General features: G+C 40.5%; 5 protein-coding genes across 9 annotated transcripts in view; 2 read left to right on the forward strand and 3 right to left on the reverse strand.

The window, feature by feature from the left end:
* Positions 1–4,701: 4,701 nt before the first annotated feature.
* Positions 4,702–19,278, forward strand: ntn5 (netrin 5). The gene is made up of 7 exons (XM_034226258.1): positions 4,702–4,809; positions 11,031–12,493; positions 13,029–13,217; positions 15,073–15,222; positions 17,643–17,693; positions 18,231–18,311; positions 18,551–19,278. The coding sequence occupies exons 2-7, from the start codon at positions 11,041–11,043 to the stop codon at positions 19,132–19,134; spliced, it is 2,508 nt and encodes an 835-aa protein (XP_034082149.1). The 5' UTR covers positions 4,702–4,809; positions 11,031–11,040; the 3' UTR covers positions 19,135–19,278.
* A 2,941-nt stretch (positions 19,279–22,219) lies between these two features.
* si:dkey-33c9.6 (breakpoint cluster region protein) lies at positions 22,220–39,826 on the reverse strand. Of its 5 annotated transcripts, none has more exons than XM_034226364.1 (22): positions 39,634–39,826; positions 37,855–37,967; positions 37,051–37,155; positions 35,292–35,525; positions 32,440–32,547; positions 32,305–32,359; positions 32,175–32,227; positions 31,889–32,026; positions 31,681–31,802; positions 30,836–30,992; positions 30,638–30,754; positions 30,476–30,551; positions 29,300–29,485; positions 29,097–29,174; positions 28,877–28,974; positions 28,474–28,575; positions 27,717–27,880; positions 27,368–27,507; positions 26,483–26,617; positions 25,916–26,021; positions 25,696–25,837; positions 22,220–24,718 (listed from the first exon to the last, which is right to left on the reverse strand). In XM_034226364.1, the coding sequence occupies exons 1-22, from the start codon at positions 39,683–39,685 to the stop codon at positions 24,617–24,619; spliced, it is 2,583 nt and encodes an 860-aa protein (XP_034082255.1). In that variant the 5' UTR covers positions 39,686–39,826; the 3' UTR covers positions 22,220–24,616. The 5 variants fall into 5 exon arrangements, with proteins under 5 accessions (XP_034082255.1, XP_034082254.1, XP_034082253.1 ...); XM_034226363.1 differs by having other exon boundaries at positions 29,097–29,171; positions 30,638–30,757; positions 39,634–39,825; XM_034226362.1 differs by having other exon boundaries at positions 30,638–30,757; positions 39,634–39,825.
* Positions 39,827–48,731: 8,905 nt separating this feature from the next.
* ponzr1 (plac8 onzin related protein 1) lies at positions 48,732–56,732 on the reverse strand. The gene is made up of 4 exons (XM_034226257.1): positions 56,626–56,732; positions 52,006–52,116; positions 51,744–51,889; positions 48,732–49,196 (listed from the first exon to the last, which is right to left on the reverse strand). Exons 2-4 carry the CDS (start codon positions 52,112–52,114, stop codon positions 49,059–49,061), a joined length of 393 nt encoding a protein of 130 aa, XP_034082148.1. The 5' UTR covers positions 52,115–52,116; positions 56,626–56,732; the 3' UTR covers positions 48,732–49,058.
* Positions 56,733–61,140: 4,408 nt separating this feature from the next.
* Positions 61,141–64,158, forward strand: zgc:194312 (uncharacterized protein LOC794943 homolog). Its single transcript, XM_034226325.1, is given in 5 exon segments — positions 61,141–61,301; positions 61,303–61,344; positions 61,346–61,486; positions 61,488–62,185; positions 63,549–64,158. Coding segments are annotated over 5 exon segments (1,077 nt in total). The 5' UTR covers positions 61,141–61,244; the 3' UTR covers positions 63,688–64,158.
* A 2,326-nt stretch (positions 64,159–66,484) lies between these two features.
* acadvl (acyl-CoA dehydrogenase very long chain) overlaps positions 66,485–71,733 on the reverse strand; it is a 17,472-nt gene continuing 12,223 nt past the window's right edge. Inside the window, exons 15-21 of the mRNA XM_034226300.1 lie at positions 70,188–70,289; positions 69,518–69,615; positions 68,852–68,924; positions 68,664–68,736; positions 68,344–68,416; positions 68,137–68,212; positions 66,485–67,814 (exon numbers count right to left, since the gene is read on the reverse strand). Of these exons, the coding sequence (XP_034082191.1) occupies positions 67,677–67,814; positions 68,137–68,212; positions 68,344–68,416; positions 68,664–68,736; positions 68,852–68,924; positions 69,518–69,615; positions 70,188–70,289 (633 nt within the window). The 3' untranslated portion in view covers positions 66,485–67,676. The remainder of the gene's footprint in view (positions 67,815–68,136; positions 68,213–68,343; positions 68,417–68,663; positions 68,737–68,851; positions 68,925–69,517; positions 69,616–70,187; positions 70,290–71,733) is intronic.

Genomic DNA, 71,733 nt, shown 5'->3' on the forward strand with positions numbered 1-71,733 from the left:
AATATACAACATGTTACTTGGAAGCAGAGCCCACTTTAAACAAGGATCCAGTGAGAAAGGCTTGTTCGTTCACGAGCAGGAGGTCCGTTTTGCTCACTGTTGCATCCATCTTTATTGTGTCGACCATTAAAAAATGAATGCAGAACATATTAACATTTAAAGGATATACTCACATGTATTTCCTAGCGTCAGGTGGAAGTCAGTGGATGGCGATGAGGTCTGAAAGATTAAAGAGACTGGATGCAAAATCCAACCACAAGAGGGCCCTGAGGAGCAGAACAAAGCACAGGCAGACTGGTAATGCTTTGAATACTTGTACTACTCAAACTGTATTGAATAAAATATATAAAAGCTTGTGATTCATAAAACAATAAAATGATTAAAATAACCTTTATTGTCCATTTTGGGTCCCATTATGTTTCTCCTCTGAACCAAACATAAATATGTGTATTGAACTGATTTAATACAAATATTTAAGTGCCCGTGACCTTTTATGTGTTAATGTGCAAACCAGAGAGGGGGTCCTGGCACAATTGAAACCTCTTTTACAATACATAATAATACACTATGTTTATAAAGCATTATCAAAGAAAGTGCTTCTCGTGGTTTCAGCCATGTTTAAAACGATTCAAGACTACAATGAGGCAATCAAATAATAGAAAATAAAAAATAGTTTTATATAGTGTTGTTGGAGCTTTTATCCTCTTGTTATTTGCAGACCCGATGATGCCTGTCAATGTGCTATCGTCATTTAGTTTTAATATAGTGTTGTAATGAAACACAGCTGAATACTGGAGTATTTTCCCAATTAGATCTTCCATATTGAATAAAGTGTTTCCAGGTGTAATGATAACAGTCTCGGAATAACATTTTCTTCGCTTTTATTTTGCATTTGCTTGTTAATTTAAACTGCTTTGCTTCTCTTTGATGCTTTTACCAGTATGTGCATGCCATTACATATCCAATATTTAAGACCATACTACTTGTGTTGTCGTTGGTAGCTCTCACTTTACCATTATCTATTGGAAAAATATTTGTTCATTCTATTTAAGAAACTGCAGTTGCTCCATTTGTTTCTGAGACAACTGAAAAACAACAAAAGGAACTGGGAACATTTTTGCAATCAGAGGACTTAAGCGGCTTAGATGTGTATGCTATTACTGAATGTGTAAAGGTGGAACAAACAGGTGGTTGTTCTTGGCTAAAGTAGAAGAAGCTCAGATCTTTAGGCTACCAGGATGCTCCACCACGATAAATGCGTGACCTGATAAATGCTTCTTGGAATTTCTGGACTTGTAGCTTCTTCACTCTGATCTTTTCTCCTGAACTCTGATCCTCAAACGCAGCAGGTTCATTTGCAGTTTATTGCAGAACAACAGTCTCCATCCAGCACTTGCCAACTCTCGTGTCAAAGGCGAAATGGGGGAAGCTTGGAAAAACAAAAACATTGCATTTGGTTCATGGCAACAGGGATAATTTTCCAATCGGCTTTTTTTGCCAACCATGTTTTAGAGCCAAAGCCTGAGATGTATCTTGTTGCGTTAAAACAAAATCATCATAGTTACCACCGCGAAAATGCTACGTGCAGATATTTGAAGAATATTGGCATTTCTGTGTGTTTTTATTGCTAAATGTCAGAGTTGATAACCTGGATAAAAGTCTAAAAGAGAAGCCTGTTGCAAACGTCTGTCCATTATTTCCTCCCTCTCCATGCGCCTGCATACATCGGAGAATGTCAGAGGGGAGGCAACATGATCTGCGTAGATGACGGGGGGCGACCCCTGAAATGGACAGGATATTTGAGATACATCTCCATGTTAATAGAAGATCTTCTTACAGCCTCTGAACCTTGATATCCAGAAGTAAAACACACTGTGAATTGTACTAATTTATTTACACTATTAACCTATGACGTGGATGGCATGCTTTTGGTTAGGTTGGTTGGACTACCCTAACCCTAACCCTGTTTTTTTAGCAGGCCTGATTTTCATTAACCCAGGTGAAAGGGTGTAGCCTGGGCCGAGGCATAACTCATTCATCTTTGGAGTAGATCCGAAACGCGGGGTGAATACACGACTTATTTCACTTATGGAAACAGACTTGGTCTTTCATCCACTATCATGCAATCACATATTGTATTACCCTTTTACCCATAATGTAGCTTTATTTGTAGAAGGTTTTTTCAAATGTTTAAACAGTGTCATCAGCATACATTCAATTATTACTGTAACATATATATAGGGAGTAAATTGTAGGGGGCCAAACACTGTTCTTTGTGGAACACCAGTTGTCTTTAACTAATATTTTCTTTGTTCCGAGTTGAACATTTGGGCCGATTCTTTATGTTCTTCAAAATAAATGTACTGTCAAACAGATTTTTCCAGAGACAGGTTTCAATAACATTCTTTCTTAAGCCTTTTTAAAATCCACATTTGTCATTGTTTTTCAGAGGGTAGATCACTTTGCACTTGTCTGCCCTATTTTACTTTACATGTTTCCCTTAAAGAAGGAAATTGACTTAGTAATAGTTATATTTCAGATCATAAGATAGCACATAATCACATTTGAGCTACCAAAACAAGCATTTAAGGTTTTTTGCCTCTGTAAATGTTAAATAAAACTACAGTGTGTGCAATAAACAGCTTTTCGACGTTTTGCCTGTGAACATTCGTATCTGATTATTAAACCACAAAGCACAATGCCATTATTGTTGCACTTTAACAGATAATCCATCAACTCGACACCTATGTATTGGGAAATCTGCTCTTATTCTGTCACGGTGGCTTAATGTTGACTTTTATAATTATACCTCCATGGTATTTGGTTTATTATGAAATGACTGTTAGCACACTCTTAGCTGCAGGGTGCAACGTTTGGCAGCACAAGGCACCTGTCAAGGACCACCTGAAGTGTTGTATTAAGATGTCAAACATTTTCATCCTTTTTAGTGATGATTTCTGTTATCAATTTGCGTATTTTTGAATGTTCCCATCAATGGTACCAATGTATTCCACCTCCATCCTCTCTGAAATCTCTTGTGCCCTTGTGTTTACGTGACCAAAGTGCAATATCTGATGCAAAAACGTGCTATTTCACCCCTCAATTTACTTTATTGCACTTGTCCTGCGTCCAAGGATAGCATTTCTTAACTGCACTGTAACTATTCAACACACACACACACTCACACACACACACAAAGCACACCTGGGGAAACATTCCTCGGGGGAAGTCATCAATCAGTTTTATGGCTTTCTCTGGGAAAGTTTCCTCCTCTCCAATCAAGCGTCTTCCCTCCCTCCACCCTCCGTCTCGATTCTCTTTCTTATATTTCCATCTGTATCAGTTTTGGTTCACATCTGAGAACGATCCTCTCCAGCCAATTAACTTCAACCGTTTTTCTTAGTCCACCGAGGGATAATCGGAGCAAACTGCAGAGTGAGGTCTTTGCCTGGACGATATACAAGATAAGACTATTACAACTGGATTTCCACTGTGTACTCAATTTGCCCGCCAGTGGGAATAAATGTAAATTTAGAGGATCTCCAGAAGGTAAATAAAAGAAGTTCACAACAAGACTTTAAATGTTGAACAAAGTCTTACAATTCTAGTTTTATTTCAAAGAGCAATAACTGCTTTTAAAGTAGAAAAATCCACTTGTCTGTAAATCAGAGGAACCTGTTTGAGGAACTGTTTCCCCTCAAGTGTGTTGAAACAACAAATACAGATAAATTGTTTATTTTCAAATGAACTAAGGTTGCCATCAATGGATTTGAATGTGGAAGGAGGATTTATTGGTTAAAGACCCTGAAAATCAATTCACTTTTCATCATGTGTAACAGGATCCTACAAGAACATAACATTTTCAGCCAAAGATTTATTTTCTTAATTGAGAGCTCTTGATTTATTAAAATATATTTCTGTCTGACCTCTGCTAATTTTAGATGCATCAGTGCCTTTAGGGTCATTGGAATTGTATTACATTTCAGATAAAGCTGCGTTTCACCAAACATTAAATTATTTATATTAGTTAAATATTGTATATACTTGTTATTTCCAGGGGCTTCAAATAAAAGCAGCTATTAAACAGACTGCAATACTAGTACTGTGAACATGTATGGAAGTATTTAAAGAAAAAGTAGTCTTCATGCAAAATAACTTACTTCAGATTGATACATGATTATTGTTTTATTATGTTGACCATTATTGTTATTTGTATGTTTTAATCATTAGAGCAAAAGTAGAAAATGTCGGCTGAGGATAATTTAGCCTGTTGCGATATTCAACATGGAGTGGTGGTCAAAGTGACATTATCAATACAAAATAACCTGGCAAAGAAATTAAAATGCTTTATACTTAACAATGGCCTGTAATCGTTTTTCTTATTTTCTCTTTTATTTTAATATTATTTTTTGTAAGCCATAAAATCACAATAGAGTAACTTTTTAGCCTAGACTCAGTTTGAAAAAAAACCCTCCTTGTTTGAGTTTGATACATTTTGCCATGTTTGGCAGAGGTGCTCTGCAGGATGTGACTCCTCTGGAGGTGGGAGCACTTGGCTCACTTCAGTTATACTTTCAGCTATAAGAAGAGACGCACCTCCCAGCTGATCCCGTTCATTTATCTTCCTCCTCCCTCCCCCTCCTCCTCCTCCCCCACTGCCCGGTGTGTTGCCCCCTCTCTCTCTCGGTAGTTTCTGTCTTCAGCTCTTCTCCGCAGACGAGCTGGAGCTGGATGTCCGGACACTTGCTGCTGCACTTCTCTAAATGATCCGGAGAAGTGAGGAGAAGGAGAATCACTGCGACGCACATGGTGAGCTCATTTATTTAGTCCTTCCTCTTTCGACAAAAGTGTAATTGCTTTTGCAGTTTTGGGTACTTGAGGGGTTTGTAAAGTTTGATCTGACGTTAAAGTCCCGCGGAATGAGTCGTGCGTAAAATATGACCTTCCGTTTTTTGACACCGAGGTAAAATACAAGGCATGAATAACAGAAATGTATTTGCAAAACCTTAATATATTTACATTTCTCAGCATACAAATGTATCATTTGTATTTTTAGTCTGACGTATCAATACTTTTCTAAAGGGACCAAGCAGCCTGATGTTTGTTTTTTTAAATTAACTAAGACATTCGGCCGATATGCATCCGTCTTTTTGTATTCCACGTTATTGTATATTATAAAAAAACGTAAATATTTGGTTGTTTACATGGATATTAATGAGGATATTGATACGTTTCCTGTACTTATATGTTATAGGCCTACATTGTAATAATACATTTAAAGATGATCCTTTACTTTAAAAATAAGGACTGAATTTCATTTTAACTCCTTTATTTTAATAACTTTCCTGTACACGTTGTTAATTCACGTGGCCTTAGCACAACAAATCCATTTTAAAAAGCAATTATCAACCAAATAGTTTGACGTTTTTTTACTGTTGCGAAATGAATAAAGAAAGTCACGTGTAAAACATAAAAGAATAATAGTATTGTTATGTTAAACAAGTTAGACTTTAACTTTGCAAATAAAGCCCTAACACCAAACAATTGCAAGCCTATCAAGATGTAAAAAAAGGACATCTGCTAGAAGCTTTCAGATCAAACTGCGATAGCGTAACTCTGTAAATATTAGTGTTCCTCTCTGCGAGATAAAGCTAAATTATGGGACGGGTGGCGCAGTGGTCTGTGCATCTGATCATCAGATCAAGGGGAGTGCTGGGGAACTCCAGTTCGAAACCCGCTCCTGCCGCCACTGCGTCAGGCCGTTGTGTCCTTGGGCAAGACACTTCACCCGGATTTGCTCCTGTGGGTATTGTCCACAGTACATGTATGATACTACTGTGTACTTGTAAAAGCGCCTCGATGACCTCGAGGCGTGAAGATGGACGGTGTGGCGCAGTGCGCTGTGCAATGATCATCAGATCAAGGGGTGAAACCCGCCGCTGCTGCGTCTGTAAAGCCGTTGTGTCCTTGGGCAAGACACTTCACCTGAACTTGCTCCTGTGGGTATTGTCCACAGTGACCATTGCATGTATACAAAATATGTGTAATGTGTATTTGTAAAGCGCTTTGAGCATCTGGAAAAGCGCTATAATAAATGTAAGGAATTATTATTATTATTAAATTGACTGCAGCCAATTTGTGGCTAACAAGTGCAATTAGCTGCAGAATGAAAGTAATTACACTGCGGGCTGCACTGTTAGCTCTTGCCAAAGTCATCAGCCTAAATATGATAAACATTCATGTCTAATGAACCGCAAGTGAATGATTATTCTCAGGTCTAATAAATGAAACGCCCGCAAAGTGCGTGTGACTGCGGGCTGTTTTTCTTCTGAGGTCCGGCTGATTAACTTTCCTAAAATCCCTCTGCATCACTGGTATCAAGGGCAATATATTTGCTTTAATAGACCCCGTTCTCCTTTTTTAATCTCTTTTTTTTTCTAATGCAGTTTTATAGTTGGGCCTGGGTGGTTATAATTTAACATTTAATTCAAAGCAGGCATTTCCTTTTTCTAATGTTTCAATGATAAATTAGCCAACAAAAATCATGGGTGCTTTTTATTTGTTTTTGTGCTCATAAAGGGGGCAGCCCTGGAGTATTTTGGTGTTTCCTTTTTTCTCTTTATTAACCCCCTGTATGACATTTAGTAGATTTAATTGCCACACAATTACAGCCAGGGGCCTTACTTTTATTTCTATCATGCCCGGGGTTGTCTTTGGCGTGACTGCAACATGAAATCACAGTGATTTCATTTCCATCTGTTTTTCAATATCAACATGTGAAGCTAGATCTGCCTGAGAGCATCTTGCCAACTTGTATGAGGCCGTAAAGGGGAGGGGGAGGATTGACAGGAAACTTTTAAATATCAAGTGGGTAACATGTGTTTTTTTATTCAAAAATGAAGTGAGCAGTGGCTTATGGGTCGATGAAGAGGTAGAGACACACAGAGTATGTGTGTGTGGAGTTGGCTCCTGGGGGCCTCGCACATCCACTGGGTGTTTCGTTGGAGGTGCAAACGTGAAGGACAGAGGCCTTTAGCTAAAGATACAAGCAGTGATAATCCATTTTGTGCTGTCTGTCGCTTTCACCTCCTGGGCTGCCCCACTAAAATTAGATTATTACACCTAAAACAGAACTCGTGGAATCCGCTCCGTGTGGAATAACACACAGATGGGCTTCAACTGTGCAGGCAGGAATGCGGTTTGAGAATACAGACCGCATACGTAGCCTTTCTCTTCTCACCCCGAAAGCCCAGTGTTGTATTTCTGACCGGCTGAGGACAATTGCAAATTAACAAAGGTGTCAGTTTGGTAACATGCCCCGACAGGTGCCTCGGTTCAGCTTCAAACATGTAGGCTATAGAGAGGGCTTATATAATTGATCATATTTATTTAAAGGATGTGTGTCTTAGAGCAGAGATCCAATGAAGAACCCTGGGTAATCTTCCTGGTGACTCCATCAGTCAGATGAAACTGTCTCTGTGTTTATTTGTGGAAACCACAATTAGGCGTTTGAAACTCACCACAGAGCAGGAAAGCGATTTGAATTGAACATATTTGCCTCCGTCCTGCTGGCCAGTGCTGCTTGCCCATGACGAGGAATGTTAAATTGTGTGAGACAGGCCAAATGCAGCTCATCTGCGCAACAGAGCAGCTCCAGACCCAGACAGGCCCACAGCTTCAAAGTGTGAACAGGCCAAAGAGTTAACAGGTAGCACGAGAGAATACCACACACACAACAGGTTTCCTCGCTCTATTTTCATAATTTAGCTAAATCCCAAAAGATGAAAAGGATTGAGAAAGTGAAAATGTAGTCCAAACACAGAAAATAAGTCTATATTTTCTCTTTTCTGATGTTCCAATTAGAAAAAGACGTATCCCATAACAACAGCAATTATCAATTAACCCCAAGTTGAAGACCATAGGGTAACACAGACACACACAGCCAAATAAAAATCTTTCTCCAATTTCCGTTCATTCTTATCTCCAACCAGGACGTTAGAGAACGTTTTCTGTTGGTTTGTTTGTCGGCAGAAAGATAAGGGAAAAACTACTGGCCAGATTTTTTTTATGAAACTTTGTGGAAGGTTGTAGCATCGGTCAAGAAAGAACCCATCAAATGTTGAAGCGGGGTGGATACACGCTCCATTTTTCTCCGAAGGAAACGGCCTTGGTGGAATTATATGCTCTCCGATTGCCCTTCTAGTTCTCATGGGAATCAAATTTCCATCCAACAACCCCACCATAAAAATATAGTACAAGTAGTATAGTATCGACTCCAACAAGTATTTTATATCTGCAATTAATCTAGATCACTTTGCTACGGTATGGTTTCACTTTGATATCCACAAACAAATCTGTGTCAAAAAAGCTCCATAAAATCACATTTGATCCAAGCTGTAATTCAATAAATCATGTCAACTTCCAATAGGTTGAATATTTATGGCCACTTTATATGCATACATTTATTTTGATTTCAGCCTTTACCAATCCATAAAAGATGAGTTTCTCCTCCTGACATTTATCTCAGCTTCATAAAGAATAGAAATAGAGTGGTATTAGGAAATGGGGACTGGAGAGCACGAACATGAGCGCCGCTCTCTCAGCTCTCCTCTGTTCGACTATGCTGTAAACATGCCCTCAGGTTGTCAGCAAGTATTTTTCCAGCCCCTTGCCAGCCAAGCATAGCTGCTTCTAAAGATCACCCGCCGGAGATGTTGATCTCATCTTACCACTATTTTGGCTGTTTAAGCTTTTTAAAAACATAGAGATTGCTGCCAAGTCATTTCAAAACATAATGTTATTTTCAAATGGAAGCATATTTGTTTTGTAAATTAGACCTCAATTTGAGTTCTTGAGAAAAGAAAAAGGGGTTGATGGCCTCTTTCAAACACGTGCTATTTGTAGTCAATATGCGAAAGAATAGGTGGGAAATATCAAACAGCTCTTCACAAGTAATAAAGCAGGTCTTCAACATGTTCTTCCGACACCCTGGCCGTGTGAATTTATTGAAAGCGGCAGAGAAAAAACCGTTGAAACCATATCCGGTGGGTTACAGTGCGGTTCCAGACAGATGATCTAGTTACGGCAGAAGAGAAAGTCCTAGCCTGGAGGGGCGAATTAATAACCTCAGGGGCCTCTCTGGGATGAACATCCATTTATCAAAGTGGTTGTAATGGGCCTATGTTTAATTAGTCATGTAATGTGGCAAAGACAAGAGCAAGTGCATGTCATGGGAATGTTAAACAACCACCCCCTTTCTACACGTCCAAACCCTGAACCCCGCCTACGCCCTGTCATCATTCCTCATCCAGAGCGAATCCTTCCACCACGTCCCAGAATCCTCTCATAACCTATACCCTGCTCATAATCTTTGACACTGTCTTGTCTTAGTATACAGCCAAAGCATTGACACTAAGTGAAACCAGAGAGCTAATTAATCATCAGATCAACTGATCCCTAAGTCCTGCTTTTTATCAGTGCGTTCAGGTTCCCATGGGGCATGTCTTGACACGTCAGGAATGACCGGCCGAGGCATTTCGGACCCCAGGAATGTGGCTCGTTGGCACCAAGGTCACAGTCAGACAGCTCATCACGGCGCTCGTAGCTTGTAGCGTTTCCTGTAGCAACACCACAAAAAAGGGTCGCTCGATATGCCTGATCTTGGCTTTTGTCCTCACTGGGTTTGGCAGATCGACTTTCTAGCAAGTCTTTGCTTCGGGAGGTCAGGAGCGGAGGAGTTTGTCCAAAGCAGCTGAGGGAGTGCCACGGCCTCCTCGCAGGCCCCTCAGAGCTGTGTGGTCCCTGAGGGAAGCCTCATATTTCGGTCGTTGGCTAATTGAGCGGGATGACGAGGCCGGAGAGGCTCTCAGCCCCGTCCTCTTCTACGGGTTTGGTTTATGCAGCCCTGCTGACTTTGCTGTCAGTGTCAAACGCTTGTTAGGACATCATCAATCTCACGGCAGTTAAGAATATTCCCAGAGCAGAATGAAGGGGCCAGGTGATAAATTGACAGGAAGACGTAAGAGCAGAAGTAAAATAGTTTGGAACCCTAACCCTAACCCTAGTTATCGATGAGAAAATGACAGTCCTCTCAAGAGAGAAAATAAACAAGGGTTATCAAATGAGTAAAAAGCAGCAGGTGTTGAACTGTCTTTGCAAGAAACAAATAGAAGAAGCCCTTGTTGGGAATGTGCCTCAGGGCTTCATGTGAGCAGTAAAAACAATGAATCACTTGTTCCAGGGAAAGCTAATGCATTGTTCGTTTTGTCATGCCAAAATTAACGCTCTAGGGTATCAAATCTTGACAGAGCAATAAATTACACTCATCACCAGTTGTAAGAGACGGGAAGGGATTTGTTCTAGGATTGGACGTATACAAGTCTGTGTTTGTCTTAACCACGGAAGTATCCATGTAGGGGCTTAAGCCGAACACACATTTCAAATCTATAAATCATTTCTTACCATCCTCAAGACTAATCTCCAGCTCCTCTTCTTCCCTCTTTTCTACCCTTCACACAGCTCGTGCTCAGGCCCCTTGCTCGCCTGCAGCCCTGACCGACGGTAAAATGATTTGAAAAGGAGAGCCATAAACGTGATGGATGTGGTCCAGCTCAGGGTTTAGCCCCAGCTGTCGGGCATGTTTTTTGTCATTTCAGACAGACCCGCTGGGTGTGCGTCCTTCTTCAACCACTCTTCTCCGGGGTTGAGGGGAGTTTAAAGACAAATATGTTCTTAAAAGTTGTCATGGTCACGGGTTCAAACCAGTGGCCCACACTACTGTGAAGATGAGAGATTACATTTTTATGGGATGAGGTCTTTACTGGCATCTACCGAAAGCCTATAAGGTGCCGTTGAAGTGGTGCAGTGAGCTGGTATCGTGTGTTTTCAATAAAGGCACAGGTGGTCTATCTTAAATTTCCCTCTTTGGATTTAAAGCAATTTATATAAATCAATCAGTGTGCATTTTTTTGTTTTATGATCTAGCTCCCATGGGTTCCTTCTAAAATATATATTTTTTAAATCTTCCACAGGCTCGATGACATGATGTTCCTGTCCTTTTCCCCTCCCCCTTCCACTTCCACTCCTTTCTTCCCTGTTTTCCTTCTGCTCCTTCTTTTCCTTCCTTCGTCCCTCGTCTCCTCTTCCCTTTCCCACACCCCGTTGAGCTGGACCTCGCCTCATGACCCCTGCTACTACCTTGACGGTCGACCGCGACACTGCCTGTCTGAGTTCATCAACGCCGCCTATGGAATCCCCGCCGATGCTAGCCACTCGCTACAAGCACATGACCATGACAGCAACATCTCCAGCTTAACGGACCTCCACAACCCCCACAACCTCACCTGCTGGATGGCTCGCGGAGGACCTGACACCGGAGAATGGGCCATCACGCTACCTCTGGGCCGCCGCTTTGATATTACCTACATAAGTTTGCAGTTTTGCCAACACGGGGAGCCATCGGACCCAATCTCTATCTCGATCCTGAAGTCCATGGACCACGGGCGCTCCTGGAGGCCGATGCAGCACTACTCCAACGACTGCCTTGGGAACTTTGGGTTGCCCTCCCAGACAGTGGCCCAGACGAGGCAGCAAGAGACGGAGCCCCTCTGCTCAGACCCTCGTCCTTTACAAAAGCAGCGGGGTGGCATGGTGTTAGCCTTCTCCACCCTGGACGGACGGCCATCTTCTTCTGACTTTGACTACAGCCACACCCTCCAGGACTGGGTGACGGCCACAGACATCCGAGTAGTCTTCCACCAGGTGTCCAAAGCACCCAAGATAGTCAACTCTGATAAGAAAGGGGAAGTACGATGGCGGGATAGTGTAGAAGATGACAGAGGGACTGGGCTTCTGAGGTGGAGACCGGGCTACAAGGGGCGCACTGGAGATCAGGTGGACAAGTTAAGCACAGACAATACACTGGGAATTTTCGACAGAGATATAAGAGGGAGGAACAAAGAGGAGAAAGTGGACAAACACCCAAGGAGGGGTCATTATAAAGAATCAGGGCAAGACGAAGATGGACACAATGTGACCAGCAAAGAAGGTGAGGATAGTTTCAGCACGGACACGCTCACTTCTTCAAAGAAAGGCGGGAAAGCCAGAGGGCGTGGCCGCAAGAAGGAAAACAATCCTTGGCCACCTTGCCCCAATGGAGGTTGTACTTGGACAGTTGAGGGGCGGAGCAGGAACAACAGGGGGAGGGAACTGAGGAAGAGGAGGAACAATAACCTCAACGCAAAACAAGGCTCCAGGAATCTGCAGTTGGCCCCACCCTCTGCTCTCCGACCTCCTTTGGCGCTTTCGGACCTGCAAGTTGGCGGCAGGTGTAAATGCAACGGACACGCTTCCAAGTGTCGCCGCGACGACACCGGAAAAGCAGTGTGTGTGTGCGAGCATCACACAGCAGGACCCGACTGTGATGTGTGTGAGGATTTCTACTGCGACCGACCGTGGCATCGAGCTACACCCACGCACCCAAACCCCTGCGTTGGTGAGTCCTGCATCCTGTTGCCAAACTATGAAAAATGATGAAAACTATTAATTCTGACAAATAAACATCTGAAACATAACCAAGGCTACAAGAAAAACAACCAAAAAGTATAGTATAAATATGATGTAAATATGTAAGTGTGACATGTAGGTTATACTTCTTATTTTTTTCCTTTTCCCAAATACTTAAAAGGTAGAACAAAAACATATTCAAAAAACATTCAAAAAATCATAACAGATCTCACATTTCCCATAATTCAACTGGATAGTGTCTTCAGGTGGACCCTCACTTAGAGTTAAACACTCATGTCGGTCAATCTCAACTCTGACAATTTGTAACGCAAGCTCTCTGTTTTATATGAGCCCTCTCTCAATTCAAGGTTAGATGACATCATTGGGGTTATAGTACTCCTCATGACAAATATGATTGAATTCTGATTATGCTTGCATTTATTTTCTGTTTTAAAACCCTTGAACTTAAAAGTTATCACTCCAAACAGTGGATGTGATACCTTGTGATTTCCTTCCTTTTCCAGCCTGTGAGTGTAACGGCCACTCAACCAAGTGCCGCTTCAGCATGGAGGTGTTTCAGCAGTCGGGCCGGCACAGTGGAGGTGTGTGTCAGAAGTGTCGGCACCACACGGCCGGACGACACTGCCAATACTGCCAGAATGGATACACCCACGACCAGAGCGTACCAATGAACCACCGCAAGGCCTGCCAACGTAAGTCACCAAGTGTGTGTGAGTGTGTGTTTACTGGCTTAATGGGAAGAAGGGAGTGTATTCTTGTTTGTGCATCTGTGCATATCCATGGGGTGAATAACTTAAATTACTAACTGCATTCCTGGTAGATGCAAAGGAAATCGCAGTGTGAGCGACAGTGTTTATGTCCGACTGTCTGAATGCATGTAGCTGTGTGTGTGTGTGTGTGTGTGTGTGTGTGTGTGTGTGTGAGTGTGTGTGTTTAAATTACATGCACACTGTCTGTGTCCGAGCGTACAGAAGTGTTTATGGGGTGGTTACATTATGAGAGCCTGCAGCTATTCCTGTTAGCGATACGCACGAAAAAAACACACAAACCCCGCTGAGCTGCCACCTGTATCCCCATCGTTACCACTGGTTGGCATCTGCTGTGACCCCTGACCTTTGACTGGTCACATGTCCTAAGTGACTGTGACACTCTGGCATGCTGCATTGACCACAAGCCCAATATATCCAAAGTTAATGGGCTCTCTTTGAGCTTGACACACGAACAGGGACGAAGAAAAATAGGAGCTATGATTGAATATCAACATATTCTAGCACTTTGTATGCATGAAACAATAGCAAATTGATATCCTCCCACTCACAGGCTTACATCTCAGCTTTAAGTTATCGAAGATATGTTTCACCGAGTTACCCTTCAGGGGCCTATTACTCATTTCCCCCAGTCAGGTTGTTTGGACTCATTGTAAGGATTTGTGTAAATATTACCAGAGCGTGAACAGATCTGCTGAAGTGTGGCTTCCTCTCTCTCATCTGTCTTGTCTCATTGGGCCTTATCCCATGATAGTGGTGGTAAATAAAAAGCTTTGCATTGTGAACCACGGCAAATCGAGGCAGAAATCATTAAACAGCATCACATAAGCCAACATTAGGAGACACAAATCTGACAAAATATTAAGACAAAGGATATTGGTATTCATCTATATGCTAAAATAACCAGGGATAATAATGGAATTCATTCTAGAACCCCTATTTTTCTTTATCTGACAAATGAAGACAAATAAGCAAAACCAAACAAATCATGCCGTTGTGTGACATCCATGATGAAAGCTCTATGGAGGAATTAGCATGTGTTTACCCAACAAGAAAGCTACAAAATAGCCTGTATGGTGTTAGTTAAGGTCTTTGCTCAAGGACATTCCCTTAGGACAGATGCTGTCAAGCAGGATTAAACTCAGGTCCTATCACTGATGGATGGTCTTCTTAATCCTGTTTACTGTCCTTTGTGCAACAGTTACAGATGTGTTAGCTTAATATATCTTTAACTTGCTTCCTTGTTGTTGCAACCTGATACACAATGCTCTACAATGCCAGGGCAACCTAACCAAAAAGCTTGCTTATATCCTTGCCTACTTCAAATGTCTACAAATGAAACATATTCGCATGTGGAAACTCCCCAGTGCAATTTCATTCCTTTACGATTGGCCTCTGAAAGCCTTTACTTGGTATCTGAAGCAACCACAAAAACACTTCTAAAAATCTGCACTAAACAATATTGAAAAATGTCAAAAACGGCTCGAATCACACGGCAAAATGTGAGAGGCATTCCTCGTAGTGACAAACCCATCTTTAAGAAAGTAAATATTGATTTGCAGCTGTGAGAACGAGTCAACAAATGCTTATATTGCTGCATGTCTGTTAATGCTTGATGAAACTTACTTTTGATAACATGTCACCTCCATTTTTTGTATGTTTTGCTGTGCCAAAGTGGCCAAAAAAACCCTAACAATTGGTGTTGTATCCACCTTCAGAATACATTTTTACTTTACTTCCTATTTTTGTAATTCTCTAATCACCTTGTTCTGCCTTTCAGCATGTGAGTGCCATCCTTTGGGAGCAGTGGGTCGATGGTGTAACCAGACATCAGGTCAATGTCTGTGTCGAGAAGGGGTGACCGGCCCCCGGTGTAACCGCTGTGCTCCGGGATACAAACAGGGCAAGTCCCCTCTGCGGCCCTGCATACGTAAGTCACCTATCAGTAATAATATATGACAATCATATGGTAGTTGTCTCTGTGAAGCACCAAAAGCTTTTGGAGAAGAGGGCCCCCGAATTGTGGGGCACAACAGCAATCATATCGTCATAGGAATACCGAGTACTTTTATTATATATGGATTTTGAGTCTTAACTTCTCTACAAACAATGTTGTCTCTGCCAATGATGCATGGCACCCTGCTCAAATGAATCACAGACTTTTAATAGCTTGATGTCACTCATAATTAAGTGACCTCTTTAATTTCTCCTTCAAACTCATTTGCTTGTGGCCTAAATGGATTAAACCTCCTATCAATCTCTCTAAACCTTTATCGAGTGGTAGCTCAATATAAAAGGGGCCGCTGCTGTCCAGACTAATTTGGCCCATTCCCCCAGCGTGTCCCCTTGTCATCATCCCTAGAGACGGTCTCTATAGCAGCGTTAACTTGAGCTGACCGCTACAGGGAAACCTCATCTCCAGCTGATGTGGGATCAGTGTCAGATCAAGTGGATTGTTTCATATCTCTGTGCCTGGCTAGCATCGAACTTCAGCCATGAGCGCTAATCCACGTGTACTTCCCTGGCTAATCGCGCGAGTGCCGACAACTACACAGGCACTGCGGTGTGTAAGCCCCAATCAGGTGACATAGGAAGCCAGCAGGGCGAGCTTCACACCTGTTGTGCAACTCAAAAAGCCCCCCATCACAGGGCCCAGACTCATAACTCTCCCAGTGAAAGGAGTGTGTGAAAGAAAACCTTGTTTGTTTTTACTGCCAGACCATCTCAGGCTATGTATAGCATCCCTTACCCCCTACCACCACCTCTCATCAGACAGACCAAAAGGCACGCAACCAACAGGCCAAACTGTAAAGTTAGCCCCCGCTGAACCAAGTCTGCACATTGTGGCAGCATGGACATTATTGCGATATGACCAATCTTGGCAAATTAACACGTTTTGCAACAACTTTTTTGCTGCTTGATACAAGAGAAATGCTTGCTTTCCATGAGAGCATTTCATTTACCGTACTATGTGGGTCTGAATTGGCTGCAGTCAACATCATTGATATCACTTCAACCAATAAGTACAAATGAATTGAGCACAAAATCTGTTATTGTATTTTTTTCCCCAAGTTGCAATATGAATAGATATCACAATGTCAGATTTTCCAATATGGCAAAGCCCAACACTGAACCTGTCATGAGGGGTATAAGTAAGGCACTATAAAGGAAAGGAGGCATGTCTAAAGTAAGAACAAAAAGCTTCAATAAATTAAGCTGCTACTAACATCTTTATCCATACTTAAGAAGCTTACAGAATAATATATATGATCAAGATGAAGAAAAAAGAAAGGCAAACTAGCCGGCTGGCTTGAAGGTAAAGCTAGCTGGTGGGATAGCCATTGCTAGCTTTACCTGAAGCTAAAACAAAATGTGCTTTTTACTTACAATTTTGATCTTGATAATTCAGCAATTAATTTTACATAAAAACATTAATGGAGCTTTATCTGTATAAAACAATGAAGGAAGTAAACCCCAGGTAAATTTACTAAACATAATGTTAGCTAGCTAATGTTAGTTTAGCATTCCAGGCAAGCTGAAATAGATAGCAAAACAAATATTTAATTCCTATCACTCAAAATGACATTTATTTGATGAATCAAAGTAATTACCATGGGTAATATTTAAGCTGTACTAACACATTTAAAAAAACACTGAATTTTTCTCTGATGATTACGTCTGAGTGCAGTTTTCACATTTGGTCTTGTCTTGTATACAGATATTTCCTAGATGTATCATAATTTTTACATTTTTATACTGTATTTTTAAGGCAATAATTAGTACCGTAAAGATCTTGAACAATTCAAACCGCGCTGCTCACACATGTATTCTGCTACCTAATAATGACCCTTCACATACTGTAGGCCTGTACTTAGACATACAAACACACAGCAGCTTCCTGTCTTTTAAAAGTGGGGGTGTAGGGTGTCACTGTCCCAGTTGTGTCAGAGAGGACAGGACGTGGACGGGGGAACGAAGTGTGAGCTTTTACAAGAGGCCTGGACAATACACGGTCCAGTTCAGCGTCAAACACAGTCAAAGCCACACTCTGTTTAACGTTTGAGACAAAACCATGCAAAAAGTGATGGCTTGACCTTATTAAAATACATAAAGTAAAGTTTGTGGCTGTGTTTAAGTGTGTTCTCCTTGGCCGTAAAAGGACCACACACACACGTTTTTGACACTTGCTTATCTTCTGTGCAGACATGCCCCACGTACCGAGAGGCATTCAAGCATAGCACACATTACACACACTCGCTCTGCAACAACCTGACAGCTCATGTGGGAATGCTGAAGCTTCTCTGTGTATCTTTTCCTGTCACCTGTCTGAAGCTTTGCTTATGTTTGCAGGAATTCAAGAAGTCGCTCCGACACCAGTGTTTCAACCTCAGTACAGCATAGGTGAGCAGATCTACAGGCTGAAATTACATAGTCCTCTGGTTGTATTTGGTGTTGTATTCTGACTGTCAATTTTTTATTATTATTATTTTAGTCATGCTTTGGGTTATTTTACATCTATGCTTTTATCTCCTATTTTCATTTTTTTGTGAATCACCTTGGAACAACTACTTTAAAAGGTGCTAGAATAAATGTTTCACCTTCCACTGTCATAATAACAAATGTATTCAATGTCCGATCTTTCTTTTTAACAAAGTTAATGTCACCTCATGTACAGCATACACATTTTTCATACATCAAAACAAATCCCCCCCCGCTCTAAGTCTTTATGCAGCAGCTTACCACTCCCTCCTAGCGGCGGCTTGAGGAATGTCCCACCTGCTGCAGTGGGGGTCATCTGTTAGTCACAGGATACTGTGATGACAAATAGAAGCAGCCATATTGTAATTAGGGGGAAAAGACATGTGCTGATATGCTTGCTATGAAATGATACCCTTTCATTTGATGCATTCTCCCTCTCTCCCCCCGTCTCTGTTGTAGCGGAGGAGTGTGTTTCATACTGCCAGCCTTCTCAGGTCAAAGTCAGGATGAACTTGGAGACCTATTGTCTGAAGGACTTCGGTTGGTGTCATGTTTTTTTATTTGTTAACGTGTCAAAAATGAACAATAATGTACTCACACTGTTTTTCCTTCTTCACTTTGCTTCCTTTTTTTAACCCACTGTAAATCTCATGAGTGAAACCACATTTGGGTCACAACCCACCACAATAATATTAAAAGTAAAAGACTAAAAACAAAAGATTAAAAAAGAAAAATTATACTTTTTTTTAAAGTATAAATTGCATTTCTGTCTTTCTCAGTGCTGAAGGTGCAGGTGCGAGGGATGGAGCGTTCAGGTCCCTGGTGGCAGTTCTCCATCTCGGTCCAAACCGTCTTCCGGGCAGGGTCCAAATCCCGCATCCGAAAGGGCCAGCAGTCCCTCTGGGTCCCCGACCGAGACCTGGGCTGCGGCTGCCCCTCCCTCCACGTGGGCCGGACCTTCCTGCTGATCGGTGCGGAGGAGGGGGAGCGGGGCTTGGGCCCGGAGGAGAGTCGCCTGGTGGCGGACCGCTCCACTCTGGCCCTCCAGTGGCGGGAACACTGGAGCCCCAAACTCAGGGGCTTTCGGGGGCAGGACAAGAGGGGCCGCTGCCCGCCAAAATCCCCCCACGAGCACCACCATCACAGGGAGCGAACAAACCCCCAGTCTGGGTACATCCCCCCTCACCTGCTGACTGAGAAACAAAGCGAGGACACACACGTGGACACACACATAGAGGACACTCAAACATCAGTGGTGCCACACACACAGTCCCACACACAGGTGAAACCCACAGAGGAGACCCCATCGCCTACCCCTGCTCTGGTTTGCTCCACTCAAGGTCCTGTTCACAGAGAGACATAAAAACAAGAAATGCACGGCTTCAGAGTTTTATATTTTTACAGAAAGTTTCAGGAGGCATGACTTTTGCTTCCTCAGCCTGGACAAACTCCCCTTCACACACACATGCACACGCACACCCACACACACACCCACCCACCCACACCCCCTCCCACACACACACACACACACACACACACACACACACACACACACACACACACACACACACACACACACACACACACACCACACACACACACACACACACACACACACACACACACACACACACACACACAATAACAGCTGTAATATGACATTCAAATTAATATCCAAAGCTGTGAAGAAACACACGTTTCCTCATGTACAGTGGCTATCTGTATGTGGGTTTTATTGGAGGGTATTTGCCAACTTTCAACCAAATCGCTCACTGATGATCAAAATACACACAACTTGTGCCATGTGAAATATATATTGTAAGAATGTTCATATTTTATACAAAAGTTATTATTGAAAATGAAAGACGGACACATTTTTCCGACTGTAATAGAGGGCTGTTTTCGTCTAATAAAGATTTTTTTTAAAAGATTGTTTTAATCATATTTATGTATCGTGTAGCACAAACACAAATAAGAGATAACTGAATAAATAAATTAAATAAATAAAAATAAAAGTGACAAATGCAGTCAATGCTGATTCATTACTGTGATGTTTTCTTTTTCAAATAAAATAATAAATGAAGAAAAGTGGCCATGTTTTTTATATAGCATTTCATTGAATTTGTTGATATAAGTCATACAACAGAAGAAGCATTACAAATATAAAATTGAACTGAAATAGCTTTGTAATATCTCCAAACTAATTTTGAATATTGGTTTGTATTTTTTAGGTTTTTCCTTCGTCATGTGTGTGTTAGTAGTCGCACACACACACACACACACACACACACACACACACACACACACACACTGTACCTTTAATTCACACTATACATTATTTGAGAAATGTGACACTATCTACAATCTGCCCCTAATTGGACAGCTGACAAAGAGACCAAACAAACTTCAGCCTTATTTTCTTACCATGTAGGAATCCTCAGATAGGCTTTGAGGAGCCCAGATATGAATCTAAAAAGCATCAGACCAACCTGTCGTCATGACTTCTGTTGCCATTTGGGAGATATGGCGTCATAGCCCAGGGGGAATGGTGGTGGTGGTGTTGAGGGTATATTAAGACAGATGTTGTTTTGGTAACAGCGGTGTCAGCGATTGGCTGTTCCACCGTGTTGAAGCTGTGAATGAAAATACAAAGTGAAAAATAGACTCGCTGACTGATGAATGCTTAGGACTGAACACTCACTGAATGTGTTTACTTTTTATACCCATGAGGTCCAAACAACTTCACCATGTTCTTTCAGCAGCTTCTTGGGGCCAACATAAACCAAGGGAGTCCCTAGAAACTAAACAGAAAAACAATTGTTTTATGAATATTATTGTGATTATGTAATTGTGTTCAATCAGTGCCCCCGAAATAAGTAAAAGCTAGTTTTGCAAGTAAATCACTAGGGAAATCCTCCAATATTAACACATAGTTTGACCTGTGGTCCATTTAGCTTTACAACGTTTGTTAGCGTCTTTAAGCTAATTGTTTTGGTTCTCTCAGATAAGCTAATCACTTTACTTTACATTAAGCTGATTTAAAGGGAAATCTGGCTACATTTGATTTACATTCTTTCACACACAGTGACGTCACAGCTACCCACAATGCAACGCGCGCCATATATTTTTTTATAAAGACGCCATTTTTCTGGAGGTGCAAAAATCCTGGCGATGCTAATATAAACAGCTAGCTTATGTACCCAGGCAGAGCGCACTAGGTTTTTTTTCTGAATTAACGACCAAAGAAATCGCTGCATGTCTTCGGATTACATCTCTGGACTTGAGGAGTGTGCTCTAGGTCGTTACCAGCGTAAACTAGAGCTGTGTGAGTTGTTGGATGTACAATGTATGGAATTACGACCCTCAAAAGTGGCCTTCGGTCGATTTTGGCATCTATGTCTATCTTCTGGAAACACCAGGTGAATACCCCACTTGTCACAATAATATTATCATGCCAATGCATATATGTGATATTTTAGAGTTGACTATATTGATTAAGGCAATCGACTATGATATTCTGTATGCACCTAGCGTGAAATGGTTGATACCGGAAGTACGGTGTCGCCCTCGGCCCAAAACCCGTATGTGTGTGTGAAAGAGTAAACTTGCTGCGAAAATCCCAAATCCAAGGAAAATATCTTGCTTTTTTCAAGGGAAAGTTATGCTAACTTCTGGGTTAGCCTACAGCAGCACTCCGTGTCAACGATGCAAACTCCTAAACATTCAAATAATTGAGAGAATTTATTTTATTTACTTTAACAGCCGTGACAAAGATATCCAAATAAAAAAGCATGATAACAGTACGACGCAGTAGCTGTAACAGTCATCTCATCATTTACGGTACACTGCAGTGTTACAGCTCACATCCGCACTTATATACAAACTAGGTGTGTTGGAGGGAGTAATGGGGGGTAGGGACTGACAGAGTGTGTGTGTCAGTACATGCACAATCATGTCTTGGAGGCCCTTGGAGTGTGTGTTTGTGTGTGTGAGTGTGTACGAAGCACCTGCTGCGTTGCTGCAGGAAGCACCTGTCAGCGGTCGTCTCCTCAGCCTCTGTCGACATGAGGGTTTGATCCTGAAACTCCCCAAACACACACACTTACACAGACACTAACAGACAACTTAAGCTTGCGGCGTGTTCTGCTGCGAAGCGCAATACACACTTTTCCAAGACACTGTGGACAAAGAAGCCAGGGCTTACTGTGTTGGGGGCCACATTGAAAAGGGGGATCTTGATCTTGTTCTTCTCTTATGAGTGTGTGGTATTATGTTTACAACCTGCTGAGGGTAGGTTTTACGAGAGGTGACTCCTCCCGCACTGCAGCCAGAGCCAAAGTTCAACTAGCCCTCTCGCAAACACACAGTTGTATTTGTATCCTTTCATTTCCTTTTCTTTTACACACACACACACACACACACACACACACACACACACACACACACACACACACACACACACACACACACACACACACACACACTGCTAAATTCAAAACTCTTTCTTCATACACAATTCAAAGTTTCTCATCCGAGATCTCAAGTCCAAGTTCAGCCGGTTTCACCGTCACACCGTTTTTCACGAGACTCACACACACGCACACACACATAGGGCTTCTGTTAACCTGAGAGGCAGAGGGTCAATCCCTGTGATCCGCAGCATGCATGCCTTCCATACAGACACGCCGACGACACAGCAACCCGACTCCCAGCTAGATTAGTGCTAATCAAGCATGGCACAGCTCCGGGCAGCGACACCATCACACACACATACGGTATACATGCTGCAGTACAAGCATGTGCACACCAGCGGTTCGACATTTTGCACAAATGATTGCTGTTTTTGCATCTACAAACAGTTTAAATGTAGATAATATACATCCCAAACAATCATTCATTGGGAACTCTGATCAGCTTGTGTGTACAAACTGTGAAAAGACTGTAATTATTGATTGATAATGAAAAAAAACCTACCTACAGTACAGTTAGCTCCACCTGAGGAGGGCCAGTATGATATACTGTACACATGTTATTTATAGAGCGCTTTTCAAGATACTCAAAGACACTTTACAGGGTAAAAATTCATAGAAATATCATTTAAAGAACACACATATAAAACTCAATATGGTATAGGATTTACTTGTGCTTTATCTCAACTAAATTCCAAACCATTTAGGTAGCATTTGGACAAGTAAGAGCCATGATAAACACAGGTCAAAAGTGTAAGTAAAATAGATGCTGAAAAGTGTCATTATTCAGGATAAAATTAAACATTGTTGAAGGCCTGTGAGTTTCTTTAATGGCATTTAAAAGTTCACAAATGTCTTGTTAGCTGAGGAAAGAGATTCAAAAAAGGCACATGGTCGGCTGAAAAACAATCCCAGTTTCTAAAAAAGAATAATTTTGGGTTCACCTGAACTTAAACCTAAAGAAATCTAGGTTTAATGTTGGTCTGTTTAGGTCTATCTCCAAAATACGTGTATACAAATGACTCTACCACCATATGTTTCAAAGAATTTCCACATAAATAACATGGCTGCATAATCTCTGTAGACGAGACAGTCAGTGTGTGTGACTGAATGGAACAAGTGCTGTCCAGAAACTGATGTGTCCTGTAAAAATGTTCCCAGCAGCCCCAGGTGTGGACCAGTCGTCTGGTCCCGTCGTTGGTCACAAACGTCTGGGACGTCTCAGGCCTTCCTGGGCTTTGTAGTCTGTAGCCTGAACCTCATTTTGTCTTTGTAGTCGCTGGGCGGAACTTTATTTTGGCAGCCAGCGTGTTAGAGGGGACAGGTGATTTATGACTCTGAGGGCAGCAAGGGTGAGCCACCATTTTCTTTCGGTTTGTTCTGGATGTTGTTATGGCGTCCAGGCAGAGTCTATTAGTGCTGGAGAGCCGGAGTCGGGCTGCAGGATTAGTGATCAAAAGAGCGAGGGGGGGTAAAAGGTTGAGGGGTAACACAAGCCCGGCCTGCCCAGGTGGTGCGGTTGAAAAGAGACGCCCCATCTGTGGTGTGGATGGGTCGAACATGGGCCGTGAACATGTGTGTGTTGGCTTCCAGCACAGTGTGTGTGTGTGTGTGTGAGTGACTTTTATGGGCCGTGCACTTCGTGGTGAACTCCGTCTAGTTGGATTTGAACCGTAACCGATTGGTTTTCAGGCTCGGGGAGGTGACCCCTGACCCTTTTTTACAACATCTGCATCCCTGACTTTTCCTCCACCACATTTTAACTTCACGTTACTCCCCGTGCCACCTAGTCAATCTGCCGTATAATGAAAGTTACACCACAGTAACACAGAAGACATATTGGGATTCATTACCACGTTTTTTTTACTTAATATGAATTATTTCTTTTATCCTGGCCAATTCTACATTTGACCGGTAAAATCCTCAAAATAAAGGTAAGAAAATCGACTTTATTTTTTCCAATTGTTTTGTTTTTGTAGTTTTTTTTCGAGTATGCTGGTATTTAGAAATCATATTTATTCACTTAAAATGAACTTTTATAGAAAATAATAACGCTTAAAATGTATATTATTGGACTTTTATCTTCAAAATGTATCTGACATAGGATTTTTGTATAATTAAATGTGATTTTGTCTAAATCAGTAAAATAGAGATTGAAAGCCTCTTACTAGCTGGTTTGTGAGAATGAATGCAGCATATAAAAGAAGTGTATATATATCTGTGATTAATGATACTGCACTAAATCAAAATGTCACCCTTCAGGTTTAAAACACTGACAAAATAGACACAGTGCATATTTCTATCAATAAATAATTTGATTGTGTTAAGAGTTTGCTGATATTTCTTCACAAGCAGTATTTGACACTGGTGGTGGTCTCACATGTGGGTGGTCTCATCTTCAGAGTCTGTGTCATGTGGCAGAGAGGTCTGGGCTTCAGGGAGGTTGTTGCACTGCAGGTAGCAGAAAACCACTTGGACCTGACACACACACACACACACACACACACACACACACACACACACACACACACACACACACACACACACACACACACACACACACACACACACAGATAGGTTTTATAAAGTATTCTTCAACATGCACGTGGATACTTTTCCACGGGACTTGTGAAATAAAGAAATGTGTTTTTCCCAAACCCTTCTTTATCTAAATAAACAATTGTTTAAAATTCTATTCTATTTTTGAGTAAAGTCAATTTTTTTTTATTTTACACATTCATTATAATTTATTTTCGAAGAGCTCGTTATTTACCTTTAATGCCTTTAATTATTATTATTTTTCATATAGTTGTTTTATTTTAAGGCAACATCCTAGTGAAACAGAATAAATATGTTCTATTTTATATCTGAAGGGTTTCCTTTTAATAGGTTATTGTTTGTAAATTATTCATCTAGATGTTCTAGTCTAGCTGTAGCAACCTGTAGTCATGTCCTTTATAAATCTATTCTAATAGTTTTAGCAATTGGTTGATATTTTATAGGCAAGGCAAGTTTATTTATATAGCACTTTTCAACACAGGGCAATTCAAAGTGCTTTACAAAAAATGAAAGACATTAAGAAAATGTCAAGTTATAGGTGACTCCAGTATTTCCGGTTAATTAAATTAAATTTTGACTATTTTTGGTCAACAAAAGACTATTCTGCATTTCTTTATGATTACTCTATTCTGTCGAGAAGCTTCAAAAATGGCATTCAAATCGTCATGTTACAAATTAAACATTACAACTAACGGATGAAATAAATATAAAATGACTCATTTGTGAACTATTTTTGACAGTATCTTTTCTAATACAAACAGAGAACCAAAAAATCCTCAAATGCAATTGTTTAGAAAACAAAGCCCATATGTTGCTAGAGAATGTGTTGAGCTGTGTTTAGACGCAACATCAATCATCTCCTCTATTCAGCAGTCCTTCTCCTGCTACATTCCCACCTGCAGCACCACCTCCACAGAGATATCCATGGAGGAGCCGATGTGTCCCAGTTCCGCCACAGGGAGGCGTAAGAGGCTGGGACCGAATATCGTAGCCAGGTTAATCAGAGTCATCTTGTTGGTGTCTTGCCTCTCAGAGACTCTGGAGAGAAAATGTTAGAAATAATTAAAGATATATTCAAGTCAGGAGTCTTTTGATGCTGTGTGATTGTTGTCAGACCTCTGGAGGTGGTGCAGGACGAACAGGAAGGTGTTGCGGTTGGGAGCGGGACAGGAGTGCAGCACGGAGAACAAGGAGACCAGCCGGGAGTCTACGTCCTGGATCTCTAAAGGACAGAGAAATCTGTGAAGTTCAGAGCACTTCAAGTTTAGTTTATTTGGTTTAAACAACAACGGGGTTAGAGTTACTCTATGAAATAATACCGGAATCATTTAAAGCTGTTGCAGTCAACATTTACAAGCCACAACTTGTAGCCTTCAACAAAAAACATGGATATTGCATTTTAATTTCTACCAATTCTTTTGTTGAGGGATTGTATTTCAGGTGATTTAATTACAGTGTTTACTAATCTATATGAAAATAAACATTTAAGAATCCCGTTTATGTGATGAATTATCTGTCTATGAATAACAGCAAAAGGCCTCTGAACATAGAGGAACACACTCTTTAACACATCGACTGAAGAATACAGACTTAAAGGGGCAACCTGCAGTATGTAATCGCCTCAAACTGAATCGAGAATAAACACCGGTTTAAATAGAGACATGTTTTTGTCACGTTTCCTACCCAGCGACCTGGCCAGGCTCTGAAACTTGTCGGCGGGGATGAGGGGCTCCGGCAGCTCTCTGAAGTACAGTTTGAGGACACCAGAGACCACGTTCACTTCCGCCCTCCTCAGCCTGGTTACAGCGTCACGCAGATCTGAGCATGCCAGACACATGATGATTGTTATAGATGTTACTGCAACTTCTCAGGTCATAGACTTCCTTCTTTGTGACCTCAAGAGAAAACGTCTTGTCAGAGTGCTAAGAAACAGCAGCTGGTTATAGGCAGCATGGGTCAGAATGAGTTGTTTTTTACAGGAGGATTTGAAATGTGTAGCAAACATGAGATATTTTAACATTTCCACATGATTGTCATTTGGTAAAGACTGCTGTAACAACTGTAATATGCTCATGGTCCCCAGAGGTTGATCCTTAAATGAATTTGGGTGATCCCCTGACTTTTCCTGTAGAGCCAATTGAAGGTGTTTGGTTAACAGTGGAAATATCTAGATTACTATTGAATGGATGCAGTGACATTTTGTGCATGGTCCCCAGAGGATAAACGCTCCAAATTATCCAGAGATCCTCATTCCGTCATCAACATCACTAAATTATCATTTCATTACATTTGAGATAAAAAAAACTCACCAAACTTCTGACATTCAAACCAGCATCAGTTGTGATTTCTAAGAACTAAATAAATGTTAGCATTTAGCTAAAACTCACATGGAAAACAATAAACCCACTGAACGTTAGCATATTAGCATACTGGTGTGAGTGAGTCAGAGCTGCTAGCATGGTCTTCAAATCTGCAGGAAGCTGAGGTCTGTGTGAACCAGTGCCAGGTTTACAAAAACAGAAGGACTGTCTGAATGACAACTGAAACTGAAACTTGAATGATTCTTACTGCTGTTGAAGACACTCTTCAGCGTGTTGATGTCACTGGAGGATCCGGAAATCCTGTAGATCCCCACCTCCGCCAGGCCTCTCCTCTCCACCTCCTCGGCGCAGCAGCGCACCACGTGGGGCACCATCACTCCTTCCTGTCTGCCAGGCAATAGAAAGTATAAGTACGGAAATCCCACTTCAGATATTTCATATGTAAGCGTCGCTTCATTTCAGATTCCTCTCTTGCCACACTTGTGCTTCTCTTCAGCCCACTCTGCCACACTTCTTCAAAGTAGCTGAGCCTTTGAAACAACCACATTAGCCCACACGGGTTCAGCAACAACCCATTTTGTATTTCAAGGACTTACTGAGTAACAATTTCAATGGGGATGCAGAAGACAGGATGTAGAGGAGCTGTAGCGCTGGGGGGTTCAAGAGGGTGGGGGGAGAACTTCAGGGAGACGGTCACATCCACCTGGCCGAGGTGTAGCGTCTGTCTCTTCCATCGCTCATTCAGGGTTTTAGATTCCAACTGAAAGTCCACATAAAAAATGAAGAAAAACAACATTTAGTTATATCATTAGAGAGCATTGATGGTTTTCTCATGCACTTTTGGGCAGAAGAACATGGACATACAGTGTGAAATAAAAACAACAATTGCCTATAAATACATCCTGAAGTTATGGAGCAACATTCAGAGTCTTGATTTTGCTCGATGTAAGAGGAATATTTACTCTCTGTTTTGGTCTCCACCACCTATAAGGGAAATATCTTGCTCTTATAAACGCTCTTAAGAATGACCTAGCTAGTACCAACTTTAACTTTTACATTTGGTGCTGAGAGGTCAGTTTATCTGAGTGTTTAGTTGCTGATAAAAGTTGGAAACACTTGTGAGAGTGTACTAGAACAGTAAAGATGTTGGCAGTAAAACCAAAACAAAGAGCTGAAAGACACCAAAACATCCAAACGGAAACTGTCTGGGTGTAATTCTTCTGTCACATTTTCCATATAAAACATTGATGAGATGATATAGCTTTTGGTGCACTTCTGAGCTGTGTGTTAAATGCCTGATTTCAAGAGGATATTTGTCCTTATAATAAAGCCAAAGCCCAGTGTACGTCATACCTTTACAGAAGTTTTTCCCAAGACAGTATCATTCTTTCCATCAGCCTGGCTCACGCAGAGCAGCCTCAGCTCCTGAGCCGCGTCCACCTGGAACTCCAGCTCCTGTGTGACAGACACAACGTGGTGTTAACACTACAGCCACAACAGGAGCGTTCATGTCTTATTTTAAAGTCTTTTGATCCTGGCTACCGGTTGGATTTGGTGTACATTTTACTGCCACTGATCATGTTCAAAGCGTAGCACGGTCTGACCGTACTGCGACTTTTAAATCCTCCCGAAGACATCATGTCAGATGCTGTCTAGACATGAAGAAGTCTTATCCCACCCTGGTCTGGCGGTCGAATCATCTGCATTTCATATCAGTTTTTTTTTCATGTGAATAAACATTGTACTTTGAACTCACCTGGTCCCAATGTGGGTTGAGGCTGTGGATTGATGAGTGTGTCGTGGCTTGTTTATCATAGAACTCATATCCATCCACTTCCACACACACGTATACCGCTAAAAGAAAAAGAGAACCGATAACTAAGTGACCTCTGATTCACCTTCTGACATAATCCCTTCAACTGGGGGCACATTTATATATGTATCATTGTGATTCATTGTAATAGTAATTCCCATACAGGCTGGTTGCTGCAGGCCACAGGCAGAGTGCACGGCCACACTCAGAGTCCCACACAGACACATCTCGCCCTCTACTGCTGAGAGACAAAGACATAAATAACCAGAAGCTCTTTGGATTTAATCGTCCCGACGAGAAAGACATACAGAAAGTGTTGAAAAGGTTTGAAAGCCAGCACTAAAAGATCAAAAGCGTCAAGCTCACAATCGGTGTATTGCGTTTCAGATACAGGATGTGAGTCTGAGGAGAGGGGACGAGGACGGACGGGGGAGGGGGCAGAGATGGTGGTCGTACCGGCGTTGGTGCTGTGAAGTGGCGGCTGCTGCGTCATTCTCAGTTTCACACATGCACTGGTGAGGGTGAGCAGGTCGGGGGGGACGGTCTCTATGTCTGAGGAACACACAGCAAATATAGGCTCCAGTCAGCTGACTGAACACACACACAAGCTAATGGAGAATAATGCTAGTGAGGCTTTGGTTACTTCACAATTTATAGGCTGAAATGTGAATTACTTGGCTTTCATTTTCATTGTTCCCATTCGAATGCAATTTAATGCATTTGATAGAATGTGTTTGAACTGGTTTATAGAGTTATTATTTCCATTACAAATGTAATTATACAAAAGAAAGTATGTATTTTATCATTGCGCATTATCTTTAATAGTCATTGGCAAGGATGATAAAACATATTTTCTACGTCATACAGTATTTTTAAACCCATTAACCCGAATAACGCCTATTTTTCACGCTAGCTTCGTTAAGACTGAGGCTATTGTTTATTTTCACTACTTTTTATATGACGCTTGCTTCCTTATTAAATGGTAATAAAACCACATTTTGCCATCTTAAGAAAAATCCTTTAAACTGCTTGCTTTGTCCATCCAACAATCAAAAACAAAAAACATTTGGTTAACAATGCTTTGATAAACTGTTCAAAGTTAAGTTGATGCTGATTTGGTGACGATGCACTATGCAGACTTGTGTTTCTTAGCACCATTTTTCCTTAGTGTATGTAGTAAGAACCCATGCAATGACACTGGTGTGTGTGTGTGTGTGTGTGTGTGTGTGTGTGTGTGTGTGTGTGTGTGTGTGTGTGTGTGTGTGTGTGTGTGTGTGTGTGTGTGTGTGTGTGACCTGAGAGAACGGTGTTTGGCTCCACAGGATTTTTCAAATGTGTTTCTCCCCTATGCAGACTGTCTCACAGCACCTTCTCCCTTAACTAACACTTCGTACTTCTCAATAACCACCATAGTGTTGACACGTCTCCAGTACTGCTTGCTAATAAATGTATTGATTTCCAACAACTGTTAGTAAGCTCTAGACCCCAAAAAACGTTAAATAAAATCTTGTGGCAGATTGGTGTGAAAGAAACTGGACTTACTGTCTGTAGTGAGTTTGTGAATGGCTTCCCTCCATTCTTCAAGCTCATACAGCGAGGAGAGGAGGAGAGTGTGACTCTGTCGGGAGGTAAAACAGATTTTTTAAATTGTACTTTGAATGATTATTATATAAAACTGCGATGTCAGAGATAATGTGTGTATACCTTGCCGCTGGGGCTGTGCAGCTCCAGTGTGTAAACCGGGGAGTGTGTGAGCAGCATCAGCTCCACCTGCTCCAGTTTCTTTCTGCTACGAGCTGCAAAAGCCAAACCCTTGGACCCCTGCTTTACACAAACACATGAAATAAATTAACCAGCTGTTAAAAACACTGCCCATACTCTTCTCTCTGTGTCAAAACATACTGCGTGTTGTCGTAGCTGCTGACGTAGGAGGTGCATCTTTGTTCTTATGGTGTGTAGGCGAAGCTGTGCGTCTGGAGGACGATGTTGATCAGAGACCCAGCGAAGTTTGAGGCCAGCGAGGGGCAGAAACCAGCCGAACCTGTACTGGTCCTGCTTCCTGGAAGATTACATGCAGTGTTATAAGCTGATGGTCTCTTTAAAGGTCCCCTATTATACTGTTTTTCATTACTTTATTATAGGTCTCAGATATATACAAAACATGTCTCTGAAGTGTTTGGCTCCAAACACCAAACAGATCATTGCAGCATTACCCATAATCCCCTCTGTTTCAGCCCTGTTTCAAAAGTGCTGATTCTCTGTCTGTTACTTTAGATGAAAACAAGGAGCCCCTCCCCACGCCCCTCTGAGAGAGATTTGGTTAAAAAGAACACAATGGAGCTCTAGGAGGAGATTCAGGTGATAAGGGGGGGGTTACCTTGGTTGGTGATTGGCTAATGGTTACACAAGACCAACAAATCGTTATGACCCCAACGGTTTCTCTTTCTGTGCTCACCCTGCTCAATTAATCGTATTTGAATCGCAATTACGATTATGGCTTGCAACGATTACGAAAACAACGTAATCGAAATAAAACGATTTGTTTTTATTATTATTATTATTACTTCTTTTTATACTTAAAGTTCAGGGTAATCAACTGTTAAAAACATACTGTTCACATTTTTTTTCTCCAATAAATTGATGTTTTCAAAGTAAATGGATAATCGTTTTTAATAATCATGATATCAATTATTGACCCAAATAATCGAGATTATGATTTTTGCCATAATCGAGCAGCCCTAGCTCACCCTCTGGTTGCATGTTTGAATCTGGTGCACAGCAGGAGGTCGGTGTAGAGGAAGAGGTGACGCATGTGGCGTTCCCCCTCGCTCGCGTCCACCACAAAGCCGTCACGCATCAGCTTACGTCTCTGTTGAGTCACACATGTTCTGGGGTAAAGTATCAACGACTTTTTCATAACCATCTTGGCCAGATTTGGCCCAGTGTATGCCTCACCATGCCGTGACTGAGCGTGACCCCTCGTTTGCTCTGTGAACTCTCGTTGACACCAGACAGGAAGCTGCGGGACAATCTGAGAGCTTCCTGTAACAGTGCGAAGTCTTGGTGGGTTTCTGGAGTCGTCTTCAGGAGGTCCTACAGGATCACAGAGAGGATGCCGAGTCAGAAAGTGTGGGGAGAAAGTAGGATAAGGCTATTTCCTGGTACTGGAGTTGGTTGGAAAGATGAGCATAATCAGAACAGTAGAAGCTATGGGAGGTTTGAGAATGAATGATTATCTCACAAGCAGCACAAGTGTGGTCTTGGTGACTCTGTCCAATGGCTTGTATAGTAGCGCTGCAATGACAAAAACAGCAATCAGACACTGTGTCCGCCAATAAGTCATACAAAAACCACACATTTAGATTCTGTACCTTCAAATGTGTATTTGGTACGAGTTTTGTCCGAGCCGATGTTGGACATCATGCTCTGGAGAGACGGAAGAAAAGGTGAGGTTAGGATAAGTTTTAACATGTCCCAGTACGTGCTCCTTTGGAGGTGTGTGGTACCTGGGCCAGGGTCCGGAAGCGAGGGTCCAACTGTGTGCACTTGCGAACGACTTGAACAGCTTCCTCATAGTTTCCAATGAAACCACCGTACAGACCAAGCTGGTTGACCTGCAGACGCAGAATATCAGATAGATGACTGGGGGAGGTGGGACGAGGGGGGGGGAAACACCATGTTTCTAAAACATTGTTTTATGATCTAATGTTCAAAATGCAAATCATTGTTCTAATATTGTCTTCCAGAATATAAAGACGTCAAATACTTCTTGTAGTTCATAATTTATTCGCTAAATCTGTTCCAAATGCACTTTTCGCCCTCAGCCACGTGCAAATATTTGCAAGATTTCAAGATTTTGTTTTTGGTGTTACACATCGTTTATGGACACTTCAGATCATGAGTCATGCTGAGTCTGCATGGACTCTGATTCCAGTGTTTTCAAACTCATTCAGACCAGATTCAAAACACAGGTTTGTTTTCTGGTCATTTGTATTCATTCACTGCTTTCATCTTAGCTCCAATAATGTTACTATCAGCCTCAGTAGCGTTCATAATAAGAGAGGTTAGCATAGCAACATGTGCCTGATGATGAGCTCTGATTTAAGCCGCTTGCCACACACCCTCATTTAGAGAACTATCAAGAACAGTTATATCTGTATATATAGAAATGATATCATGAAAGTTACAGTGCTTATTAAGCATTTTAAAACGTATGTGGTAAGTTGCCAAAGTGCTTTGTTCTGAACGTTCATCAGTATTATAATGAAAGAGAAATATTAACGTTAATTTTTACTGAAATGATCAAATAAAGTCAACATTTCACTGAGCTGTGTGGGGTTTGTTCAACTTTTAAAAGATGTTTGAATGGTGATATACACAGTGATAGATGTTAAGGACTAACGTGTATAATAAATACATTTGTATTGATTTTAAGATATGTTCATAGTTCATAATCATACGTGTTGGGATCATTTGTATTAATGTGGACCGGAGGGAGAGGGTGACGAGCATAAGTTTCACTTTCCTTTTTTATTTCAATTCCAGCTTTGGTCATGAAGAATATGTTTCTCTGTTGTCCACGTTCATAAAGCATAAAGCAACACCATCAGAGCACGGTGCAGAGTCTCTAGATGAGTCCCTCGTTCTTATTGAACATCCATGTTGTAGTCCGCTGTATAGAAAACTGTAGTTTCCATAGTTTCCCCACAGCAGCAGACGCACAAAATGACGTCCGCTGGCGCATCATAAACAGTCGGAGAGTGAAAGTGCATTCGGATTCTCTAAAGTACCGCAGTCTCTTCTCCTAAGTCCTTTTGAATTCTCCTATCCACTATCCCTTAACCCCGTGACGTTTCACTCAGAGGTCAAGGAATAGGAGATAGGGTTAGAACTTAGGAGCTGATTTTTAAACTATCCGACCGCAACCCAGGTTAACAGGTGTGTACACTGGCCCTCCCCAAAGCAGGAGAGACACAGGTGGAACAGATCACACTAACGAGGGCTGCACACAGCTGGCTCTCTGACAGGCTTCACTGTGGAGCCCTCGTTAGCGTCATTAGTTACAGCTGTGCTGAGACAGGCAAACATGTATGTTTTTTTAAATGTTGGTTTGGTTTTATTCTTATTAAAACAATACATACCATTTTGTTCTTGTAAAAATGAACACAATCCAAAAAGGTTATATGGATGTGTGAATACTAAAAACTGTATTCAAATTAAATTAAATCATATTAACTGTAAATCATTGACAGCAAGAAAAAAAACTGGATATTAGTTTTGAGATTTAATGGGAGCAGCATCGATTGACTGTTTAGCCACTTGGAGCAACAGAAAGTGTTTTAACCAAAACAATGACATTGGCTTACAGTTCAACGTAAAAAAACAGTATGCGTGATGTTCAGTCAAAATCAAGGATCCAACGTGTTTTAAACAGAGCAGAAATAGAACTAGTCTCCCACTTCAAGTATCTTGGAGTCATACTGGACTCGAACTTGACTTTTAAGAAACATATTAAGAAAGTATCCAATACCGTTAAATTCAACTTGCAACATTTTAAACACATTAGACCTTTCTTAACTGTCAATGCTGCAAAGTCAGACCTCCACTGTATGATTCTATCCCACATTGAATACTGTTTTACAAACTGGTCGTTTGCTTGTGCCACAAACCTGAAACCCATAGAACAGCTGTACAAGAGAGCTATCAAGGTGTTTGACAGAAAGCCACGTTCATACCACCTCTGTACCATCCTTGAAAAACACAATTTCTTGAGTTTTGACAATTTTAAGTCTTTTAAAAGTATGTGCTTTATTTATAAATGTTTACATGGACTGCCCCCCCCCCAGTATGCATCTCTTGTATCTTATCTTGCACTTTACATGTCGTTGCTGCTACATTGTATTGCCACGTGTATGCTGCTCTTGCTCTTTTGCACCTTTTGCATATCATGTATTTCATTTTGCTATGTTTATAATTGTCGTGTTCTTAAATGTTTTATGTGAGGGATGGAAATTAGCTCCAAGCTAAAATCCGGCATATTCATTAACGTGCATTGTCCCTGCTAAATAAACGATTAAATGAAAATGAATTGAAAATATAAATGAGGTGAATGAATGCGACCAAGGCTATTTTTTTGACAGTCATTTTTCTTGAAACAAACAGCCATTGTTGAGAAGGCACTGCTCTCGGACTTCCTGATAGCATGACCTTAACCCTAACCCTCACTCTAATTGGATTCCTACCCTAATTCTACCCACGACTCATGTCTAAACCTAACCCAACCAACAAAGGAAACGAGTTGTAGCCTTTTTATTTCTTAGGTACATTTTTATTCATGACACAATAGACGACGACTCACCATTTTCAGGAACAGGTCCCCCACCACCAGCTCGAAGCCGGTGTAGCTCATCTGCCCGTCCTCCCCGGGGCCGGGCTCAGAGCGGCAGTGTGCGTTCAGACGCTCCTTCAGGCCCGAGAAGAAGCTCTGGTGCATGTCACTGATCTCAGGCACCTGGTAGAACACAGTCTGGACCTGCTGACTGGACAGAACCGGCTTGGACGTCCCGGCTGAGGCGCGCAGGGCCTTCATGGGCTGCAGGGAAATAAAAAGAAGGGGAATAATTGAGCCGTACAAGCAGAGATGCAAAGTGTGAATGTACTGAATCAAGAGTTCAGCCCCCAAAGCTTCATTTAGGTGCGTTTGAGCAGCCTCTCAACTTTAGCACTGCTGACAGCAAACACACACAGTATGTTGTAAGAAATATACACACCCACAACTCTGAGCACGTTTTTTTGGGTCGAATGAGTCACGTTGTGTAAGAAAATAATGCATACAGGCAGTTGCTTTAAATAGCGGACAAATAGAAGAAATGTGGTGTATTTGTTCTTGCACCATCACGTCCTGCTTCTTGCAGAAGTTAAAGGTCACCTATTATGCTAAATCAACTTCTTCATGTCTCTTCTACATCAACATGTGTCCCCTCTTCTTCATGTCTCTTCTACATAACCATGTGTCCCCTCTTCTTCATGTCTCTTCTACATAACCATGTGTCCCCTCTTCTTCATGTCTCTTCTACATAACCATGTGTCCCCTCTTCTTCATGTCTCTTCTACATCAACATGTGTCCCCTCTGTGGAAAGAGATTCTGAAAGTTTCAGGAAAAAAGATCCCCTCTCTTTTCATCCTGATCCATTTCTATAAAAACCTGTCTGAAAATGAGCTGATCAGATTTTGGCCACTTTATGATGTCATAACGTTTGTTGGCTTGTGTAACCATTAGCCAATCAGCAACCAAGGTAAACCCCCCCCCCCCCCCCCCCTTATCACCTGAATCTCCTCCTAGAGCACCATTGAGTTCTTTTTAACCAAATGTCTCTCAGAGGGGCGTGGGGAGGGGCTCCTTATTTTCATCTGAAGTAACAGACAGAGAATCAGCACTTTGGAAACAGGGCTGAAACAGAGGGGATTATGGGTAATGCTGCAATGATCTGTTTGGTGTTTGGAGCCAAACACTTCAGAGACATGTTTTGTATATATCTGAGACCTGTGATATATTGATGAAAAACAGTATAATAGGGAACCTTTAAATTAGATAATTGATACTTCTCTCAAATGTGTTCATAAGCTACAGTAAGCATGTTGTTATCTAAGCTAGCCAACTGCTAGCCGTAGCTTCATATTAACTTTATGCATGAGAGGGGTATCAATCTTCTGAGAGAAATAAAAGGGGAACCTCGTCTCTAGTGGAGAACATAGTGTTGTTAAACAAGGAAGCTAACAATCAGGACACTCATAATGTTGTATGACACAACGCTGACCGCACCCTACAGCAGCTCACACTCAGATACAGTATACACACAGAAAACAAACCAAGGACTACCTTACCTTCAAATTGGACTCAAAATAAAAGTGATTTTCTGATTCTCCGGCAGGCTACATGATATAAAGAGTTATTTTCTTTTATTTGGTGACAGCAGAATAACAAAGGGGAAGTTTAACTGTAATTTTAAACGGGGTTATTCCACTTTTTTGCAAAATAGAATAGACCAGAGAATAGCGTGAGTTGACAGCACGTTTTGATGCTAAAATAAGATAATTATTTGAATGTGTTTGTTACCATCAGCAGGGCCTCCAGCTCTCTGAGATAGACCTCCTCACTCTCCACGATGCATTTCAGGACCGTGAGCCTCCTCTCTAGCATTTCCTCGGGGCTGGATAACGTCTGGAATCACAGGCGTCCAACAAATATTCCCAAAGTCAGTGTTGGGACATTTGAAATACAAGTAAATACAATTAGGCTGAATCAGATTAATAATTGATAGTCATAAAACAGGAAATATGCCTTTTGTTTGGTGTAATAAAACTCAAATGTCTCTAAGTCAACAGGTTACTTCTTCAATACTTTTCTACACACTGAGGTTTGGAAAAAGGAAGTAAATCCAACAAAACACAACGATAACATTGAATGATTATTGTTTTTACTTCCCCGGCTTTTTTAAATACATTTTCTGATAGGGACAGAAAAGGTCTGAAGTCAGTTGGACGTGGAGGCAAACATGAATTCACGTATTGTTTTTGTATTAACAAATACGGTAATGAAATGTACATAAAGTCTTCCCCCACTTAAACCTCATGTTTTCCCCTTCCTTAACAACTGGTACAATAAAAAAAACGATGATAAGCAGCTCAAAGTTGTCGCGAATTTACATTTGTTTGTACCGAAAAAGTGAATCACTTCATTCAAGACATTGTGTGCAAAATCCAAAATGTGCATATTCATTCTTGAGTTTTGTCTACATAACAAAAGATTGTGCCAAATGTAAAGAAATACCTCGGACGAAGATATCACGTTCAGAATAATAGGACGGACAACCTGTACAAATAATAAAAAGGTTTTGAATCTTCAAACATAAAAACGTACCGGGGTGTCGGGGAAGTCTACGCTCTGGGGATGAAGAGGAGAGAGAGGACAGGAATCGGCTTCCTCCTGGAACACATCCTCCTCCATGACCTCAGTCTCCGTTTGGACTGCAGCTGACACACAAACACACACGATGCATCACTAGTAATGTAGTATGTGGGATGAATATTTGGTAAGTTCCCTTATCTGCTTCCCCTCTTCGTGAAGTTGTTCCTTAAAAGATCAATGATGAGATTGTGCTGTAGACACTAGAGATGTTAAGATTCACCGATTCGCATCGGTGCACCGGCATAAACGTTCAAGATGCGAGTGCACCGGTTGAAAGAGGGCACATCGGCTACAGTTTGAGTTGAACCGGGTTGAACTCGCGATGCATCGATTGCGTAGCGTCTTTGCATCGGTAAAAAACCGATTCATCATATAAAATCCCCTCATCTTGTCAACGCTCAGCAGAGACGATCTTTGATATTTGCTTCGCCACTACGGAGGCCGAGAGTCTCAGTTATCAACACACACGGAAGTTGAGGAGAAAGAGAAACACAGCGCACCGAAAAATACCTACAAATCAAACGTTTGCCAAGACTTCGGATTGTTCAAGAAAGACGGTGTAATAGTCCTTTATGCTATTTAGTTGACCGCAGGTCATGGAGAGTAATAAGGTATCCGTAGACCTTTGTATGAGGTATCTTTATTACTTAACAGGTCTACAGCCATGATACATAGATCCGTCCTAGATGCGGTCTTGCATACACACAGTATCACTCCGCAGCCGCACCCCATCAGTAACGTCCTGATGGTATATGTGCACGGCACAGACGGTCAACTTGAAAAATCGCTCGCAAATTGTTAACGATGCCGAGCCGATTTAAAGTACACAAGTAGTACGAGGAACTTAGCGACGCACATAAAGAGGCGACATGGGGTCTGCGGCTGAAATGAGAAACCTGAAAGTTAGACATGAGTTAAATCACTCAGTGAGGTGTTCTGTCAGAGAGTGGTGTTTAGTTTACAGCAGACTGTGACGGCCAATAATAATAATGTAAATGTCTTCCTTACTGTAAGCAGTTATGAAATACCTGTTTGTGAAAGGTTATTTGTATTCTTTATTGTTCCTATAGAACCCTCTGCTTTCTGCTATCTGGTGAGTTAGCCTATGGATGAGTGTTAAGCACATCAGGCTGGCAGCTGTATGGGCATTGCTCTATGGTAGCTGTTATTTGCACATTGTTAATCATGAGCAATGCATCCTTACATTGTTTAACTGTGAGGTGTTATACAATTGTACTCTGGAGAGCTTTTAAAGGTAAACAAATAAACGGCATGATGGGATGTGCAGTACCAAATATGTAAAGCACTTTTTTGTTAATGTATGATTTGCTGCATATAAGGAATAAAACAAAAATCCTCTGTCGTACCATATTGAAGTATCATTATTTTTGCATCGTGTTGAATCGCATCGTATCGCACCGAATCGCATAATGTTGAATCATATCGTATCGAACTGTATCGCAACAGGGGTGAATCGTATCGTATCGCATCACCTGGTGTTTCAAATGTATCGTTAATGTATCGTATCGTGGCAACGTATCGAGATGCGCATCGCATCGGCCTCAGTGATGGAGATGCACATCCCTAGTAGACACATGCATGCATTCTCAACACATAATGAGTGCATGACTACATTTCGGGGGTTGGGTTATTTCAGTGTTGTTGTTAAAACAGAAGGTATAATGCATTATAAATGAACTTTTTCTTATCAAACGCGTCTTCCTGTCTCACCTGGTACATGCTGTGACGTGAGATATCCCACAGCCTCCTGGTAGACGTCCATCGGAGGTCTCGTCGTCGCGGTGCAGTCGCAGCATGTGAACACACGCAGTGGGAGGCACTAAACTTCCTCATTCTGGTAAGTGTGCTCAACAAAGTTAAAAAAAAACACAGCTTCCGGTCCATCTGGTGAATAAACTATGAGAACTGCCACCTGTTTGTAAAGCATTCAGTTGCACTTCACTTCCTGGCAATTTGTTGATTCCACCATACTCGCTGCACAGTATTTATTAATCAAATCTTCAGAGTTCCTTGATTAGTTACTGAAATTATGACTAATTGTTTTTATCTGTACCTAGTTGCTATATTAATAATAATAATAATTCATTTATTTTATAGGCGCCTTTCAAGGCTCTCAAGGTCGCCGTACAAACACATAAAAAACAAGATACACAATACATAACACCAGCATAAGAGACATAAACAAGACAATGCAGTATATAAATCAATCAAATAACCAAATCAATAAAAACATAGGATGTGTGATGGATAATGATCAGGGTGGATATGCGAGTGTGAAGAGATATGTTTTGAGGCGTGATTTGAAAATGGGGAGAGAGTCAGTGTTGCGGATGTCAGGTGGGAGGGAGTTCCACAGGCGGGGTGCAGAGCGGCTGAAGGCTCTAGACCCCATGGTGGTTAAACGGAAGGGGGGTGCAGTGAGGCTGAGGGAAGCAGAAGACCTGAGAGTGCGGATGGGTGTGTTGATGTGCAGGAGGTCGGAGAGGTACAGAGGAGTGAGGTTATGGATGGCCTTAAAGGCGAGGAGCAGAATCTTAAAAACGATACGGGATTTGACGGGGAGCCATGAAGCTGCTGAAGAACAGGAGTGATGTGGTTAATGGAGGGGGTTCTGGTGATGCCAGTGAAGCTGCTGAAGAACAGGAGAGATGTGGTTAATGGAGGGGGTTCTGGTGATGCCAGTGAAGCTGCTGAAGAACAGGAGAGATGTGGTTAATGGAGGGGGTTCTGGTGATGCCAGTGAAGCTGCTGAAGAACAGGAGAGATGTGGTTAATGGAGGGGGTTCTGGTGATGCCAGTGAAGCTGCTGAAGAACAGGAGTGATGTGGTTAATGGAGGGGGTTCTGGTGATGATGCGGGCGGCAGAGTTCTGAACCAGTTGATGTCTGTGGATGGATTTGAGAGGGAGACCAAAGAGAAGGGAGTTGCAGTAGTCGATGCGGGAAGTGACCAGGGTGTGAACAAGAATGGCGGTGGTCTTAGGGTTAAGGGACGGGCGGAGGCGGTTGATGTTGCGTAGATGGAAATAGGCAGACCGAGTGATATTACTGATGTGAGATATTATTACAGCACATTCAAGTGACACAGTTTACACACATATCTGTTGATACAAAGGTAAAACATAACGCTAAATAAAATGCCATCTTGATTTAGAATTATAACAACTGAGAGTGGAGTAACAACCAGTCATTAATAGATTACTAACAGGAGCTTATTAACAAATTAACCATAAGTAGTAAGTTCCTTTCAAGTGTCTTCATAAAAAGCAAATGAAACGTTGTTTTCTAGCACAGTATACAAAATTAACCTGTGAAAATTAAGCATTCAACCCTAGTAAGAACAAATATACTATCAGCCCCTTTTATAAATCATATTATTATGAACTAACAGAGAGGGGAAAATACATGTTATGTGATATTTTCCAATAATAGTCTCCTTTGATGGTGCAACACTGCCCTCTACAGGTAAACAGATGTTAACACAGCTGCTGCTTTTATTCTAGTGTTTGAACGTGTTGTTGATAGAGTTCATATATGTCCATTGTCTTTCTTTTCTCTCTGACTGGACTGACGTGATAAATGTAACACCCAGTGGCGTTTTTATATGTACAAAAGTGGTGGGGCACAAAAAACGTAGATGTCTATATATAAGCTTCTGCAGTGAGGTTCATGGCTGGTGAGGCTCTGACTCTTCAGGTTATATGACCTAAATCAAAATATCATATTATTTTCAAAAGCTTTTTTTGTCTGATGCTTCAATTAATTTTAAACAGACAGTTCAACAAAAGGATACCCAAAAAATGTAATTGTATCATTTAAATATTGAATTGTTCTCTCTTAGTAAGATCCCATTTTCAATCAAATTGCAGTCTTACCTTGACATGAAGATGAAGTCCATTTGCCTATCCTTCTGGACAAAAATCTCTATTACTTTTTTGTAAAAGTCCTCCTTATGTTCTTGTAGTTTCAAAAGTCTATCATAAATCTGATCTAATCAATAGATTTATGATTCGAAAATTATAAAAGTAGGGTAGACATGTGGATATTATCCGGCTGAACAAAACGTGCATTTATCTAACAGGTTTGTTTCCCACAGATCTTATTTGGAGCTATTTTCTAAAATCCTATGGAGAAATATCATTGCTTTTTGTCGGAGGGAAGCCATGCGCAGTTTATTTCCAGGTTGTAGGACGCCTCACTGCAGCTCTCTCTCCTCCTCTTCACACACCACACTTTTCGCGGCACACGTACTTACAGCCAATCAGCTCTGAATTATGTGAGATGACGTATGGTGGGATGGCAGCTCTATGCCCCTATGGTCATTATTTTTTTGCCACACACATTAAATAGGACAATACTCTGAGCATGCGCAGTGTAGTTTTTACAGTCACCATTGACTTAAACAGGGAGAGGGAGGGGCAGGATCGGGTTTTGTCCCACATGGCTCAAAACAGCTCAATAGGCACACACTGTAGACACTAATTAGAAGAACACAGACTAAAACAGCAATGTACAGACGAATCAGATGAATAAACATGATCTTAAAATATATTTTATATATTTTTTAATTTATCTTTTGCATTTTTTTGTAATCATTACTTTTAATACTTTCTGCTGACACTAGGTGGGGCTGTGCCCCTAATGACCAGTCGCCACTGGTAACACCACCACACCACTGAGCCACTCTGATATTTCCTGTTTGGGTGTTTAAACACTGGTGGCGATCATTTGGGTGACCCGCAAAAAAGGTGATTCGCGGGTGGTATTTTTTCAAACGCTTTTTTGCGGGTTCGGGTCTGGGTAAAACAAAGATGATGCGGGTCGGGTCGTGGGTATTGCATAATAAATATATTAAAATAATAATAATTTAGTTTAATGTTTAAATCCTCAGACCTCTCCCCCGCATAATCATAACCTCTGCAGCGCATCGATCTGCTGCTGTGCGCGCCACATTCGAGATGGCTGAGCTGAAGCTCTAGCGGAGAATACAGCCTTTACAATAACACTTCCTCAAGAGCGAAATCCAACGTCTGGGAGGCTTTTGATTCCTAGATGGAGAAAATAACCAACACCCCACGCTTTTTGAGACAAATATGCAACTGCGTGTGTTAATAATTGCATGTTTTCACTGCTCATATATATGCGGGTTCGGGTCGGGTTGCGGATCTTGTGCCGACGGGTCGGGTCGGGTTGCGGAACTAATTGGCAATATGTGCGGGTAGCGGGGCGGGTTCGGTATTGCACGTCGCGGGTGCGGGGCGGGAGCGGGTCTTGAAAATCAGACCCGTGCAGTAACTCTGGCGTGGTAGTTTGTAGTTTCATATCTTCATGTTCACCGTTTTGCATTGATTTACAGTTTAAGCCAACCAATATGTTATTCCTGACCACAAACATTTAAGATGTATTCACATATTTGTGTAATATGTATTTTGTGCTTCATCCATTATGAATACAAATACACCTTTTTACTAAATGTTCCCTGACAAGCTTCATCTGTAACTTGATTGTGTGTGTTTGGTGTTTATTTAAATATCTGTCAGTCAAGTGTTAGTTCACGTTTTGTGTTTGTATTTTTGGTGATGGCTTTAAGATTTAGTTTAGTATATTTATGGCCACTGGGGGGCAGCAAAAACAAACAACCTATATCGTCACCATTTCAGTTGATGTTTGACTCGTTTGAAATACTTTTCTATTTATACAGCTTGTGAAAATAAGAAACATGTGTACCAAAATACACAAAGTACATCCTGATCCAGTTCCACTTTGTTATATTTCTGAGAACAAGTAACATGAATATGACAAGCATCAGTGAGTACCTTTACTGTCTACTACAGAGTGTGTGTTTCTTCTCCTCTGCATTCCTGTCACTACACTCCCCCTTTCCTCCTCCCCCTGCCCTGTCTGTGACTCCCAACTTTTCTCCACACTTCTCCAGAAAATGAAACCTAAACTTCACAGGATCCTGGGAGAGAAGAAAGGGGGAGTTTTCTGAGCTCAATGCCACGTCCTCAATACAACTGAAACTCAAAGGTCTTGGTTACGCAGATATCCTAATCAAGGCCAAAGTCTGTGTGTGATAAGCACTCCTTCAGAAAAGACGAGCTGTCCGGAAACGGAGAGACTAACTGGAAAACTATAACACATTCAAAGATACTGAATGTGAACACACCCAGAGTTTTTATGACTATTTCTACATTTGCTGCCAGATGTTTTCCTCACGCAACTGAGGACAATTTTCGCAACAGGACACGACAAGTAGAATCTAGCATTATGTGCTGAAAAGAACCAAAACATTATTTTTTTGTTTGTCATTTTTAATACTTTTCTTGAAGGATACTCAATGAACTTCCTTAAAGAAACTGCTCAATTTAAACTCAAAGACAGATTTATACTGTTTAATCTTTTTTGAATCTTTTCTCTCCATTTGTTTTTAATTGTATGCTAACTAATGCTAACAAATATCACATTTTAGTCAGTTTTAATTGTTTTTTTTTATCTTTTAGCATTAAGTTTGATGCTTTCTGGTGCTTTGATTATATTTCTGTGCAAAAGCAGACCTAACTACCAGAGGTGGGACCAAGTCATTGTTTTGCAAGTCCGAGTCAAGTCTCAAGTCTTTGCGCTCAAGTCCGAGTCAAGTCTCAAGTCATTGCGCTCAAGTCCGAGTCAAGTCTCAAGTCTTTGCGCTCAAGTCCGAGTCAAGTCTCAAGTCTTTGCGCTCAAGTCCGAGTCAAGTCTCAAGTCTTTGCGCTCAAGTCCGAGTCAAGTCTCAAGTCTTTGCGCTCAAGTCCGAGTCAAGTCTCAAGTCATTGTTTTGCAAGTCCAAGTCAAGTCTCAAGTCAGGATGGGCAAGTTCAAGTCAAGTCCTAAACTTTGACAAAACGAGTCATAAACAAGTCATTATGTGTTTTTCACCAAATGTAATGACATCGATCAACAGAATAATACTTAATAATCAAACAGCTCTTTATTAGTCACATTAATAATTTAATAATCCATTTTCTCTCTGCTGGTAAAGTAATGTGTGTTTTTCTAATTTAAGAGGGATCAGTAAGGTAAGGCTACCGTGACGGTTTGATTCAGAAGGAGTTTAATGTATAAGATCCCTGATGTTGAGGTGACAGAATGTTTATTTCCACTGTGTACAACATGTTATAAGGGACCCACAATCTATCTTTATGCAAGGGATAATGTGCAGCGAGGCGGTCTCTATGGGGAAAAGAACACCTGAATCTAGATCCCTCTGCAGGTGGTACTTTAACTATATTTTGATGCTAATACTTTTGTACTTTTACTTGTAACATTTTGAATGCAGGACTTTTTATTGTACAGGGTTCCTGCAGGTTTCGCCAACTCAAATTTAAGACTTTTTAATACCTTTTTAAGACCACTTTGAATAGAATTTAAGACCTATTTCACAGCAATAAAGTATGAAGGAAAATGTAAATAAAGAAGAAATACGTCCCATAATCACTTACAAAGTAAATGTATTCATGTTCAACATAAGAACAGTGACTGAACACAACAGCGTAACAGTACAGAACTGTGTTAGCGTGTTAGACAAAAAGTGTGCGTCTGTGTGTGCTTGAGTGTGTGTGTGTGTGTGTGTGTGTGTGTGTGTGTGTGTGTGTGTGTGTGTGTGTGTGTGTGTTGTGTTAGGGCTGTGCAATTAATCATATTTTAATCGCAATTACGATTTTGGCCTGCCACAATTACGAAAACAACATAATCGGAAAAAAACGATTATTTTGCTTTGCTAGGTTGTGGACAGTGCACTACAACATATTTGATCTAATTCATTTTTTAGTAATGTATCATTTATTTAATTAATTTTTGTATTGGTTTTTCAGTTGAATTATACGTTCAGGGTAATCAAACAGTTCAAAAGATACTGTTCAAATTATTATCTGTTTTAAAGTTCAATAAATGGATGTTTTCAAAGTCAATGAATAATCATATTTAATAATCGTGATATTAATTATTGACCAACATAATCTTGATTATTGCCATAATCGAGCAGCCCTAGTGTGTGTGTGTGTGTGTGTGTGTGTGTGTGTGTGTGTGTGTGGTGTGTGTGTGTGTGTGTGTGTGTGTGTGTGTGTGTGTGTGTGTGTGTGTGTGTGTGTGTGTGTGTGTGTGTGTGTGTGTGTGTGTGGTGTGTGTGTGTGTGTGTGTGTGTGTGTGTGTTGTGTGTGTGTGTCTGAGAGAGAGTGACAAGAGCTATATTCAGAGCTCTGCTGCCTTGGCTACACTATTTCATCGTTGCTGTTGTATGATTGGTGTTTAGCTACGGTATTTAGCGTCTACAGCACCTCCGCTTTTAGGGTTGACGTAGACCCAAACTTCGCCCGGAGGTCCCCCGGTGTTGTTGCGGGAGCTGCTGCATTAGCTGCTGCTGCACTAGCTAACGCTCCACTAGCAAAACAAACACTAATTTATTTTGCAAAAGGTGCAGCGGGCTTCAAACACGTTCCCTCCACTGGTTTCAACCAAGCACTAAATTAGATGTTTTCCAACCAAATACGGTTGAACTTACACTTCCCCATATTTATTTGTAAGTAGATTCGAAGATAGGCTACACGAGCTGAACCTGTCGTTCAATGGACAGCTTCCCCCCCCCCCCATCTATATATATACTCGCATTTTAGACTCTGTTACTAACTGTATATCTGTAGACTTGGTATGTCTTAAATGTCCGGTTAGGATGTATTAGAACGAAATCTAAAATAAAAATTGTAAATAAGCAATCTGTATGTAAAAAACCACCTGTATGTAAATTGTAAATAAGCGATCTGTATGTCAAATATGTCTTATATGTCTTAAATGATATGATGAATTGGAAATGGGGGACCCTGATGTAAACAAGACGAAAGTCTTTCTCTGGTCTGCATCCCCTTAACAATTGTATGTTTTGAGCTGTACTGTACTGTACCCAATATACAAGCTGTTAATAAACTTTTCAATCAATCAATCAATCAGGCTACATGAGCTGAAGCTTGGTTGCTAGGTTACTAGCTGGGTGTTCTCCAATAAGGGGCCGGGGGAAACAAAGTTAGTGATTACTGGTTCCATGTTGATTTAATTCAATACAAATTGTTGGGGGGAACTGAAAGGCTATTACCGTACTGGTTACTTTGCAGCCCGGACATTTCCCCCAAAACACATTTAGACGCTATCGCAACATAGAAGTACCTTTCAAATCCGATAATTTTTAAGACCTTCTGAATCATATTTAAGACCTTTTTAAGGCCTTAAATTCTGATTATCAAATATAAGACCTTTTTAAGACTTGTTAAGACCCCGCGGGAACCCTGATTGTAACTTTTTTTTAATTGTCTGAACTTCTCCCACCTCTGACAATAAATCCTGAGTGTTTACCCTGCTCTGAAGGTTATTTTCATTTTACAAATCCTGCACTCAGCTTTGGCTTTCTCCAATATCATTGAAAAGCAGCCAGATGCTGCTTCTTTTTTCGGTTTTCGCTCATTTCTTGACTTTTTCCGACGCGCTTGCATTTAAATCCGGCTCCCGTCTCCCCGTCGCTCTGCACATGCTGTGCCCCCACCCTTCTTTCACATAATGGTATGATCCTAGTGTGTCCTCGCATATGATTGGCCGCATGGTGGCCCAGCTAAATAAAGACCCGCCCCTGCCTGCAAGGATTCTCAGCAAGAGTAGGAGCGGCTGAAGATTCTGCTTTCCCCGACGGGAGTCTGCTCTTCTAGCGGCAGCTCGCGATCGGCGTGTTGGAGACCTCTGAATTAAAGTAGCAAGTCACCTCAAGTCAGAAGGCTCAAGTCCAAGTCAAGTCCTGAGTCATTGGTGTTCAAGTCCAAGTCGAGTCGCAAGTCTTTTGTGATGTTGTCAAGTCGAGTCTCAAGTCATAAAATGTGTGACTCGAGTCTGACTCGAGTCCAAGTCATGTGACTCGAGTCCACACCTCTGCTAACTACCCTTTGGGCATATTTCAAAAGTAATCATGAAACAACGAATGATCATCACACATCATTATCAGCGATGTATAAAGACCGTGCACCATCTCTGGTAAAAAGATGTTATACTTAAAGGTGGGGTAGGTAAGTTTCAGAAACCGCCTCGAGTGCACTAACATTTGAAAGTACACAGCCGAAAAGAATCCGCCCCTTCCTTCAGACGTCCTTACAGAGCACCTCCTCCAACACACATGAACGTGCAATGCACGCCCAATGACGGCACGCCCAATGAGGGCACGAGATACATTTGTGCGTGCACGAGATGGAAGGCTGACAGACAGGGCGGCAATCCAGATTCGTTGTACTTTTTACAGTACTACGGCTTCCACAGATGATTGGTTGTACTTTTTACAGCACTACGGCTTCCACAGATGACATTTTTTTATGGATTTTTTGTCAAAGCACTTAAGATATTCATTGCTATCGGGATGTTAAGAGCATTCCATGGAATATAACAAAAAGTGTATCTCGAGCCGGTTTCTCAAACTTACCTACCCCACCTTTAACAGCCAATTGAATCCATTATTAAAGTGATCTCCTCTCAAACACTGAGTGCTAACTGAAACTGGTAATCTCACTTACATGTAAAAACGAAAGTAATGTAGGCAGTTTTGATCAAAAAAATCTTAAACGTCTCCTGTGCAGTGAAACTAAGCGTCAAACCAAGACATGACTCAATATGGAAGTTAAAATACTTTTGCATAAGTGGGAAACCGTCAAAACGTTTCAGATCCAGATATGATCTTAAAAACGGAACTGGAGTTTTACCTAGCTGAGAATATATGTGATTGTGTTGGGGTAAAAAAGTTGCTAGATGTAGTTTGTTAACTGAAATAGCAATATTTTATTGGCCAGATGGAATAGAAGCTCATACAGGAACCACATTATACAGTATCAGAACATCCAACGTGCTAACATGCTAACTCCTGCTTCAAAAGTGAATCTCAAGTTAAGTATACAATCTAGGCATTACAAACAGTACACCACTACTAAAACTGTGTTTACTAGCTTCAGTGCTAAATGCTAAAAGCTTCATTATATGTGATTGTAAAAACAGTGCATAAAAGTAGTTGTAAGCAGAACTAGCAGGCTATATGTCGAACATGTGGCAAACCCTTAGCCCACAAACAAAACAGGTTGTGTCCTATCCTGGATAAACCTGCGTGGTGACCACTGAGCTGTTGGTCGGTCGGTTTTTCCTGATCTTCACCTCACGATGCATCTGGCACCAGACGCACGGGTAGCACCACATCAACTTGCAGCAGTCGTCACAGCACGAGCCCTGCAGGAGGAGGAAGAGACGGGATAAATCCAACAGTGAAAAACTATGGCGTCAGAGACGTATTGAAACAGGCAATTTGTTGAACTTACTCGAATACTGGAATAAAAATGAAGAGTTGCCTGCCAAAATGTTTATTACCTGGATGTTTAATGACACTACGAGTATAAATTGAGGTTGCAAGTTGAGCAGTATAATTACAAACTTGGAGGCAAGGAGAACAAACTCATCTTTGTGTCCAACTGGTGAATGTAAATTAAATATTTGTTTTCATTTAGCTCTGCTTTGGTCTCCTCCCTTCCTTTTTCTTGAGCTGCTTAATGCTTCACTATATTCTTCAGCAACTCCCTGACTGAGTCCTGTAGGAGCAAACACAATAGTGGTGGCTTAAAGCCCACCTCTGCTCCGCGCCGTCCTTTAGATGAGCCTGGTCAGATTGATAAAAGAGGGAGTTCAACACACCGGCATAAAAGTTATAACAATAATCTGATTTGAATGGTAAAAAACACCAATACAAGTTTACAGAGTACTCCAGACTCCCAGTTCTACTGCTGTGCGATACAGGTATCGGGACCAGCCAGTCAGAAACAGGGGGCATTTTGCATGACTACACAACAGTATATATGGATATATTTTGAGGTGGACAGCCACTTCTTATCTTCCACCGGACCCATCTCCTTTAATTTCCCAGGGAAGGTTTCACACAAACTATTCTTTTAAAACAATCAAACATTGGACACAGATATATTGGTGCTTGGGATTATTCCCAGCAAGGAACCTTGAAAAAAGAACATGTGTGTGTTAGTGAGGGAAAGTGTATGTGGTGGTGTGTGTGTGTGTGTGTGTTGTGTTAGTGAGGGAAAGTGTATGTGTGTGTGTGTTAGTGAGGGAAAGTGTATGTGTGTGTGTGTGTGTATGCATGCTGATAAGCAGAGGCATATGTGTGTGTGTTGCTGATATCTGGGTTAAGGAGTTTATGTGTGTGTGCTGCATGGAGACAGGAGGTGTATGTGTGTGTGTCAGGGTCTCTGGGTCATGGAGTGTAAGTAAGAAGGTTTAGATATATAGGATTACTTTAAACAGTCCCAAATAATACATGTTCACTTCAATACAGTTCAAGATAATACCTGTTTACTTTAATACAGTTTAGAACAATATCTGGGTGCTTTAGTCCGTCTGCAGGGAGTGTACAAACTTTTTCGTCTCTAAGTAAGAACAATGACTCCTTTTTGTATATGTTCCTAAAATAACATTATTTACGTCCAACACCAGACATGTTAGCTCAAAACTTCTTTAGGTGCTCCAGATCATTTGTTTTGTTCTCTTCCTGTGCTCTGAAACATGCAGTATTGTAGGCAGCTGCATACATTTCCTCCCTAACCACAACTTTGCATCTCTTCTTTGGCCTTCCTGTTACACACACACCATTCTGCCTACACTTTGATCTTCTTCACTTATCTTCAACAATCTCTGTTGCTTTTTACAATCAACTCTTCCACCTTGGAATCTCCACTGTCTTACCTCCCGAGATTTGAACATATGTCTTCTGTTTGTATTGAAAACAATTTGTGTGTGTTGTCGGCATTGATATATACTGCTGAACAGGACAATGTTATTTGAATATGTAATACGAGTCGTACTTCAGTGTTTTGGTGGCTTGAATGCTCTGAATGAAAAGCACACAGAACACACCGGAGCTATGGTTATATAACATTATGTGCCTCACAAAATACTTCTGCAAATGACTTTGCAGATGTTGTCCCAACAACCAACCTGAGTGTATCAGTCCACCATGTAATATATCTATGATGATAATGATTATATTTAAATATAAATAAATAATAATTGTTAATCTCTCCTCAACATCTATTACCTCTGACACACTTCTCTTTATGAGTACATTTCTAAATTATTGAACAGATATTGCTGGTTTGCTAAACAGTGTGTACTGGATATTCCAATTGTTTAAAATATGTAGGTATTCATTTGTCATTACACTTTGGAATTCCTTATTATGTTATCAAATTCAGCTCTTTTTTAAACTCATCTCACATTATCTACTTGTGATTTATATTTTTGTTGCGTTTTTATTTGTTGCTCTTGTTTGCTTATATCCTCTCTTTTTGATAATGTTTATTTTGTTTGATGCTTTTCTTGTTTGGAAAGGTACTATATTAATACATCTTTATGTATCCCTTTACAATGGCATCAATATGACACAAACAGCTTGAAAGTATGCAATAACTAGGGTGTGGTTGTGAAAATACGCACAGTGAACAGTTTTCAAGTAGAAGAAATTCAGGAAGTGTTGCACCTCACAGCTGCACCTTGTCACAAAGGCTACACAACAACAGGTGTTCTAACAGTACACTTCCTAGACTGGAACTTCCCTACTTAAATTTGCATTTTGCATTAAACTAATTCCCAATATCAATGGGATAATACTAACGGTAATGCCAAATCATGCAAAGTGCAGCTCAGACAATCTTTTTAACCGAGCTGTAACATGTAGTGACTGCATCTTAGACAATTGTGCCGTTTTGATCTTACCGGAATATCATGGCGCTCTCGGATGGAGGAGCGGAGTAAGCAGGACACCACACAACAGAAGTCCAGCAGCGGCATGCAGCAGCACCATCCATGATCTCCAGCAGTCTGACACTGCATGCAGGGAAAGCACCACCAACCACAGCAACCTTTACGGCAGAAGAGAAGGAAAATGAAATGATGTGAACCCTGACTCAAGACACAATGTTTGTGTTGAAATCTTGAATTTGGAGTGCAATATATTTGGTTTGTTGGGTTGACTTACAGCTGCTTATATCCATGCAGCAGTCACAGAGGCCGGTGCTCCATGCCCCAGGGCCCTGGGTTGTGCGCATCACCGTCACCACCTGGGTCGGCTGCTGGTGGACGGCCATGTCTGAAAAATAGAACAAAATAAAGAAACAGTTAAACAGAAATTGCTGGCTTTCTATCCATTGGTAAAGCCAGGAAGAATTTAGCAGACTACTTAAAACAATACCATCCGCAGTGTTGCTGATTAAACCTGTAATTCAGGTGCTGGTATTAAAGGTATCCTTATTACAGACTATTTTCAGTGCATCTTGGGACAAGTCACAGCACCTTCACACTTATTCCCCTGTGATATGATGAGTCATCTTAATTTGTTTTGCATAACATTTATTTGGCCAAAGTAAAGACACAATGCTTTGGAAACACAAGCACTTAACTCCAACCTTAAGCATTGACAGGAAAGCAGAAAATGTGCACTATTTCTGCCTCAAGGTGCTGTAGTGAATTGATTTGTTGGTCTAGTACAGGGGTGCCCAACCTTTTTTGAACCGAGAGCTACTTTTAAAGTTGCCAGTCTGCCGAGATCTACCAGTCCAAGCCTCCAGGCGTAGCCATTACTGACAGCCTACTACCAGGTAAATACACACTTCTACTTGTGTAAAACTGAGTAGTGTTGCTACAAAAGTATAAATTAGGCTTACTAATAAGACAACTCAGATCTGAAGCTACAGGAATCTGCTGCCACAGTGCAATAAAAAAGACAAAATTAATAGAATCAAACCCTTTTTTTGTTGCATTTAGTAGAGTATAAAAATAAATGCCTTTTAAAATAGGATGCAAGCAACACTAGTTTCTTAACTTAACCTGAATTGATAATAGACTATAACCTTTATCTTTATCTTATACCATTTTGTACAATAATTATAATGAATAAGTTCAAACAAACAAAAACTTACAGCTGATTAATAACGGTATCTAACTTGAGTTTTTATTATATCAAAAACCTGTTGAAATGCTACTGTTATTTTTACTGTCCCCAAAAAGCGCGTCGGCAGCCTCCAGGAATGCTTCTTTCACAACTTCGCCGTCTTTGAAAGACTCGGGCCTGGCGCCACGAGGGGGCAAAAGGGGGCATTGCCCCGAAGTTGTTTTATTTGCCCCCTCACTTTGAGCATCATTCAGCCATCGAAAAGTTAAATAAATGTCACAATTATTAAATAACTTTAAATAATTATTTTCCCCAACACACGTTACTATGTTTAGATCAGATATGTGGGCAGGCAGTCAAGCAACGTGTAAACAAGCCTCAACCCCAAGTGAGCTTGTAGTCTTAATTAATGTTAGCATGTGTGCTTAGCTGTAAACACAGTCGGATGGGGGACCAAAACGTCCCTGTTTTCCGGGCAAAGTCCCCATTTTCGGAATGTGCGTTAAAAAACATAGAGCAAGGTGAAATAAAATGTTACATGTCAGTAAAAACAGAGTAACAGTGTTGTGCCTGTTTGTAGCGTTAGTGTATTTCTTTTTCTAATACTTCTTCTACTTCTTCTTCTTCTACCTCTACTTCTTCTTCTTCTACCTCTACTTCTTCTTCTTCTACCTCTACTTCTTCTTCTTCTACCTCTACTTCTTCTTCTTCTACCTCTACTTCTTCTTCTTCTACCTCTACTTCTTCTTCTTCTACCCATGGATGTATAATAAGAAGCTTCTAATTCAATGTACCTTCCCGCAAAATATTGGACAAAAGAAAGTCGGCTAGTAGTGTCAACTAAATCCATAGTATTAGAACAAAAGTGATTTAAACGAGGTAAATTACGAATGTATGTTCTCAATCGCCAAGTGTGGGATTGAATATTAAATTAGTTTAGATTATATTTATTGTCCCCAGGGAGAAATTCATTTCCACAGCTCTGTGAAAACGAGATGAAATCGACAAAAAATAAGACAACTACAGATAGCACCACACATGATGCTTACCTGTTATTATTTAGGGCTGCCTGTATGGATCAGGTTTTTGCCAAAGCGAGCCCTTTTACTATAATAATAATAATATGTTATTATATAAACCGTATTGGTACAATGAGCGACATCTAGTGACGGATTTGTAATCTGTGTCTGTCCATTTGGTGTAGTATTTGATCCAATATTACATTTGGTTTATATATTAGTCACTTTCTTATGGAATGCCAGGTTTTAGGTCTTGGTTTGAACATTCAATCCTGAAAATAAAAAATCAACCAGATTAATTTGTCTTTAATCCTGACATGACTAGAGTAGATAGTAAGTAAATAAATCTGTATAGGAAGACGAGTTAAGGGATAGAGGAGAAAAGGTTATGGTATAATTACAGAGCCTGTCCATTTATAAATTGAGGAAATCAATGTTAGTCTGTTAACGTGACTAACAAAGTGCAGGCATCTAATAATGTACTATCTATTATTAAAGATCAGAGGAAAAGAACAGAATGAGAGGGGTCAATCCGGAATACAAATAAAGAAGCAAAGAGATTGTAGAGCAGTGAGAATGAAAAAAACTTGGTGTGTCAATTCATTACATTGCCAGTATTTTTCGTTGTTGTGAAAAAAAAGTCCCCCCCTAGGATTTTTGAACAGCCCCCTCAGTCATTTCAGCCTGGAAAGACTTCATGTGTTTCGCAAGAACGTGACTGACACGATAAGATGCTCTGGTAGCAGCCTTGCTCTTGTTGTTGGGCCTGGTGAAAATGGACTGCTGTGCATTTAGCTGTCCTTTCAGGCCACTCCCCTTTTGGGAGCGTAGGGCAGAATTAGGAGGGAATTCCGTCTCGTAGCGTTTGTGCACTGTTTTGAAATGCCGCTCCTAAATTACTCTTCTTCGATAAAGCCACGCTCGCATTGCAGATGAGACAGATGGACTTTGAATTGGAATAGATACAAAAATAATCATCCTCCCACTCGGAGTGAAAATTATATATGTTGGGCTTTTTTGCTTCTGTCATAATTGCGGTCTTGTGTGTGTGTGTGCGGACTGCGGACTGACACTCTTGTTGACACGGACAACGTCAGCGAAATAGTGCCCACTGCCCACCAGCCACGCCCCGACACATGGGGTCACGCCGGCCAATCACAAAGCTTTGATGCGTTCAAGTGCATTATTCTGGCACAGGAAGATTATGTTATAGGACATTAACGATAAAACAGAATATTGTTGTTCTATTTTTAGACACATATCGCGATCGACTGGGAATCTCCCCGCGATCGACCGGTCGATCGCGATCGACTGGTTGGGTACCCCTGGTCTAGTACTTAACTTTATTCATAAGCATTTTTAAATTAAATGGGTTAGTTTTGAATAAATATGTAACCTCGCTGAAAAGCTTTATCTATGCCGCAAATGTGCAACCAATGCATATTATATCACATTTTATAATCCTATATCCTGAAATACAGTCAAATAAAACTTACCTGTGAACACAATTTAAATGTGACTTCTGTAATGCTACATCAAATGATGATAATTTTCCCACAACTAGCTATGCTATTTGTTTCTCTCGTGTCTGTGTAGCATAAACCTAGCTTAACTGTCATTTTAGGCTAGCATGTCAAGTACAGCACTAGCTTAATGTTATAAGATACCAACTTTGAGCACTACAATGTATATTCTAAGTCATAAAGGCAGCTTAGTACGATGTTAGTAGGTTGTTTCTCGTACTTGATATCATCATAAAGAAATAACAAACCCACAGAGCTTCAGATAGTTAGCTAGCTAACTTTCGAGCTAATTTCGGACATCGTAGCTTCACTAGCTAGTTAGCCACTGACATTTGCTGAGATTATTAGTCTACAGTTTGGAAATAAATGCTTTTAAAAAGCCATTTTCATTATGAAGACATGTTTATTATTCCCCACTTTACTTAACCAAATGCATGAGTCTTCAGTTTTAAATGTCTATTTTTTTAAAACGACTTTTGCATAATGTAGCCTAGAGCTATGCTCAAGCTAGCCAATTGGCTAACTAGCTTTGATTAGAGGTTGCTTATTCGTTTAAATTCTAAATCAGGGGAAATTATAAACATTTATGGTGAAAATATAACTCATCTTAATTGCCATGATGCAGGGAATATGAGTTATTTTTACCCATTGCTCTTTTGCAATAGTAATTTTGGATTTTAAATAGTGAAATAAAACCAAATATCAGTGTAAAATGATTAAATCCAACATTTTCATTACAACCTGACTGCTATCATCATCAGCTTTATTTAAAGAGACTCTTGGTTCATTTCCTAAAAGACACACAATTATATCATAGTAGAGGCTGGCAGATATATGGGGTTTTATCATCGGTTTTATACATTAATGGTAAATGTGGCCATGGAAGCTTGCCATAATAAATTAGGAAAAACTCATAGCATGGCATTTCCATCTATCATTCTGAGCAACACATGTTTAATCCTTTCTCACGCATTAACTGTAAAGTTAATTGTAAGTCGCTTTGGATAAAAGCGTCAGCTAAATGCAATGTAATGTAATGTTAATTAGCTACAATATAATTAAACCAATCTCTGAAAGTCAAATTATACCTAATCTTACATTTATTATAAATTGCCTCAGGATCAGCCAAAGACTGCAAAAAGGCTTTTATACAAACGTTTTCTTACCTAATCACTGGTTTATTGAGCTGTAGAAAAGTCCAAAGAAAGATTGATCCATCCAGCACCCAAGCTTAGAATGAGTGATGAAAAAACCCCGCTGCATCGCAAAGGGGTTGGCTCTCTAAGTTTCTATTTCGCTGGAAATACTACACGCACACACACAAACACACGCGCACACACATACATGCCAACCTTTCCAAATCCAAAAGAGGTAGGTTTGCGCGGCAAATGTGCACACCCAAATTATGTTATCAGAAGAAACAAATTATGCACTTGAATCAGAACAGAAGACCATTGAAAGGTTAGTGTAGTTAATTTAAAACTGCTTTAAAAGACAGGCCAAATAAAGATAGTCAAAAATATAAAGTATGAGCACAAGTTTTCCATTTGGTACAAGATAGGGACACATTTATACGATCTAATTGTGTTTATAAATTATTATAAATTATCAAACAATTGAAATGTAATAGATTAAATCTCCTCCAAATTACTCTGTTACTTATTGGTTAATAAATAACTTGGCTTTCTTAGTAGTATGTTTTTTATTGTCACTCTCGATCATAGAATAAGTTAAGGGAGAGGGCGTGATTTCAAACATAAAGGGAAACCTTTGCCCATAGTTTGAATGCAAGATTTAAAACAGGAAATACTTGTTTTTATTGTTCATTAGGCCAGTGGTTCCCAAACTTTTTGTGCCCAAGGCACACCAAAGGACAAGTAAAAATCTCAAGGCACACCTATTGTGCAAAATAGCCCTTATAACACGTGTTATCACTCATATCATGTAAAATATCTGTAAATGTGCATAATTATTTACTAATGCCAAATAAAATGTGACAAAGACAACTATATTACTCATGAAATATTTATTAACGAAATATTTCAGAAATGAATTTGAAACTTTACCAAATTAGGCTTCATCAAAGCAGCAACACACTCATTTAAACCAGACAGGTCACAAAATAAAAAATGAGGCAAAGGAAACTCAGCAGAAATTCAGCACAGAGAACTGTCAATGCAAGGAAGCTGCATTGTCCATGGTCCTGAACTACAAATTATAAATGTAACATTTCAGCAATCAGCATTGAAACATGTGCTATTGGAAATATTGTTGCCGACTTACAAATTAGTGAGATACATGTGCCTGTCGGGGCGCGCAGAATGTTTTAATCCTTGGTGGCACTGAGGAGAGGGCCACTCGCAAGTCCTGTTCAACAGAGAGCCGTGGCCTCCTGTTGTTCTTCATGTAAACCAGAGTAGAGAACGCCAACTCCAGAGATGGGGTCGTATACCGTAATATATATATTACATATTACTTTTTAAAAAAAAGTAATATATTACACTACTTCGTTACTATCTACATAAAGTAACTCGTTACTTTACTCGCCGAGCACGTACGAACTGCGCATGCGTGAGTGGCAATAACTTTCCTTACCAGCAGGCGGCGGTAGTGTGTATTTGTCATTCAAAACAGGCAACAACCGGAAGACAGAGAAGAAGAACAGACTCCGTGATATAAACAAAAAAGCATGTGTTCTTTGCAGGTGTGTGTTGAGGTTTGACGTGGTGTTTACAGCAGTGGATAACAGCTTCTGGCCTGGACACAGTTTGCACCTCACCGTCACATTCCTGTCTATTCTTCGGACGAACTCAAAATAATGGGCATACCTCCACCCCTCGAAAGTTATCGCCGACTCAGCATGAAATGCAGCACTGCACGTTGAGATGTGGACGCGCAAATCGCGCAGATTACGTACATATAAACCTAGAAAGTACTGATATAGTACATTTAAAAATAATTATTTTTGTGTAGTTGTATATTGCAATAATAACGTATGGTTGTCACAAAATCCCACGGCACACCCGGACTTGCCTCACGGCACACCAGTGTGCCGCGGCACACCGTTTGGGAACCACTGCATTAGGCAACTGCAACTTTGCATGAAATGGAAATTGCACTTTGACATTTCAAACCTTGATTTGTTTGCCTGCATTCAGTCGTTCTCAAGGTTATGAATAATGTTTAGCATTTCTTCAATTTATTAAGTCCTATCCATCGTTGGTGCGCCAATAGTGCAGATATTTGGCCCTATTTAACAATTTTTAGACAAATAGCCATACCCAGCGCCATATAGACTGAGAGTTACGTCATCTCCGTTCACTCTAATGGACCACTTTTTTACAGCAATGGCGGATCGTGGAGCCTCTCAATCGTTCCCCGGAAGTTAGCGCCAAGGCTAGCAGAGCTGTAGAGTTGCAGCATAATTAGGGTTGCCAACCGTCCCGTATTAGCCGGGACCAGAGCCATATAATAGAATAATAATAATAATCTATTATATGGCTCTGGCCGGGACGCCCCGTATTTGAGCCAAAAGGGGCGTGTCCCGTACGGGACTTTGTTTATCCCGGACTCCCGTGTAAAGGGAAAAATAAAAAATATGTTTCTGTTTGCGCGCAATGCAGTGTGTCTGGCTGTGCGCTTGTGTGTTTGTGTGCTGTATGCAGTACTCAAGTTGTAAAAAAAAATCAGGGGGGATGGTGGATTTTATCATATGGGGACATCATTTGTGCTGATAACCCGCCGAGGGTGGGAGACCAACCAGCATAAAGATAATTATTATACTCCTAAAACAACATGCATGTTATGGATGTTCAGATACTCCTGTCATTGCTCTTGACCAAGGCACCACATAATTGGAGTCGTCCCTGGGCTGCCATGGCACCACTAACATTTAGGGTCAAATGCAGAGGACAATTAGTGCAAAATCTTTTTTTCACTTTAATTTAAAGGGGGGGGGGGGATACAAAAATGTGGTTATAATGGAAGTCTATTGGTACAAATATTGTAGGTTAACAGTCCCTCGTTTATTATTCAGATGGATCAACTGATTATACTAATAATAAAGTCAAAATTGTTTTTAGAATATTTAACTAAATGCAGCCATTGACAACATTGGTCCTATTTTGTATTTTCTGTATAATCTGTTAATATATTTTCATATTTTGTAAACAATTTCTATTTGCACTTAATGTCCTGTTAAAAAAAGTAACATTGGGAATGTTAACATAAAATATTTGTATTTGAACTGCAATAAAATGATGACGGATCGATTTTTTTCCTCAAATTGTTTTCCTCAAAATGTTCATGAAGTGTTTCATTTACATAATGATTTAATTAATTACGATAAAAATGTACAGGGTACAGGGTACAGGGTACAAGAAGGGGGTAGCAATAAAGATTACACCATTAAACTGTTACACAACATAACAGAAATAATACCGATAGCAGCGTCCCTAGCAACCACCTTGGTAACAATGAAAACGTTGTATCGACACAATTTTCTGAATTAATCTTCGTAATAACTAGCAAACTAAAGATCATGTTCATCCACTGCACACATAATCTGAAATAACAACTCATATTTCTCGCATCAAATGACAACCAAAACGGATTTTAATGGCCAAACTAACTTTAAAATAGGCATTTTACACCGAGAATAAAACGAAGTTCGGCCATGTTTTTTTTTTCTGCAGGGAGAAATGTGAAGATCACGTGACATAGACGCCAGCCATTGGAATGAATGGTGAAAAAAAACGTAGGGATCTTACAATTTCAGAGGCGTTTTTGTAGAAATACTACGTCCTACGTTGTGGACCAACATAGTTATTACACGATCTCCTACCTTGAGCTAAATGAAATCAAAGAGACACTAAATGACTATAAGAGATATAAAGATACCATGAAGAGACACAAAAACGACGGCATGCCTGTGCCCATCGGCCCATTGTCTCACAATCAGCCCGTGATTTCAATTATTGCCTGATTTGGACAGTGCCGTGTGCAGGGACACTCTTTGTGATGTCTCCCTCAGCTTTGATGCAGCTGTCGGAGCAGGAAAAGTGAGACCTTTGCTATTTTTAATAACACACCTGAGATTCCCATTCATTTTACATGCAACCCATAAGGCAGTGACATCACTTCTGACTGGCCAGCTATTCCTGCTGTCCGCAGAAGGTGGCAGCATATTCTTAAACTATAAACAGCCATCAGACATCCTACTGCTGCATGGCTTTAGGCACACTATTGAGAATGAGATACTTGAATATTACCATACTTTGAAATGCATGTGCAGAAAGACCCTCATGCTTGTCCTTACCCTTTGTAACTACACTACTCTATCTCTGGGAAATATTATTATTTTACTTATGTATTTGATAGCTTTAGATGGCTTGAAGGATCAGATTTAAATCAAATATATAATAATTTAATAAAGTACAATATATATTATAGGTTAAATTCAAAAGCTATTCAGCAGCATATAAAGGTAAACATTATCAATTATCATAATGGAATCCTAGTTTTACTTTGGTAGAGAGAGAGAGAGAGAGAGAGAGAGAGAGAGAGAGAGAGTAGAGATAGAGAGAGAGAGAGAAGAGAGAGAGAGAGAGAGAGAGAGGAGGAAGAGAGAGAGAGAGAGAGAGAGGTGGATCGTCTTAACTCAGTAGTCAGTGAGACAGCAGTGTCAGAGGATCATGCGGGGGATAAACTCTCCTTCCCATCAATTCCACTTCCATCCTCCTCCTCCTCCTCATTCTGTGAATCCAACCAACCGAGCTGAGGAATAATGCCTGCAAACAACACCACAGCCCCAACACATGTGCCGGACTACACCTGCGTGCGTTTTCTACGTGTCCACCGTGTCTTTCTCGGTGCTGCTCTTCTTCAAACCTCATCATCAACTGGACCATACTTCGCGTCGAGCGTCTGCGGAGTCATGCGCGCTTCGTGCTGGTGTTCCACCTGCTGGTGTCCGCGCTGCTCTACCTGGGGATGAGCAGCGTCTTCCACTACCAGATCCACCTGCAACGCGCGGCCGGTGCGCTCCGCCTGCTTGGCCATGATCACTTGTTGATCAGCAGCGCCTTGCAACATCCTCCTGACGCTCACGGTGATGGCTTTGGACCGCTACTTCGCGGTGTGCCATCCCATGCGCTACAGCTCCACCTGCACCGCGGGGCGCTGGCCCTGGACGCTGGGTGCGTTCACCTGGATTGTGGCTTTGGTCATTCCCCTCAGTCTGCTCCTCCAGCCGGACTCCCAGACCGAGTATAATGGGGTGTGTGACAGGGAACAGCTTAAAAAAGGCGAGCTGCAGAAGGTGCTGTTCATAGGTGTGTGCACGGTAATAATAATGTACAGCTACGTGAGTATTCTAGTAGAGGGAAGGAGATTGGGGGTGTTGAATCGGCGCAATGAGGCCGGGTGCAGGACGATCGCCCTGCATGGAAGCCAGTTGGCTGTTTACATCCTTCCTAACTTTGTGAACTTCGTGTTGACGGTGTTGTTCAAACAGAAGCTCATTCATCAGGAGACTAAAGAGCTGGCAGCCGTGGTTATCTTCGCTTTTTTCAGCTTGGCGCAGTGTGTGGCACCGATTGTTTATGGATTGCGTAAAGAGGAACTAATGGAGCAGGTGGGTCACATGTTCCCCTGCTGTTCCTACTTGAAGAGGGTCCTCGGCTGGACAGTGCGAGCCAACTGGCCACACACCCAACACACACCACGGTATGTCCAACATAGATGCATTCAGTGGTGGTTCTAGACCAATTTGACTGGGGGGGCCACTGGGGGGCCAGTTATTTTCTCAGGGGGGCACAATAAATGCAGGACGAAAAAGAGAACTAGACAGTATGAAGTAATTGCGCATAAGAAAACAATGCAATACAGTTATTGGTATTTGTTTCAGTACACTTATTTATTTCAGATAGATCTTATAGTTATTACTGTTAGCTTCAGCTTAAGTTATAGTGCAATGTTTGTACTAACACCATATGTATATAAAAATAAAGGCAATGAACAGTTACATCTCTACTTTACATAAGAGTGTCTGCACAATCTCACATTACAGCAACAAAATCCTGCGGTTTTTGGCAAACCGAGTACCAGAAAATATACATTTAAAAATAAAAAATAAAAACTTTTCATTGTTAGGGGGGCCACAGGGGGGTCAGAGGTCAGTGTTAGGGGGGCACTGACCTAGAACCGCCCCTGGATGCATTAGACTTGTATTGTGTCTTTTAAACCTAAAATCCATAAGTGGGCAGAATTTACAACCCTTAAAAAGAGTGTATACATTTTAAAGACTTATCAAAAAGTAAGTCCTTGCTGAGTCAATATATTCTCACGAGGTATCCCTTCTTAATAACTCATCATTATGCAATTACACAAGGCAATAAATAAAAACAAATCAGCTCCATAGAGTTTTTACAATCTGGTGATCCTAAATGTGTTATAACTTTTACTGATGATGAGTACAACTCAAGAAAATTACTCAAGTCAATACAACTTGTCGGAAAGTGGTGCTGCTTTAGTTGTTAATCAACTATGGAAAAAGATAGTGGAGGAAACCTATATTTATTTAAATGTCCACTCATGCAGTAATCACTGTCACACGAAGTCACATGAAATGACTAAACTGTGGGAAAACAGTTCTCAGATCATGCTACCAAAATAAACGTATTTTATTGCTGAAAATAATCGTTTTAACCATGGTGTACTATATTCCATTACTGCTTGATAAACGCTTATTCACACATTCTAAAGAACATCTAGAAAAGTCACTAGAGTGTGAAGTGCTGAAACGAAGCAAGACAAAAGTCAATCTAAAAGAGAAGGGGGATTTATAGCACGAAAAGGTGTCTTGTTTCCTAAAGTGGTGTGATACTTTTTGATTTGCATACAGTTCAATATCATATATGATACTTGCTGGTATGACTTGTTGAAACGGTTATTTGTTGCATAATTAGTGGAAGAAACCACAGTGAAATACTTCCCTTTTTAATGTGTTAGACATGAGTGTTCACCCACAAAATATGTTCTTGAGCACATTGCTTAGTGTTATTTCAGCTTACCCTCATTTTCTCCACAGGGAGCGAACACTGACAGTACAGACGATCATCTCCCTACCGAACCCTACAGACCCAGAGGAAGAGGAAACACAGGCAATATCAGTCAGGAGTTCCTCACTGGACTTAGAGTCATATAGCTGCGATACGGACAATGCCTGATGGGAAAAAAGCAGGTACATTTCAGGATTATCTAACAACAGGAACATTACCAAAAGTGGCTCAACTCAGGCCTGGAAGGACCTTAAGAAACCGCCTTGGACATCATAGGATCTTTTGTCCTCAATAGAGAATGTTGAGACCTGATCAGCACGTTGCACTACACTGTTTTTGACCTTTTTCACCACAGAGCGAACATTGGAGCTGCTTGAAGAAGCAGAAGAAGACAATGTGGTTTCAGAAAAAGTGGGAAGTTCTCTTGTTGTAAAATGTTCTGGCTTGTCCAGACATTTAAGCCTTAAGTCTTCAGGTGACCAGCACATGCATGGCTGACCTCAAGGCCACAAAAAGCCTTCAACAATTTGGGATTCAAATGATTGGGAGAGACGATAAAGGATATTTCAATATTATCCTCTTGTGAATATTGTCTTCATGTGTTCCTAAGCCTGTGGGTATTAAACAATGTGAATTTAATGGCATCTTGAATACTTACAGCAATCAGCACAAATCAAGATAGAAAAATTCGGATTAGAAGAGAAGAACAATACACCTCTTCTCTGTGGGGAAGGACACCAAAGCATCATAGAATTCAAACAAAACAAAAGTATTAGTATTTAATAAAAGCTTGTTTCACAAGAATGTGAAAGGACAGTGAACAGAAAGTAGTTTAAAGAAATGCACATTTTTGGCCTATTATTTGGTGGTAGGCCATGGTCATCTAATTATATATCTTCAGAGCAAAACCAATCATGACACATTTTCTCCCCAATATGATTAGCTACTCACAAAAGACTGCATCAACATTGGTATCAAAATCTGTGACCCTGGCTCAGTATAGAATCAAAACCAAGCTAATCACAAGGATAAGACGTTAGCTTGTTTTAACAAAGCAGGACACAGCTAGCAAAGACTAACATAATGTCTTACTATAGCATTTTCAGTTTAAAATGTATGTTTTATATCTTAATTTAACTTGTTTCTAGTGGTTCTATTAACGAAACAAAATATATATTGGTGAGCTTTAAAATGGCTGGTTGTTGGTGGATCTCATTAGCTATAGATTAGCCTTCTAGCGTAGCTGGTTAGCTTTCCTTTAAATGGGCCCAGCTACAGTAGGTGTGATACCGTTATCCATCTTCTTATCTAGCTATCAGCATTCCAGTTAATAAACATATTTCCATCATTATATACAGTCTACATAAAGCAAATCTGACTTTGCTTTTTAAGGGTCATTCCAGAATTGGAGGACAATTTAGACACCAACATTTTTGAAAAAATGAACCTTTATTTTATAATTTTTTTTAATGTATTTAGGAAAAACAGATAATAAACCATCAAAACAAGTGATTTGCCCAGCTAGGCATCAAATGTATATTTTCCAATGAAGAATTACCCCTGTTACTCTAATTATAGTAACAGGGTTGAAAATCAATGCTAATTTGAGCTTTAACCTCAGGAATTATTGCTAGATGTAATGCTACTTTCAAGGCAAGGACAAACTTGGATATCTAATGCAAGAAAGATAACTTTGAAATTAATATGCTTTATTCTGATAATATCAGTAACAGGGTTGAGTGGGTCAGAGTGCCACACTCTTTTAAGACTGAAAAGATTGTAAAAATATGAAAAATAAAAGAGAGGACTTAGTTTTGGTCTACCCATGGGACTAGCACATGGCTTGCTGATGTCCTTTCCACTGTGTCATCAGTTTTTTCACTTCCTGTGCCAATCTAAAAAGGTTTGGGTAACAGGGTTGAACGCATGTTGAGTGACACACCTTCTGTGCAAAATTACTGTTATCTAAAATATGTTTATGATTTAACAAATTGATTTTACCATTACAAAAGACATATATCAATAGAATAATAAAAAAAAAAAGTGAATAAAATCCCTATTTAAATGTTATATTTGACATGCAAGTTGAAGCGGGGACAAGAGAAAAATGCCATTTTAGGGGATGTTCGAGAGCTATTTGATCATTTAAATAATATTTTGAAACCACTTTTTCTACAACTTTATATACATTTAGTCTCAAGACAAGTATGTTTAACACAACAAGTGCATGTTTTAGCATTTTGGGCATGGATTATTAGATTTTTTATATGAGGAACATGAAATGTCCTCCAATTCTGGAATGACCCTAAATCTTCCTCTGGACGCTTTACCACTCGAAATGTACTATTACTGAGAAAGGAATTTGCAGTATCAGTGGGGAGCTTTTACAAGCAAAGTAGGACATGATTTGACTCTTTGCACGTTGGCTGCTGAGCTCCTAGTTTTAAGTCAGACAAAGCCACACTTGCTGGGGAGTTTCTCAATGTTTGAACCACAGCCTTCCTTAACTCACACCAACAGCTGCAACACTTTTCAAGTCAGTGTAAATATGAGCAGGAGGGGATTCCGGTCTTCTTTTCAAAGCGCAAATAAGCACCAGAATCTAGCTGGTGGCGAAGCACTTACTGGCATTCTTGTAAAGTGTGAATACTCTGGAATAGCTCGAGTTGCGGAAGTGAAAGCAAAGTTGAAGATTATTTGAACACAAGTGACTGGAAGGCTTTTTGGGGGGGGGGGGGGGTAAAAATGCTATGGTGGAATTGATTTCACATTTTTATATATATATATATATATATATTTTTTTTAAGCTTGTAGCCTACAAGAAAAACAAAACGATATGAGAAGTTTGGCCTGTTGAAAGCCACATTCAACGTATTTAAACACTTGGGAATTTATATATGCAACACATTAAAAACAATTGACAATGTTTGCTCTCAGGGATGCAAGTAAAGAAAGACAAGCAGTCTGGCAGATGAATTTAATTTAATTTATTAATCTCATTAGGAAGGTGTGTTATTTTACCAAGAAAGCTCAAAGAAAGATTCTGCACAAACACTGACTCCATCGAAGGAAATTGGACATTCATTTTAGATAACACAAAGAAGCATGTGATTATGTTATTATTATATCAACAAAATGAACATGTTTGATAGTTTTCTTTCTTTCTTAACAGCAGCATTGATGATCACAGTACGAGTGATAGGAGGGAAGAATGTGCAGATCAAATGTAAGTTTCATGAATGCTTGGACAGAAGATTAAAATTGAGTGCATTTATTGTACAATTAATGGTTTATTTAAAGCACCAGGTATGCAGAGTAACAGTTCAACAATTAATGCTGTCTGCTACCTTTAGCTGTAAGTTCATGTGACCGTATTGGTAAAGAGTGAAGATTACCTTTTTGTTTTAACATTTGAAGCTCTCTTTATGTGAAGTCACAACAGGAACTTGCAACAGCAGTTTCTAAGGCAAAGGGTTTGCTCCAGACATTAATGTTTCTGTGATGAGCAGTTAGCTTAACATGCAAAGGCATTCAAGTATTAAGCACCACACCATTATATACATTTGAGCACATTCTAGATAAGTGTATAAATCAAAGTGGAGAAAAACTGTCATTACGTTAAAGTTGCTAAAAACAGATAAGTTCAAATCTCTCTCTGTTAACTGGCCTCTGCTCCTCAAAGTTACATTGACATATAGTTTTCCATCAAACAAAAAAAACAAAACAACTTAATGTTTTAACAGAATAAATGACATTATTCAAGCTCCATGCACACATCGGAGAAATCTACTGCTTTAAATCCAGGTGGTATACGGGCTTAAAGATTTCTCTCCTATCGACCCATTTTAAATAGCTAATTCATAATTTCATATAAATTAACGTGTTCACACAGACACAGAAACGCAATGAAGATATTACAGTACGAGATAATAAAAAAGTAAAACTGTGGTTTCTGTGCAAGTCGTTCAGCCCAAAACTGTAGGTGCAACAAAGCCGATAGAAAGGTACCGATGTGTGATGTGTGAGCAATTATGGCATAACAAAATGGTAAAGGTCATAAAGGACTTGATCTACACGTCCCTTAACCTGGTTAGAGATGTGGAAGAGTCAAACCAAACAAAAACCAGACTGATTCCGATTCAGGGGGCGTGGTGCGTTTAGAAACCCAGAGGGTGAGGAGCGACCACCCCCCCCGTCTCCACCACGGCTGCAGAGATGGCTTTCATGTTCTTGAAGAGCTGTCTGGACTCACTGGAGCGCAGGGACTTGATGTCAGTCATGACCCTGTCATGGGCCTGAGGGATGGAAGGAGCATAACATACATTTAGACGGATAAAAACATCTCCAAATAATTGCGTGTAATTAAGAGCATTGAGAAATCGTTAAAACATTTTAAATAACAACAATCTCATCCTCATAACCAAACATTATCTTTCTGAATATTCTTTCTATGAAAATAGGATATCAAGTATAATTCCATTACATCAATTGCGCTGTAGAATATACGCCATTATGTGACGGGGCGCTTACATTTCCTATAAGCAATATTGAATTAATTTAATTTGTATGATAAATGTAGACATTGTTTTCAGTGTTTCTAGGGTCCTGTGATCTTACCTCCACACACCAGGTCTCACACAGCATCTTCTCGTGCTGAGCTGTGGGGCCGCCCTGACTCAGAGTGCGTGAGGCCCTGCAGAGAGGGAGGGAAAGTGAGTTTGTAGGTGGAATAAAAGTATACCAGAAAGGTGAGTGGGAGTTTGAAGCAGAGAGGAAGTGAAATGGGGACGGAGAGAGAGTCGTTTTTATTTCTTGTTTGCGTACCTGGACAGAACCACCACCATGGCGTAGAGGTCGATGGCACCGTCGGCCACTCTCTTCAGGACAAATTGTTCATCTGTAACAGAAAAAGTTGAGTTAAATATTTCTCAACGCCTGAAATGATTACATGTAGGAGAAAGAGATTTGTTTTCTACATGTGGGTGTTTTTAAGTTGGATGTGTGAGGAGATATTTTCATTTGATAAACGACGAGCAACATAACATCGAGCCATCATCCGAAGCCAGACACAACTTTTTTTTATTATTAATAAATGAACAGATAACGCATTAGAATTGTACGCACAAACACACACACACACTCACCAATGATCTTCTTGCCGTGTTTGATCAGCAGCTCCTCGACGACAGCTCCGAACTGTTCGATGGCTTTAACGGTCTACAAATAAAATGTCACAAATGACTTAAGTCAACGATGCAAAACGTATCCTACCCATATCAAGAAAAGTGTGAAATAAATGCCTCAACTTTAAACAAAGAAAGGTTTAACCCACCAGTTCACCGCTGTGTGCCAGCTCAGGATGCACAGAGCCCTGCAGAGTCAGACCTGTGCTGAAACCCGCCTTTCTACAAACAATAGAACAAGAAGACAATGTTAGATCAGACATGAGCAAGTGCAGATCATCTGTGCTGCATCTGTACCGCTGGGAAGTATTTACTAACGTTATTGTGCAATCAAGTTGAAGGAAAAATGAAAATACAAATTTAGTTTTAGCTCTTACATTTATAGAAAGTGCAGTAAATGGTGATTATGTGTGTGTCTGTGTGTGTGTAGGCTCTAACTTAAGGTGTCTACTTTCACTTCACAGTCAAGGAGGAAATGGATACAAAAACACATTTAATTCCTTGAAATGTGACATCATTACTTGTAGACAGTAAATTACACTATTAGCTAATGAGCTAACAATTGAGCCGTTTCTGCTCCTGCAGAGTGATGCAATGGAGGATGGAATTGACACTTGAAGAAATTGCATCATGTATTATAATGGAGTCCCCATCTCCCCCCATCAGCTACTGCAGTGTGGCACTTCATATCCCCCAGACAGAAGGAGACAGACAGTGTGAAGTCAGTCTGTGTGTGTGTGTGTGTGTGTGTGTGTGTGTGTGTGTGTGTGTGTGTGTGTGTGTGTGTGTGTGTGTGTGTGTGGTTGTGATGCAACCTTTTGGTTCTCTTGGTGATTTCTGCAGCGAGCAGCGCAGCGTTGCCGATGGGGTTCTTCATGGCCTTCTGTAAGCTCTTCAACTGGTTCCCAGCATTCTGGAGGGACACACATTATGTATTGATGATTATGATTGTCACAATCTCAGAAACAAGTGATGGGATCCTGCATGCCAAAGCAACAGTAGTTTTTCACGCGAAATGTGTGCATGTACTTCCTTGTCTGTGACCCTGTTACTGGCTTAAGTGCATGACTGTGCATCAACCAGAATCTGACTCAAGGCTTTGGTGAAACCGGACAGTTGGTGGTTTTTAATGTTGAAACTAATCAAGGCCTACGCATCAGATGAACTGAGGTTTATTCTCTTATTCGATATTTCTGTTGAAATAACAACAATGACTTGCATCAGACTCAGGAACATTCACATGTGTACGACACGCCACAATCTCCTCCAATACGACAGAAGCTACGGCCGAGGAACCCAGACTGCTTTGCTTTGAAGAAAATGAAGAAATCGACAAGGAAGTGTTTTTCCAACCAACACAGATCCTTGGTGTTGCGTGGTACAAGGAAGTTGCTTCACGATCAACTCACTTCCTCTTGACATAACGTCTGTACTTTTTCACACGGACAGACAATGTCACATCACCACAGCCGAGTGTGATGTTACCTGGAAGCCATTGAGGGCCACGAAGAGTCTCAGGATGTCGTTGGTGCCCTCGAAGATCCGGAAGATTCTCAGATCCCTCATCACCCTCTCCACTCCAGCGTCCTGCAGAGACAGCAAGAGGATGACCTTATAATCTAATAATATATATAAATAAGCTGAAACAATCCCATATAAAACACAATTTACTATTAAAAATGCACTAAATGTACATTTTCTCTTGAGGTCAGTCTTGATTTGAGTCAAGTCACTGCTTTGTACTTCTTAATAAAGTTGCATTTTGTCTGTTTTTATCCCCTCTCCTAAAAAAAGAAGTGATTTCAGATTCACGGCACTAGGCATGTTCTTTGTTTTGTTTATTTATACTGTTTAAAAACTGAGAGTGTAATTTGAACATAACACATTTGCATAATGAGGCAATGAGCTGTGTTTTACTCTCATATGTTACATGTACGAGACATTTGGATGTCAGCTTACGGTTCAAACTAGGTAGTGAAAAAACCAGCTGCAACAGGAACAGGTCCTTCTATATCCATGTGTGTGTTTTTGAATTTCGCAAGGTACTGTTGCAGACGATGCGTTTTTTGCACAGAAGAGCAGAAATGGTAATGAACAGGGCACACTTCTGACTTGACTTCCTGGGTAAAATGAAACCCAGAGTCAGAAATATCCTCCATTAGCAGAACTGATCAAAGTCTGGTGTGTGTTTCCCCTTTGACTTTTTAGACAGCTCATACCACACATCTAACTACGAGTTAACTGTAAAATAATTAGATGTGTGGTATGATGTGTGGTATGGTACACAATGAGTCCAAATTCAGTTGAGATTTTTAGGGATGTTTTTTTTTTTTAGATCTGGAAGAACTTCAAAGACTGTCAATGGTACAGTGTACAGTTGGTACCTGTACTTGTGGTTAAATAAAGGTTTTGAATTGAATGGATTTTTTTCAGCACGCTGGTGAGTTCTCAAGTACAATGTGCACCAAGATAGCCTACAGTTAAACTGTGCATTACTATCCTATGAATGATACAACACTGTTTTTATTGTGTTGTACTTGTTATATATAACAATATAATACACTTTAACTTCTTTTTTTTTTTTTTTTTTTAAAATGCATCTTTTAATGGACATTTTTACTTGAACTATTTTTATTTTATTGGACTTTTTACTCAAACTTCTATGTTTTTATACATGTTTCTATTCCATTTAATTTTTTTCGGACATTTTTACTTTAACTACCTATTATATAAATACCTTTATTCTATTTTATCATTTATTGCACATTCCTAAAATGGAGCAACTATCCCAAAACCCAACTTCCATCTGGATAAATAAAGTATTTTGATTGTGATTGATTCGTTAAAGTGTTGTTGTTTATTATTATTTGTAATATTCTATACAACTTCACGTCCCCCCCATATCTTCATCTACCTGGCACTATTCTTATGAACTTCAAAAACTGTGACTTCTGCCTTATCTACACAAATAAACACATCATTGTTTTTAAAGATTAAAAAGCTCGTCTGATTTGAAATGCAACGTTTGAAA

This window comes from Gymnodraco acuticeps, unplaced genomic scaffold (assembly GCF_902827175.1).
Source record: "Gymnodraco acuticeps unplaced genomic scaffold, fGymAcu1.1, whole genome shotgun sequence".
Classification (NCBI taxonomy): domain Eukaryota; kingdom Metazoa; phylum Chordata; class Actinopteri; order Perciformes; family Bathydraconidae; genus Gymnodraco; species Gymnodraco acuticeps.

Bases quoted from the DNA above. Each gene is read 5' to 3' on its own strand.
- si:dkey-33c9.6 (XM_034226362.1), bottom strand. From the start codon at position 39,685: ATGGACGTCTACCAGGAGGCTGTGGGATATCTCACGTCACAGCATGTA. The intron at 28,576-28,876 runs GTGAGTTCAAAG...TCTGTCACACAG, and splicing joins TCAACCCACATTGGGACCAG to GAGCTGGAGTTCCAGGTGGA. The intron at 27,881-28,473 runs GTATGACGTACA...GTGGACTTTCAG, and splicing joins TGGGAAAAACTTCTGTAAAG to TTGGAATCTAAAACCCTGAA.
- ponzr1 (XM_034226257.1), bottom strand. From the start codon at position 52,114: ATGGCCGTCCACCAGCAGCCGACCCAGGTGGTGACGGTGATGCGCACA. The intron at 51,890-52,005 runs GTAAGTCAACCC...TCTGCCGTAAAG, and splicing joins CTGCATGGATATAAGCAGCT to GTTGCTGTGGTTGGTGGTGC. The intron at 49,197-51,743 runs GTAAGATCAAAA...CTCCTCCTGCAG, and splicing joins GAGAGCGCCATGATATTCCG to GGCTCGTGCTGTGACGACTG.
- ntn5 (XM_034226258.1), top strand. From the start codon at position 11,041: ATGATGTTCCTGTCCTTTTCCCCTCCCCCTTCCACTTCCACTCCTTTC. The intron at 13,218-15,072 runs GTAAGTCACCAA...TCTGCCTTTCAG, and splicing joins CCACCGCAAGGCCTGCCAAC to CATGTGAGTGCCATCCTTTG. The intron at 18,312-18,550 runs GTTGGTGTCATG...TGTCTTTCTCAG, and splicing joins CTATTGTCTGAAGGACTTCG to TGCTGAAGGTGCAGGTGCGA.